Genomic DNA, 72,089 nt, shown 5'->3' with positions numbered 1-72,089 from the left:
TGAAATTTCAGTATAGGGAGAAAAAGGCACATAAAATTATTATTTTTGAGCTTTTAAAAATGAGTAGACTGTCTTTTTCTCTTTACCTGATAAGACCTGCGTTCAGGGATCAGTTCTTCTGCAAATGATTATGGCTTCTGAAATGATCAAAAGGCTGTTTTCTCCACTGTGCTTTAGGTGTTAGACTAAAACTGCTGACCGATGGTGGGCCAGTGGGAAAGGAAAGATGGAGTTTTCAATTATAAATTAGCGAAAATTATTGTGATATAATGGTTATGTTTTCCTATGCAGTGTATTGTTATAGTGGGGAAATGTATAGTCTCTGGCGAAAATGTAATGCCTGCTCACAGTGTTTCTCCCATCAAATGACAACAAAATAAATGCCCTGTAAGTGGAACAATGAACATAAGTTTGGAATAAACATTTAAAAATTAGCTAAAAAGAGATTATCATAGGGTTTAAAAACCATAATCATCCAAATATATTACAAAGGAAGATTTTTAAAGGTTTAAAAGCCAGGATAGGAGTAAATAAAACTAAATAATGGATATAAGCAGTAAAATACACCCTGTTTTATTTTTGTAAGCTTTTGTATGGATGGAAGAGATGAAGAAGGAATTAATAGCATCTTAGTGTTTGAGAAAGCATGAAGGAAATTTCCCACAGTGGTTTTGTATGAGACATGGTTTCTCCATGAAAAGTTTAGGTGCTTTTGAAATAATATTGTAGTGAAATATTTGCTTTAAGCCAATCTGTTCATTAGAAGAAGTCTCAAGTCAAGACTGTTAATTCATACCTACTGAAGATATCCCAGTGTATTGCATGGTTATTTTTCTCCACTCTTGAACATGTATGGGGATGAGGAAAACTCTTGAGAGAATATAACCAGAGTTCTTATCAATTGCCAGCACCCCCATTTAGGAGAAGATAAACTCCTCTGTCCATTAGCAATTATTTAGACTTATGCTAATCATTCATGCACATATGATAAGTATTTTACTATTCCAGCAAAAGAGGAGATCAGTATAGATTAGAACTTTCAGGGACGCCATCATAGAGAGTGGATATGATATAGCAGGCAAAAATTATATTATCACAAAAATAAGGCAAGGGTGAAAACACAAACATGGAAAAAAATTTGAAGAGTCTAGCCTTACAATTTCATTCAATTCATTAAATCTGTGATTTAGGTAGTTATAAAGCATAGGGTTGTAAAGACCAATTATGTACCTTGCAAAGAAGGTGCCTACTTCCGCTTCTGGCATGATTGTAAGTTTCCCGAGGCCTCCCCAGCCATGTGGAGCTGTGAGTCAATTAATCCTCTTTGCTTCATAAACTACTTGGTCTCAGTAGTTCTTTATAGCGGTGTGAAAACGGACTAACACAGGTCACATGGCTTTTCCCCAATTGATTAGTATTGACTATTATGTTGCTTGTCACAGATAAAGGTGTAAAATAAGGTTGTTGTATAAATAATCAGAAGCCATGATGTACTCATGAAATATAGAAGAAATATGAATTATTTTGAAGATTAATATAACTTAGCAGGTTTGTTTTATTTTACTGAACTATTGTGTTCTTTTGTTATTAATATTAAAAAGAAACAAGGGAGAATTCATCCAAAAGAGTTCATAAACCTGAAGTTTTTAGTCCTCTATGTTTCTTAGAACTGTTTCAAAATAAAACAAATTTACTATGCAGGTCAAATCAAATTGTAGAAGGAAAATATAGGAGACAATAGGGTTAAGAACAAAAACACATAGTTTCAAGTACTACTTCATATTGGTGACAGCTTTCAAAGTAGAGGATGAACTGTTTTTCAAATATGCTTCCTGCTGTTATGATACACCCTGGGGGGATCCACAGGTCTTACAGATATCTTGGGAAATGGTTGAAAGCTCTTTACCTACTCTAATCTACAGACTGTGTATTACTTAAATAATATGGTAGCTTTGATTTTGCTATTGTAACTGCATTGTTTGATAGAAAAAATAGTTTGTACTCTAAAATCTTAGATGGTGTGGTTTGAAAAATTTCTGCTGTAAGTTTCTGCTTATCTCTTGCTTGCTATGCACAATGGCTCTGTCTTGATTATAGGTTATATTCTAAGTAGATTGCTGGATTTGATTGTGTATTAGAAGCTTGTTTAATTTCAGGGTAACCAGTGTTTATACTAATTAATGAATTGCTTGCTTTAATCAGTTAGAGAATGCTGATGATTCTAGGAAGGGGAAATTGAAAACAACTGATGGTTCTATTATTTTCTCAACTTGATGAGAGGCACATTGGTTAATTCAAGTGTTATCATCAATTATTGAGAAACGAATTTGTTGTAGAAAACAAATGAAGAAGAAAAACAGAGATAAATGAAAAGTAAATATTTTCTCTCTTTTTCTCATATTTTCCTTTTAAATTGAAGTTATTTAATTTTTAATTTTTTATCTTAAATATGGAAAAGTCTGGGGCATTAGTAAGGTAGAGTAAAATAATTATGCTCTTATCACCTATAAAAACAAAGTCACTAAGAAGTGACCACTCTACATATTGATTTTCCTGGTAAAGGATTTTTTAAAAGCCTATGTGGAGAATCCACAGAAACAAAGGACAAGAGCTTGTGTTAGCACACAACTTTCTTTACTGCTCTCAAAGAGATGCCAGAATTACAGCTATCCTAAATTAGTGCTCCTCTGATGCTTTTGAGGAAGCATAACACAAATACATAAGCCATGACCATAAAAGGGACTCCAAAAGAGGTAATGCATTAAAATAAAATTAAATCATCCTAATGTTCTAGAAAATTATCCAAAAAAATCTAGGGATTCTTTTCCTCCCACTTAAAGTCTGCTTAGGCAAATTATGCATGGACAGAAGACGTTTACAAATAAAGGCATTTTTTTCACGATTTAGTGTCAGTGAAGGAGATAAACAGTTAAAAGTGATGAATTTCCTAGAGATGTACCTGCCCTGTTGGAGATGACAGCCACAGTTATTTTACTTCATGGATGTAACTGGATTACTTGTTTTTGTTTTTGTTTATAATGTATTAGTCACTAACTAGGTGCTGGATATACACTAATGAACAAAACCAAGCATTTTTCTGAAATTACTAAAGACAAACCTGTCCTTCAGTTTTAAAAAATCATTAATATTTATATGGTAATATTGAAAAACAAATACACCTTAATTAGTTTAATTTAGTACAATTTTAATAGAAATCCTAATTGTATTTGTTTGTAAGCTTTACTCTCCATAGTTTTTTAATATTCACTCTTCAAATTTGAAATAATTCATTAATTTTCTTTTTGTTGCTGATGAAGATGATATTAAACAGATGGCAAAATCTAAGGCATTTGATGGTTAAAAGTAAAGCAAAATTGCCCACATGACACCTGAACAACAAGCAAATGGTAGTCTAGCAACTGTTAAAAGGATTGAAAAAATTGATTTTAACAATTACAAAATATTCCACTTGTCCCATAGTAGGAATTCAAAAAATGTCCTTGGAACTGAGCAATTACATTAAGAAGCAATTCTGATTGGTATTTCAAAAGTAAAAAAAAAAAATTAAGATATATAGTATTTGACCCTTTTATTAAAAAAATCAGTAAACATAGATGCCTCTGGAAAAATCAGTAAACATAGATCACAGAAGACTGACAAGTTAGTAAAGCCAAAGTAGACCATTTATTAGAAGGAAAAATTAGCAATGAATGACCAAATTGAAACATAAGAAACTTGTAGAGAATTACACGTAGTATATTGAATACAAATAAAATTTCATACATAATATATTTTACATTTTAGTGTCAAGTCTTCCAAGTTAATATGATTTTAAAATTTAAAGTTAATACATTTTTCATTTAATCAACCATTAATTTAATGATTCTTTAGCAGTTACTAGATTCTTGCAAATTGCCAGTCTTGTGATACACATAATGCAAAGATCATTAGACATATTCCCTGGAATTAAAGAGATAATTATTTTAAAATACAAAGGAAAACATCATCAAGTAAAAAGAAAAGACAAATAAGATAAACTGTGCAATTGTGGTGAACTGCATGAAAAATGGCCACATATTCTTTTTAACTCCGAATGTAGACCACTTTGCAATATAATATTGTAGCTCTTCCCATTAAGAGATGGGCAAAGTTATGCAATTTGTTTTGACCAATATGACATTAACAAAAATGATTTAAGAAACGGATTAATACATTCTTGCACACTGGGACTTTTCCTCTTTCGGTTCTTGGAACCCTGAGAGCACCATGCGTAAAAGGCTGAGCTAACCTGCTGGAGTATGAACGGCCATGTTTCCATCTCGAAAACATAAATAAAATGTGGCATATATACACAACAGAATACTATTCAGCCATAAAAAACAAATGAAATCATGCCTTTTGCAGAAACCTGGATGGAACTGGAGTTCATTATCTTAAGTGAAACAAGCCAGACATGACAAATATCACATGTTTTTACTCATAACTGGGTGCTAAAAGAGGTTTATACCTTGACGTAGAGTGTGGAATAATAGGCAAAGAAAACTTAGAAGGGTGACAAGGAGGGAGTGTGATGGACAATGAGAAATTACTTGGGTACAATTTATGTTATTTGGGTGATGGATCCTCTGATTTTACCACTACATGTGTAATAAAATTGCACTTGTACCCCGTGAATACAAAAATACATAAATACAAAGAGTGACTTTCTTTTCTTTTCTTTCTTTCTTTTTTTTTTTTTTTTTTTTTTTTTTTTTTTTTTTTGAGATGGAGACTCCCTCTGTCACCCAGGCTGGAGTGCAGTGGCACCATCTTGGCTCACTGCAACCTCCACCTTCCAGGTTCAAGCGATTCTCCTGCCTCAGCCTCCCGAGTAGCTGGGACTACATGTGTGCACCATCATGCCTAGCTAATTTTTGTATTTTTAGTAGAGATGGGGTTTCACCATGTTGGCCAGGCTAGTCTCGAACTCCTGACCTCAGCTGATCCACCCACCTCGGCCTCCCAGAGTTCTCGGATTACAGGTGTGAGCCACTGCGCCTGGCCAAAAATGCCTTTCAACCATAAGATATAATCAGCCAACTGCTAGATAAGGACAAAGCCTGACAGAAAGATCAACTAGGCAGGTCTAAACCACCAATAGTTGAGCCCCAAACTCCTGAAAAATAGTTTTTGGGAATAAACTTTGGATGGTTCATTACATAACATAAAACAAACTATTTTAGAAATAATATAAGGTTTTAATGAAAACATCCCTATTTTGCTTGTTAATTTTATAGAATTAAGAGACAGAAGTGTTAGCTACTATAAAACTTATTCATTTATTATATTCATAATGAGTTTAGACTCAGAAAAGTGTCAGAAATCGTCCACTTTGTATGTATAATCTTCACCAGCTTATCCTAAAGTTAATAACTTCCATAAGCATAGTATGATGAACAAAACCAGAAAATTAGAATTGCAACAAATACTATTAACTATAAGAAATTTCTCCACTAATTCATTTTTTACATGTCAGAATTCAGCACTCCACACTGCATTCAGTGATTCTAGCTCCCTAGACTCCTTCAAGTGGTGACAGCTCTTCCGTCTTTCCAGTCTTTCGTTGCAATGATACTTTTCAAAAGTGGTGGCCAGTTTGAAAATGTGTCTTCGCGGGGTGCAGTGGCTTATGCCTGTAATCCCAGCAATTAGGGAAGCCGTGGCGGGAGGGTCGCATGTGCTCAGGAGTTCCTGCCTGAACAACATGGTGAAACCCCTCTTTACTAAAAATATGAAAATTAGCTAGCAGTGGTGGTGCACAACTGTAGTTCCAGCTACTCTGGAGGCTGAAGCAGGAGATCACTTGAGCCCGGGAGGAGGGAGGCTGCAGTAAGGCAAGTTTGCGCCACTGCATTTCAGCCTGGGGGATGGAGTGAGACTCCGTCTCAAAAAAAAAAAAAACAAACAAAAAAGAAAATGTGTCTCAATATAGGTTTATCTAATCATTTTTTCATATTAGAATGAAGTTATGTATTTTCTGTAAAAACCCGGCAGTTATGGTGAGGGCTACTTAGTGCATTTGTAAAGATTGCATGCTGTGTCTTTTTTTTTTTTTTTTTTTTTTTTGAGACAGAGTCTCACTCTGTCACCCAGGCTGGAGTACAGTGGCGCAATCTCTCAGCTCGCTGCAACCTCCGCCTCCCAGGTTCACGCCATTCTCCTGCCTCAGCCTCCAGAGTAGCTGGGACTACAGGCGCCCGCCACCATGCCCGACTAATTTTTGTATTTTTGTAGAGACCGGATTTTACCGTGTTGGCCAGGATGGTCTCGATCTCCTGACCTCGTGATCCGTCTGCCTTGGCCTCCCAAAGTGCTGGGATTACAGGCTTGAGCGTTATGGTATTGATTTGGAAGACTAACTTAAGAGGGTTTCTTCCAGATTTCTCCGTTTGTTAAACTTGCAGTAAAATAAAACTGTTAAATTTAAAATATGCCAGACGTATAGTAGTTAAGTATATTTTATATGAGTGATTCCCCGTTAAATAAACCAGAAGATATCAAGTTGTCTAAAGTATACTGCAAAAGTTATAGTTTTAATGAGAAAATGTAGTCAGTAAAGCAATGTGTACATAAATAAAAATTACCTGTGGTGATATTATACATTTATGTATAAATGTGGTGGCATGAAAACATTTAACATCTTGAGTACACCACTTTTCTTCTTATGGATGAAGAGGTGGGTTTTGCGGGTTTATTTTTTATGAAGAGTCATTACACAGTATTTAAAATTTTTGACAGTCAAGTTTCTATAGGTGAAACTGTGGTGACAGAAAACTTCAGCATGTCATTGGTAGGTAACAGTGGTTCTCTGCTTTTTATTCATTATCTCTCCACAAGAAAAAAATAAATTTAATTTAAATTCTCCTCATTCATAATGCTTGTCTTAAAATCAGAATCATTTGTTTTCCTTTTACTTGCTATATCAGGAGCTGTTGATTGTTAGTGTCTCTATTCATGTGACTTATTCTGGGACCCAGGTGGAAGGAGCAGCTCCGCCAGTCACATACTGTTGTTGGAGGAGAAAGTAAGAAAGCTGGTAAATGCACTCAATGTCTCTTAAGCCCTGTGGTTAGAAAGGGCTGTTGGGCAGGTTCACTGGGCACTGGTTATGAATTTGTCTTGAGTTCAGTGAGACGGAACACATTCATATGCAACAAGTTACATAAAGTGCATTTATTACAATGTATAGGCAACAGGGGACAACAGAATCCTAGGATTTATTGTAAAACAATGCCCCAGGACTCAGGATAGCTGCCCCGGGTGAATAGAGTCTCACTTGGATGCTTTCCACTTGCAGCAGTTAAAGGAAGGCAACCAAACCCAGGTTACGTACCTCAGGGAAAACATGACCAGACAGGCTAAAGCACTGAAGGACCTCCTATTTCTAGCAGAGAGAAGAATAGAACACAGGCTATTCTTAAGAGTTCCCCTCCTAGCTCAGGATGTTGTATTCCCAGCATATTCTTAGTTTTTCTTGAATATTACAGCAAGAAGGGAGAAAAAACTGGGTTGGTCCAAGGCCACCTTGAGAACGGTTTTGCAGTGTATCTGTGACTTCTGCTTCTATTTCATTGGTCAGAACAAATCAAATGAGCAAATATGATCTGATGGGATGGGGGCGAGTATTCCTCCCATAGGAAGTCAATGCAAGTCATAACAATGCCATGGGATATGGAATCTTATTACAAGGAAGGCAGTGAGTGAATAGTGGAAAACAATAATGAAATGTACACAGAGCAGAACACTAAAGCAGGTCACCAATGTTTGATTTCTAGCCCATCCCTTTACTAGCTGGAGGGGCTTTAAAAGGCCATTTAGCTTTCCTATGATTGTTCTCTTCATATGCGGAATGGGAAAACAAAAAATACTTACCTCATAGGGTTGTTTGGAGGATTAACGGAGTTCACATAAATAAAGCAAATAGAATATTTCCTTGAACATTTTGTGTGCTATAATATATGTAAGTATTAATTAGAGTGTATATATGTGTTTATTATATCACGTGGACAGACACACACACACATACACCAAAATACATGCACAACAAACAACTTTGCTGGTGATTAAACTAGCCTTTTTTAGCAATACTTTAAAATTCTCTCTCTCTTTTTTTTTTTTTTTTTTTTGAGACAGAGTCTCACTCTGTCACCCAGGCTAGAGTGCAATGGAATAATCTTGGCTCACTGCATCCTACGCCTTCTAAGTTCAAGGGATTCTCCTGCCTCAGCCTCCCAAGTAGCTGGGACGACAGGTGTGTGCCACCACGCCTGGCTAATTTTTGTATTTTTAGTAGACACCGGGTTTCGCCATGTTAGCCAGGCTGGTTTCGAACTTCTGGCCTCAAGTAATCCGCCTGCCTCAGCCTCCCAAAGTGTTGGGATTACAGGCCTGAGCCACTATGCCTGGCCTGAAATTCTGTCTTATTGAATACTGTGTATTATATGCATTGAGTTTTAAACAAAAGATTGATTTTTTTCTCTATTTCTATCTTATCTAAGCTCCCATAAAGCCAGCTCTGTAGCAACTTTTAAAAGCTCTAAATTAAATTTATTTCCCAAGGTGTCATGCAGATATTGCTGTTTACAACAAAATTGCAAAACACAAACTTTGCAATATTTTTGTATGGCTCTATCAGAGTATTATGGCAAATTTAAAAACACATTTTAGAAACATAAGCTTTTATGGAAAGCAAAGCTTCTATTGCTTAATATTACGCTGTTGAAATGCGAGTTTATTACTCTGGCTCAGAACTCTCTTATGAGCTCAATCAACTACCTATATACACTTCCCCTTGGGTATCCACAGCCACTGCACACTAAATGCAACCAAGTTTGAACTCATGATATTCTCCAGAAAACTTGATTGTGATCCAATGATCCCTTTTCCATTAAAAGATATAATCATTCTTCTAATCATGCAAGCCAGAAACATAAGAATCATGTTTTACATCACCCCTTTTTACTATCAGATTTACCTTTTTTCTAGACTTCATCATTATTTTCTTAACTACATCTCGAGTCTATCCATCTCTCCATATTTGCCTACTAGGCTTAGCCATTTCATCTTTACCCCAGGTGGCTGCAATAACTTAATAGTTCATATCCCCACATCTTTCTTCTCCATCTTATATCCTTGTACACATATGCACAACCGTTTCAAACACTGCAGCCAGTGGAATACTTTAAAATGCATATTTAGCTGTTTGCCCTAACTTGAAGTTACTGTTAGCATGGCTACATCTCCACATTAATTCTTTGTCATTGTTCTTCCAACTCTATCTATGTGAACCACACCAACTCTGTTTACCTTACTACATGCACCAAGCCAGGCACAACAGCTACAGAAAACTTTGCCTGAATCATTTTTCCACCCCATTCATTGCTTCTATTATCCTTAGGTGTCAGTTTCAGGAATTTCTCCTAAGGCCTCTCTAAGACCTGCATGATTGGGTCAGACTTCTTATTGTCAGTTTTCATATAGCCATTAATTTCCTTTCATGGCACTTAGAGCATCAATTTTACTTTGTTTGACTATGTACTTAATACCTGACTCTACTATGAATTTGTAGCTCTGTAATTACAGGAGTTTGGCTTTGCTGCTGTTGTTCAGGTTTATTTCCCCAGTACTAAGCATAGGCGCTGTCATAGTAGGCATTTGATGAATATCTAATTGCTCATTAATCATTATCTAAATCTCAAGAGTGTGGGCTAATTTGAATTAGAAAATATATGCCAAAATAATTAATAAAGAGCTGTATGTAGGTTCTTCATTATTAATGCAATTCATTATTGAGACTTACCTGAAAGTCATGAAATCAGTCATTCAATTTTAAAAGAAAATACAGGAGGAGTATATGAAAGGAATAGGCAGAAACAGTATACCTAGACCTATCTAAGCTACTTTATTTATTATTTCTTACTCTATTGATCTTAATAAGCAACCTAGTACTAAAGGTGGGAAAGAAAATTGCTGGAGCTGATAGAGACCCAATACATCTACTGCTTACGAAAATTAAAACCAGATATAAGAGTTAAGATTTTTATCTTCAGGCATTAAACATTGTGGTAAGCTTATTCTATAAGGAAATTCTGGGTTTTGGCATACATTAAACCAATATGTTTATTATATATCTTTTTTGGAGGATCTAGATACTTATATAGGTATCTGTGAAACATTTTAGCATGAAGAAAAATATATTTCTGTTACACATTTTAGAAAAGTAAATAGCATGCAATTATTTTATTAGCATTGTTTGTTAGCTAGTTAATAATATGAAAATTTTACCTGATTTCCACACTCTCAGCTCTACTCTGAGCTCACTGAAAATATAATTTTAAGTTTCTCCTCCTTAAGAGGTCTTTTTACATGCAGAAATATCTCATATCTTAAAAAAACTAATTTTTAATTTATATTTTAAGTCATTTGTTCTCCAAGATGTAACTGAAAATGTGCTCAGATTTGATTGCTTGCCAAAATATGTGAGTTTTATTCTAACAGAAAAACATATAGATATGTTCCGAGAAAAGTACTGAAAAATATATGAGAATAAATTTTACAAGCTGTACACTTAAATTTTTTAACCCCAACAATGTGTTAAATTTGTGTGTTCTTTGGTAAAAAAAATAGTCAAAGTCAGTAATCATAAACCGCTTTTGGAATGTTATGTATTGCCTAAATGTGTCTATAAGAGCAAATAATACATTTACTTATACATGAAAATACATGATGAGATGTATGTGTTTCTAATTTAAAACTATTCAAACAACAAAAATTACAGGAATATGGGATATGCAATTTTTAGAATGGATTATCCCACGAGAGCCTCCTTATGTTAGACATTATGGATGGGGGTGCCGAGCAAGTTACTCATGTCAGAGAGAATGCTGTCTGAATAAAGCAAACCATGCAATCCACTAAAAATCTTACAGTGACGAGCCCTTTTTGCATGGAGAGAGATAAACTACTTCTTCATACCTGCAGATTTGCACTCTAATATTAGCTAAATGGCTCATGGTGTTGGTCATTTGGAGACTTGCATGTGGGATGTCTCCATGAAATCCTAATATAATTCTCAACATTTTAAAGTATTAAAAGCATAATATTTGGAGACCAGTATCCTCGGTTTAAGCTTTTACTCTGCTACACATTACCCTTGTGGTTTTGGAAAATTTCACTACACAGAAATTTTTCTGTAAAGTGAAAAAATAAATTAGTCTATAATACACAGAATCACAGAAAAACAAAGTAAAGTGACATATATAAATGATATATGAAAACTGTGAGAACTTTTAAAATTATAACATATAGCTATTATTTTATTGTTACTATCATGATTTTTGTTTATTGTAACTACAGGATAAATAAATATGTATATAAACACCCTAATGACTGGAACGACCATACTTATTTTAATACAGATCATGATTTTACATGCCTGAGTATAACTTTCATTTTTAAAAGACTGGCATAATGGATTATAACAAATTATTAATAATTCCAAAAAGCGTTATGAAAATTACGAGAAGTTGCTCAGGAAATACCACAATCCCTGGCCCACAGTGAACAGTGAAGATCAACTTCTCGCCAGCTTGTTTCTTCCCTATGTTGTACAAAGAGTTAAATTACAGCTCTCAGAGGTGAAGAATCTTATTGGCTTGGGGAGTTAGTGTAAATCTGAGCCCAAGATTCCCTGCATTTGACAGCTTTGATTGATCTTATAATTGCACATTTTGCAAAACAATTAAGTTAGAGAAATTACAGTTCTATACATGGAACTCTGCTAGAGAAAATAAATAAGCCAAAATTACTATAATGAGTGCAAATATTAAGTCCACTGTTGTATTAATTCATTACTATACTGAATAGCCTAGAAAATGTATCGCTGTGAATAATCACAATTTCCTTGGACAGCAGTTTCTTCACTATTTTTACCTAATTTTCAAGACAAATGGCTTACTGCTTACTTATTTTTGAGTCTGTATTGTCCATAAAATTATAAGAATTAATGAATTCTGCATTTATATATACCACCAAATACTAAATTTTTATAAAAGATATATTTATTATACTGAAGAGAATATCACTGCCTAATGTTTTTCCAGAACTTTTAGCAAATATTGATTCATTAGTTCACAACTATGTGTGATATTTCAATTTTTAACGTCATAAATCAAATGGAAATATAATTAATATTCACTTTCAGATTGTAAGTATCCTTCATAAGATTTGATGACAGATGGCCCATTTTTCACTTGATTCATCTTGGGCTTATATATTGATATAAGTCACTTAAAATTATCCTGACATTTCAACATGTTAAAAAGTCAGCAAGCATTATTTTATTTGACAAGTGATAAAGAAGTGCAATGTGACCCTCTTTAATTTATTTCATAAGCAAGGCATCAATAATTGACTTACAGAGATTCTTCTTCCTTGCACCCTTTGTATAAATAAGTCACCATTAATGATTGACTTTTGTTGGAACTCTGTCAACTTTTCTTTATTGTAGACTTGCTCCAAGGTATCAGAAATAGCTTAAAGATCTAATATATAAGTTTGTACACATCGAATACTTGGATATCTTGGTTTACACATTCCCACACTTGCCAATTTTTATAGCAGTTTATTAACTATTTTTAGCTAGTCATCAAGAAAAGTGGCTGCTGCTTACTTATTTTGGAATTGACATTGTAGGACATTTATTTCAACCCTTTTAGCCATTTGTTCTCTGTATTTTCTCCTTCATTCTTTCCCTGGCAATTGGATTTCTGAAAACTAGTATTTATTATATGAATGAATAAACTAAAACTTTGACATTTATTTATGAAATAATTATAAAATCAATAAAACAAGTTCTGTCTTCATAATTACAAGTTGATCAATTAGAATTAGATTTCTTTTCAGTAGAGTGACAGGGGACAGATTGTTTAAGAATGTGCCAAGTGAATAGCTATCCAAACTGTGATTAAAAATAGAATACTGGGCTTACACACACAACTGATAACACTAATGGAGAAAAATTGGTTTGGCTATTCTTTGAAGATCCTTAAAAGCAACATTCTAAGACTCTCAGTTCTGTTAAGAGCTTTTATGTCTAAATTTTATTTATTCTCTAACTCATTCCATAAAATTTAATATATTTTACTTTTTTCCCTAAATCAAAACATTTATATATTATGACATCTCCATGATAGATGCTGTTTCAAGATTGGTTTCTCTCTTATATTGCTATACAAACCAAAAAGCATTAAAATCAAATACCCTAAACATGGGTTAAATGAATCATGATGTTTATTTTTCACAGTTATTCAAATACTTGGTAGAGCTCATTAAAAATTTAGGATATTAGTTTTGACAAAGAGTAACATTTTAAACTTTTATTTCCTTACAGAAGCAACAAAGCACAAGAAGTGCCTTATTATTGAATTTTTTCACATTTGATATTTAATGTTGACACAATAGCGCAATTAAGTTGTACTTTGAATCAGTACTAATGTACATATATTTTTAGAAAAATATTTGGAGAAATATAAAAACTTCACAGTCAATGAGCAGATGGAATCTCCTCATTCAGGAGAGTATAGGGCGATGAGGACAGGATGCCCATATGACCACATGTAGAAAAAATATATATGTATCCGGCAATCAATGATTCTTATCAAAAGAGTATGCTGTCGTAAAGAATGAGAATAGAAATAAATTGCTTCTTGTTGCAGAGTTGGAAATTGGTTTCCAAATAGAAAATGTAACTAGCTTGTCTTGGGACAAAAATTACATTATTACATTTTTATTTTTACTGTGCTTTGGGAGGAGATAGCATGAGGATTGACAGTTGTCAGCGTTTACTAGAAGAGAGTACTATGGGAATGTGTGTTGACTTCAACTACTTCGAATGACAAAATCTACAATTTTAATGGATTACAATTATTTTTATGTCCATGGAATATGCATGATTGAATTCTCTCCCCTCTCTGATCATTGCCATTATAATTAGCATTCCATTGCTACTGTTACTTTCTCCTAACTTACTAAAGATAGGATGATCAATTCTGAGCCTGTCATATATGGGCAATTGCATGTTTGATAAGATGTGAAGAGTGGTGGGAAAAATCCCAGCTTTCTAAAGTAGTGTCTTCGAATTCAGATTTCAAAACTTTTACGTTTTATTAAATAAATCCATTTGTTTCTTCTCCCTTGGTATTTTTAAATGCACATATTTCTGAGAGGGTAAGTTCATATGGAACAGGACCCTGGTGGAGGATGTCATTAAGATAGGATGCTCCGGACAAAGGTTTCTGGAGAGATAAGTAGAAGGATTAAAAAAATTGCCTTCTCGACTTAAATTTACTTTTTTTTTTCCCTGCCATTTTCCCTTCACCAAATAATACAATTAAAAATTTACTTTTTAAGGTTACTTGCAGTGGCTTACATCTGTAATCTTAGAAATTTGGGAGGACGAGGTGGGTGGATCACTTGAGGCCAGAAGTTTGAGACCAGCACATAGCGAAATCCCATCTCTCTCTCTCTCAAAAAAAATAAATAAAATAAAATAAACAAATAAATTAGCCAGGCATGGTGGCGGCTCCACCTGTAATCTGTAATCCCAGCTACTTGGAAGGGTGAGGCAGGAAAATCTCTTGAATCCAGGAGGCAGAGGTTGCAGTGAGCCAAGATTGCGCCAGTGCACTCTAGCCTGGGGGACAGAGCGAGACTCTGTCTCAAAAACAAATTACTTTTTAAAAATACTAATGTTGGCCAAGTATAAAATACTTATATAAACAGAAGTATCAAAACCTTGAAAATGCCTCACCAAGAGTTACACAACAGGGGCAATTTTGTGAGAGAAACTTTTCCAATTGGTGTCCAATTTTGTAGGTTGAAGAATTTCATTAATCAAAAAAAAAAAAAATTCAAACTCTGGGTGCATTAAGCTAACTCCCAATGTCACGATTTTGACCTTTCTCAGTAACTGTTGCTACCTATTTCTCCTTTCTGAATCTGAGAAAAATGCTTGTATTTTTCTCTCCATATTTTCATCTTCTACCATAGGAAAATACAGTATTGTGAAAGCAAACCCCTAATCCCGGGGTACTCCAGAAGCTCATTCAGTTCTGTTTTCCTTTGACCCTGAGATTTCCCCACTCACTTTCAGGAATAAACAGCTTCAAAATGCAATCTTTATAGCTTTAATAGCTCCTGGCATTCACAGTCTCTCAAGCTCAAACCACTATTTAAACTCTCCTTGTTGAAACACTTGAGGCTTCTGGATTCAGTCATTCAGTGCTCTAAAGTCTCCCGGGTTTTCCATTTCCTTTTCTCCCCTGGTTTCTTTTCTTCTTAAGTGGATACAATTGAACCTGCTTTGTGTCAATCTTATGAGCATAATGAGGCACTTGAAACATTTTCAGTTTCTTTTTGCAATATATGATCAGCTTAGACATTTTTCATAAAAGACAATGATTTGCGTTAACACCAGCTTTAAGATATCTGTATAGGATATTTTATATTATCCTGTATATCCTAAATTAGTCAAAATATTTATTCGCCAAAAGTAGCTGAGAGTTTAAGTGTGAATTTTCCTTTATATTGTTCTCAGAGGACATGGCTTTTCTGGAAGATAATTCTGTTAAAGCAACAATTTAAAGTGGAAATGGATTAAATGTTTCCTTAAGTCGTTCTAGAGCTGTGTGATCCAATATGATATCAAGTAGCCACATATGACTATTGAAAATTTGAAATATTGTTAACCCTAATTGAGATGAGCTGCAGATATGAAATACATACTGATATGCAAGCTTTAATATGAAAAATAATGTAAAATATTTCATCGATAATTTTGGCAGTGATTACAATTGAAATAATATTTGGATATATTAAAGTAAAAAGATATACTTAATTTCATCTTTTACTTTTTATATTTTATGTGACTACTAGAAAATTAAAAATTTGTTAAAGTGGCTTGCGTTTTGCATTTATTATTTATTGTAATTCTATTGGACAACATTGTTCTTTCTTTCTTCTTCTTCTTATTTTTTTTGAGATGGACTCTGTCACCCAGGCTGGAGTGCAGTGGCACCATGTCGGCTCACTGCAACCTCCACCTCCCGTGTACAAGTGCTTCTCCTACCTCAGCCTCCCAAGTAGCTGGGACTACAGGTACATGCCACCATGCCTGGCTAATTTTTGTATTTTTAGTAGAGATGGGGTTTCTCCATTTTGGCCAGGCTGGTCTCAAACTCCTGACCTCAGGTGATCCACCCGCTTCGGCCTCCCAAAGTGCTGGGATTTCTGGTGTGAGTCACCATGCCCGACCAATTGGACAACAGTGGTAGAGAATTAAAACATGGCATTTTGTGGGTGTGATGGTGGGCGCCTGTAATCCCGACTACTTGGGAGGCTGAGGCAGGAGAATCACTTGAACCTGGGAGGCAGAGGTTGCAATGAGCTGAGATCATGCCATTGCACTCCAGCCTGGGTGACAAGAGCAAAACTCCGTTTAAAACAAAACAAAACAAAACAAAAAACCATGGCATTTTGCCAGGGTAAGCTAACTAAATTATTTGAGCTATTTTTGAATAAATGAATGATGAATACAAATATATACACATGTAAATATGTGTAATTCTATCTATATATTCATATTTATACATAACGCCTATGGATTCCCACCCTCAAAATTCTGACCGTCAATGTGATGGTATTTTGAGATGGAGCTTTTGAGAAGTAATTTGGGTTAGATGAGGTCACTGAGAGTGGAGCTCTGGTTTGACAGAATTAATATCTTTAGAAAAAGAGAGCTCTATCCTTTTCTGCCATGTAAGACAGAACAAAAAGACCATGGTCTGTAAATCAAGAAGAAAGCCCTCATCAGGAACCCAATTGGTATGCACCTTGACTCTGAACTTTCCATCCTTGAGAACTGTGATAAATACCTATCTGTTATTTAAGTCACCCAATCTATAATGTTTTGTTATTGTAGTCTAAAACAATAAACACGTATACATACGTACATTTATACATATACTTATATCTAATTTATAGATGCATGAATAGACACACAAACACACAAATACACACACATATTCTTGAAATAGAACGACTAAAGCAATTGCTTGAGGATTTTTATGCTTATGCGCTTCTCTTCTCTTTGCCAAGGCACAATGTTCTAATTTTGTTGATGCTCTATGAGGCATGTCAGTGGTGTTTTTATTTTTATTTTTTCTCTGAAAACTAAAAACGTAGAAAGGTTAATATGACAAATGCAAGAGTTAATTTTTTAATGTTTTTTAATTGTGTGTTTAGAAAATACTTATCTAAATTCACTTTATTGCTTGAAAGAAATTGGAATTGCCTCAATAAACTTTGAGATTATGACTCGTTGCTATTCTAAGAATAAAGTTATGCACTTTCATATGGATTATTTATTTGATAGCATGAGCATGAAACGTTTTTGTCATTTGCAGATCATAATCAGAAAACGCTTTAGAAGCTAGGATAAGTTTCACCTAGAAAAAGCATTGATAAGGCATATTTTTTTTTTGTGGCTTATATGCTATTGTACCACTGTTCTAGCAAAGAAAATATAATGTTTCTTTCCAACTGTTTTATTGCTGCATTTCAATCTTACACTGTACTCATCAAAATTCTCTATATTATTTTTATCAAAGTCTCTGAAATGTATGGGCACAAAGCAAACAGATGCCAAATGATTTTTTTAATCAAGGTTTTTTTTTTTCTAAAACATCACATTTTATTTTCTTAATGTCTAATAATTCTAATGTTCTTCTATAGTCATTTATCTATCAAGCACTATTCTCAATTTTAAGAGAGAAGTTTTATATAAACTTAGTGACCTACTTTTATGAAAAAAATTGTCATGATCTAGTGGAGACTCTATGAAACAGTAAAACAATAATTAGAAACAATTGAAGGAGAACCAGACAATGATTTAAAAGAAGATACTGATTTTGACTATATTTGACTACATTTAATATATTATTTAATACAAATGCAAACATATCCAGGTATTGGGAAAGCTAGAAAATCCATGTGAATAGAATGATATGTAAGTGGAGAGATAATGAATATAGAACAATTTTACAATTTTTAAAGCAAGGAACTATTGTTACTGATATAACTGAAATCTAAAGATATGTATACAATTATCTACTCAAAAAAAGAGTTACAGTTTACCCAAGTAAATTTTACTCCTTTGGGAAGCATCTGGGTAATGATAATAAAAGCCTTCTACATTACAGAATCTGACTTTAATCCTTATTTCATACGTGATCCTGAGGACATCACTACTCTAAGATCTCAACCTCTTAATCCATCAGAAGAAAATAATTATAATTTTCCTACTGAGGGATCTCATGTTACTCAGGAAAACAAAAGCTGTTTGAAAAGTGTTGGTAAAATACTAATATATGTTCTTGCAATTTAAACCAAGTTGAAATGTTCAAGAATTGGTAACTAGTCTGCAAAGTAGTGGAGATCAGTGTGCTCATGTGAGGCCTGGTGATTTAAGCAGAATTCATATAGGAGCTGTACTTGCATAGTATGGAAGAAGTGTGGTGGCAGATGTACCTAGAGAGTTCGCAGAAGAGAAGTGCTGTATCCTATTTGCCACAGATTATGGATAAAAGAAGATTACATTTGCCCCCAAATTCAATGAAACTGCAGATTCTCAGCATCTATGTTTAAATTACAGAATTCCTCAGTACGTATATATAGTATATATGTCTACATATACACCAAGGTGGGAGGACATCATCCAATCATTTGAGGGCCCAGATAGAATAAAATTCTTTTTGTTTTTTCTTTGATTATTTTATATTTATTTGAGACAGAGTCTCTCACTCTGTCACCTAGGTTGGAGTGCAGTGGCAGGATCACGGCTAACTACAGCCTCAGGCCATCCTCCCAACCTCAGCCTCTGAGTAGCTGGGACTACAGGAGCATGCCATCACAGCCCACTTTTTATTTTATTTTATTTATTTTATTTTATTTTATTTTATTTTATTTTATTTTATTTTATTTTATTTTTTGTATAGATGGGGTTTGTCCATGTTGTCAGGCTGGTCTCCAACTGCTGGGCTCAAGCAATCCACCTGCAGCGGCCTCCCGAAGTTCTGGGATTACTGGCGTAAGCTATTACCCTTGGCCCAAATTCTCTTGCTCTTCTTGACATCCATCTTCTCCTGTCTGACACTGGCTCCTCCGGTTCTCAGGCCTTGGGACTCAGAATGAGTTAACCCGCTGGCTTTCCTGGGTCTTGACCTTGTGGAAGACGTATCTGGAGACTTCTCAGCCTCCAGAATCAGGTGAGCCAATTCTCACAGTAAGTCTCCTCTTACATATCTATCTACATAGTGTTGCTTCTATCTGTATGCAGAACCCTAACTAATAAAACTAGGGAGACTTTTAAGGTGTGGGAACATCTCTGTTAGGTTCAACAGCAGACATAAAATAGGTGGGTACAGAAAATCTTTCTGACTGAAACAGAGACTAAAGATTGGAGAATTAAAAAAAATTGAACCGAACGAGAATGAATAGACAATAACAAGCTTCAGAGCAAGTAATTTATGGTTACAATGATGTTCTGTGCATATTAAACACACAGAAGCATTCAGGGTGAAGTAGATGAGGAAGAGACTGAAGAATGACTATGAAGGAAGTTATCACCGAATTATGCATCTGAAAGAATTTACAAGGAGAAAATGACTGGGCTTTAGGAGAAGGAACATTGAAACAATAACAAAACAAAAACAAAACTCAATCTTCTCCCTGGTGATCTATAGTACACACATAAACACAATCATATATATTTGTAAACATTTGACACATTTTTTTTAAAGCTTGTTTCAAAACTTTGTTTTACAAAGAGTAAGCTTTTGTTTTATTTTCAGAATATTATGAGTATGTTAAAGTTCTATGTTTTCTGGAATAGAAGTGATATTGAGGTGCAATCATGTCAAAACATTAAAACAAGGTATTTTGGCACTTGTCAGTTGATGTAACGATAGTACATATTTTGCATAAAAAATTTTGAGTATTGTCACTGAGTAAATAAATAAATGTATATGCGTATATATTATTTTCAGTTTTTAGAACCATTTTGTATTAAAATGAATAATAAAAGCTAATTTATCAGATTTTCTTTTCTCAAAGGATGAAATTTAGCTGGGATGATTTTATCCTGGATGATTTTTAAATGGTTTTGCTCTAAAAACATTAACATACATTCGTATGAAGGGAATATTGTTTTACAAGAAGGAGTTCATAAAATTTTACAGAAAGAAAAAAGTCCATCATCTCTTACCACAGACAATGCCCGTTTTTTGTACTTGAAACAAATTGCAGTATTTCCTCAGTTATTGAGCTTTTCATAAAGAATAATTACTAATTGGCTTTATTTGTGCAGCCCCTTAGAGTAAAACACTGTCAGACTCTGAGTACCATGGGCACATTTTGACCACATACAACAGGGAGTTTGACTCTGCTGTGTGTAAGACATGCTTCTTTTGTTCAAGCTGCAACAGTGATATGAACTTGTTTTTCTTTTCAGAAGCTCTATCATATGCAAAACGATGCCAATAGAGGAAACACAGTGTGGCAAAGTGTATGGACACGGGCAAAGGATCCTGAGGTCAAATGTAGGGAACCGCTGTAACAAAGAGAAACATAATTAGGGCTAAGAACTCAATAGAAAGCTGGGAATTTGTAAGGCACCTTGGAGGGGTACTAAACCTCTGTAAATAAATGAAATTAAAGTAATTTACACTTTAAGTCAGTGAATGCTGGGTATTGGTAGTACTTAGTGGGCGAGAATTATGTACCTTCTGTGTGTGACTTCCCTTTAATTGTATATTGTTTTGGGATTTTTAAAGAAGTATATAGACATGCTGATATGATTTGTTATAATCACATAAAATAACACAGGTTAACAGTGATTCCTAGTGAAAAACAGATTTCAAGGTATATAACTTTAAGAATATATATACATACAGGCTAGTGGTCACACAAGAGATGTCTGAAAACTTTTCCTAACTGAATTCAGTGATGGTTTCAAATATTTTATTCTTATAATTAAGAAGAATATATTGCACACAGAACAGAAAAAAGGAAAGTTTGTTTTTTAATAGTTCAGTTGTCCGCATTCAAACATTTTGATGCCTTTCATTGTTAATGGGGTTAGAACTGTGTCCGATGCATAATTGTGGAAGCATGAATTATGTAATTTTATAACAAAAGATTAATGAGACCTGTCAACTTCCTTTCCTAAGTAAACCTGCTATTTTTTAGAACCCTTGAAAAAAACATATAGGATATTTGCCAAATATTTTACTCTTCCATCTCCAGATTAAATAATATATATGGTTGAAACAATATTGCTAAAAGTTTTGACTGTTAATTTTCTCCCCTTCCTTCTGAGGATTTTTTAGAACACTAAGAATCTATGGTTGAATTAAAATTGACAAAACTTGGCCTTATAAAGCTAAATCATTACTGTTTAGAGCATAAAAATAACAAAATTCAATGTGTTAACTAGTTGATAAACATTCATTTTGCAAAAATGGATATACATTTGTCTAAAGCTCTCAATTATATAATATGCCTCAAGCACAGACCCTTCAAAATAATTTATGTAAATCTTTTTCCTTTAATTTATGAAGGACTACAAGAAATCAATTTGTAATTTTAAAACTTATAAAGAGCTAGGGAATACACTGAACATACATGTAGCAGCACAAAAGTAGTTCACCATCAAAATTATTAAAAAATAAAAATAGATACAATTACTGTATAACAAATTTATTATTCATTTGGACTTCCCAGGCACTATAATATTCCAAAATGGTTATCAACTTATAAATCACTATTAAGTAGTAATAACAACAGGTCTGATATGATTTGGATTTGTGTCCATACCCAAATCTCATGTCAAATTTCAATCCTCAATGTTGGGAGAGTGGCCTGATGGGAGGTGATTGGATCATGAGGGCAGATTTCCCCCTTGCTGTTCTTCTGATAGTGAGTGAGTTAGGAGATATGGTTGTTTAAACGTGTGTAATACCTCCCTCTTTGCTGTCTTCCTCCTACTCTGGCCACGTAAGACGTGCCTGCTTCGTGCCTGCTTCCTCTGCACCTTCTACCATGATTAAAAGTTTCTTGAAGACTCCTCAGCCATGCTACCTGTACAGCCTGTAGAACCATGACTCAATAAAACCTCTGTTCTTTATAAATTACCTAGTCTAAAGTAGTTCTTTAGGCTGGGTGTGGTGGCTCATGCCTGTAATCCCAGCTCTTTGGGAGGCTGAGGCAGGCAGATCATGAAGTCAGGAGTTCAAGACCAGCCTGGCCAACATGGTGAAACCCTGTCACTACTAAAAATACAAAAAAAAAAAAAAAGAATTAGCCAGGCATGGTGATGCATGCCTGTAATCCCAGCTACTCTGGAGGCTGAGGCAGGAGAACTGCTTGAACCCGGGAGGCGGAGGCTGCAGTGAGCCCAGATGTCACCACTGCACTGCAGCGTGAATGACAGAGCAAGACTCCATCTTTGAAAAAAAAAAAAAAAAAAAAGAAGTAGTTCTTTATAGCAGTGTGAAAGCCAACTACTCCAAGATATTTTTCTCTTCTCAGGAATATTGCTCCCATTTCATCCTTAAATGTTCAGAAGATTTCAGTGGCGAAGCCACAGGCCTAGAATTTCTTTATTAACCAATCTTCTCAGCAGTGTATTATTTACATTAGAAAAGACACAGAAAGGTAGGTAGGTGGATAGATATAGATAGATTATTGAAATATGTAGATATAGCTACATAGATATACATGTAGATTTAGATATAGATATACTGTGGTAGACAGAGTGAGGGGAAATTACCTCGAGCCATCAGGGCCGCCCATGTTCCCAGGCCACATTTCAGGCTTGTTGTAGACGATTTCTTTACTTGGTTTTTTTCCAGTCCCTTGGAAATAGTATTTTAGGGGTTTTATGTGACACATGAAATATTTAACAGGTCCCATTCTTTCCTTGGTAAAATTTAAGTTTCATTATTTTCTCAACACCTTAACCATGCTGATAGCTCTGTTTAGATATTTAGCCTCTTACTCATTACTTAGTTTCTCAAACACTTCCTTTTGAGCAGCTTAGTAATGGGCATCAGCCTCAACAAAAAGGTGGTGTAAATGTTGTGTTCCACTTCTCTGCTGTTCCTTTCCATTGAAATCCTGATCCTTCCATTGACTAACTTAAATAGCTCTGAACAACTGTGTGTGTCCTTCCACTTTGGAGAGACTGACAAAGGAGCTGTGCCCCAGCTCTTTCCTACTACGTCTGCCAGTGCTTACACACTGGCATCTTCACGGCGCGGAAAACTGGCAGGGCTTGTCAGGTATACACCAACCCCATTCACCACCCATCTCACAACTGTCTTGATGATTGCTCTTTGATTTTTTTTCCCTTAGTATATTATCCGGATTTTATAATTTTTCTCAGAGGGAGGCTTTGTCTTCATCAAGCTACCCCTTTATATCTAATAGCGGAACCCAGATTTAAATGAAACATGAGTACTTTCCAGAGAAAATCGGCTTTAGAAAATAAGCATTTGGGGCCGGGCGCGGTGGTTCACACCTGTAATCCCAGCACTTTGGGAGGCCGAGGCGGGCGGATCACGAGGTCAGGAGATCGAGACCATCCTGGCTAATAACGGTGAAACCCCGTTTCTAATAAAAATACAAAAACTTAGCCGGGCGTGGTGGCTGGCGCCTGTGGTCCCAGCTACTCGGGAGGCTGAGGCAGGAGAATGGCGTGAACCCGGGAGGCGGAGGTTGCAGTGAGCCGAGATCGCGCCACTGCACTCCAGCCTGGGCGACAGAGCGAGACTCGTCTCAAAAAAAAAAAAAAAAAAAAAAGCATTTGGGTTAGTTACAAAAATGAACCATCTTTATTTATTTATTTTTATTTTTGTAATCCACTAGGGAAATGTAATACCTTCATCAACTCTTTTCTGGGTAAGTCAGTGAAGGCATGACCTCAGAGGCAGTACTTTCAATCAGATATCTCTGTAAGTTTATCCTTTATTCCTTTACATAAGACTTCTACCTACTTCTTCTTGGGAGAAATATTTGTTATCACTTTCTTTTTCTCTGTCCATTGGAAATAAGGGGTTTTGTTTGTTTGTTTGTTTGTTTGTTTGACAGAGTCTCACTCTGTCACCAGGCTGCAGTGCAGTGGTGTAGTCTCCGCTCATTGCAACTTCCGCCTCCCGGGTTCAAGTGGTTCTCCTGCCTCAACCTCCCGAGTAGCTGGGATTATGGGCACATGCCACCACGTCCAGGTAATTTTTGTATTTTTAGTGGACATGGGATTTCACTATGTTGGCCAGGATGATCTCTATCTCTTGACCTCCTGATCCACCCGCCTCAGCCTCCCAAAGACTGGGATTACAGGCATGAGCCACTGTGCCCAGCAGGAAATAGCTTTTTTTCACCCGATTTTTAAAATCAGTCTACATAGTTACTTTGTTAGGTTGTATGGCATAAAAATCCATTAAACCTTAAAAATCATGAATTGTGGGTTGGCTTTCATTGAAATAGCTCATAATTTCTACATTATCATGAAATGAGAACTGAAATTTGCTCACAGCCGTATGGAAATAAAATCAAAGCCATATATCAATGGAATCACAATGTCCCTAATTTCTGAGAAATATTACCAACAGAGCTAAACCTTTTGTTTTGCAGTTTCTAGCTATCTGGGAAAAATGCATTCCCATATTTTTCTCATGCAAAACTTGTCACAACTTAAGACTACAGTAAAAATTATCTCATGGCACTCTTTTTCCCCAGATTTTAAAATCATTTTATTTTTCCATGAACACACATTATTTTAAGTACATGCATATAGTTATGTCACATGCTATTTTTAGATACGCACTTTTTTCTTTTCTTCTTTTACTTATGTCCTATTTTTATGTTTTTTAAACTTCATTTTGCCAATATCCTTCATCCTACCATCCACAACAAATAACAAGATATGTTTCTGCATGTGTTATATGCAAACTTAAACATATGGACACATAGTCATCCCTGAGGATATTTTTGAAGTTTATTTTTCAAAAACTGGATGACATTATAAATGTGTTTCTTATTTTCTTTAGAAGTTAGATGTAGTCAGAAATTACATCAGTTTTGTGAGGTAGTCTAACTCTGGACCCTACAACAGGGTCTAAACAATTCTTTCCAATAGGGCTTTTTGCCATGATGTGACTTCTGCACTGCTCCATATGATAGCACTAGCCACTGGTGGCTACTGAGCATTTGGAAAGTAGCTGGTGCTACTGAGGGGCTGATTCCTTATTTAAAATTTTTATTTAGTTGTATCAATAAATTTCAAATAAAAAATTATATATATTTATAGGCTACAATAATGTACAGTGTAGCTCTCGGCCACGTGTCCAATAAATATATGTTAAGTACATAAATACATTTTGTTATTTTGATTGTTTTATAGAGATAACTATGCTTATGCTTAAAAAAATCCTTCCTTTCTATCTTTTATGCATTCATTTTCTTAAAGATTATATAATGTTCTAGTTTCTAATTCTTCCATAATTTTATTTTTCCATTCTTTTTTTTTTTTTTTGCTGGGCATTTACCTTGTTTATTGGAGCATTTATTTCTGTGGAATATATTCCCAGGAGTTGGGTTATAGCTAGATACATTTTTATTTTAATAGATATAAGAACTGTTGGACAGGTTTTTTAAAGACATAATACTTCTGAAATATGACATTTATACTATGAAATTATATATATGAAATTTATACTTATGAAATATGACATTATACTAGCAATAAACGCTAGTGATACATGTTCTCATTCTAAATTTTTATCTATTAGGGATACAGTGGTAATTAATTGTAATTTTATTTTCATGTCCGTAACTACTAAAGAGATTGATTATGTTTACATATACTTATAAACATGTAAACTTGCTCATATGTGAATTCTCCATTGTATAGCTTGCTAACTCCTTGTCAATGTGTAAATTCTTTGGGATATATACACACACACACACACACACACGTGTAATTGTACATAATTTTTTTTTTTTTTTTTTGAGATGGAGTCTCGCTCTGTCGCCCAGGCTGGAATGCAGTGGCTCACTCGGCTCACTGCAAGCTCTGCCTCCCGGGTTCACGCCATTCTCCTGCCTCAGCCTCCCGAGTAGCTGGGACTACAGACGCCCGCCACCACGCCCGGCTAATTTTTTGTACTTTTTAGTAGAGACGGGGTTTCACCATGTTAGCCAGGATTGTCTCGATCTCCTGACCTCGTGATCCGCCCGCCTCGGCTTCCCGAAGTGCTGGGATTACAGGCGTGAGCCACCTCGCCCCGCCTGTACATAATATTTTTATATAAAGTGACACCTATTGATAAATCTTCTCTTCCGTTTCACTACTTTAATTATTGTATTTCTAGTCCAATAAAATGCTGACTTGATTACATGTCTTTGGTTTGAATATGCACTTTCTTGGATCATTAATCTTCTCATTTATGCAGGTAGTAGATATCTCTTTTCCCATAAAAAAATCCGTTCATTTTGTCCAATTAAAAAAGTGCTGATACTATTATAATTAAATTTAATTTTAAAAATTATTTTTATATTTGAAATATTATTAATGTTGAGTTATATTTTTATTACATTTTAGCATCTAAAAGCATCATATTTTCCACTTTTTGATCATTTGTTTTATGCCACTTTTATATTTCAAACTACTGCATCTTTTTGCGATGAATTTCATGGTTTGTTCAACCCTTAACCAGCTAAAATTTATAGTTAATTGTTTTAATCACTCTAATGTATTTAATTTCCTGACTATATCTATCCTGCCATTATCTCACTTCATCCTTGCCCTTGGCATAAGCTCAAGCCCGATTACATCTGACTCTCCACAGACTCTGAATCTGTACTACCACTATTGACTATGTTTGGAGGAAAAAAGACATTCATAATTATGGTCTTCTGTATAAATTTTATCATATCCTATGAATAGCAAGAAGACTTTTCCATTCTCAGGTTATCCTACAACATATTTTTGTTTATTGTCCTGATTTCATCCTTGCAACATCTTCCCATTTTACTGAGATTAAAATGAGTCTAGAGTTCTTACAAGAGCCTCATCTCCTTACACTCTCCCTGTTATATATTACTTCAGAAATGCTGGCCTCCTTGTTCCTCAGATTCCACACGCCCTGCATACCTGGTTTTCTGTCATGGCTGAATAATATCCACCAAGATACATGCCGAAAACTGTTTCAGCTACTTTAATGTTCTACAGACAATATCACTTTCTCAATGAGACGTTATCATGATACTGAGTTTTAAAAATGTATTTGTTGAGAATTTTTTATTAGTAAATAGTTAAATAATTTTAATAAGTGATGTTTTAGCATCTTTTGGTGCTATTCTATTACTAATGTTTTTCTAATTTTTATAATAAATTGTGATACATTAGACCACATTTACAAGAAAGAAACAGACAAATTTAGAAATGACGAAAGAGATATGATAACATCCTTTGACTGAATTAGACTTGCATGCAATCAGATGGTGAAATAGTAAAATTCTAGGATGAATTGAATCAGCTCATTAAAATAAACGTTTCCAAAATAAATTCAAAAGTTGTATGAAATACTACCATTTTAATTGTTTTCTTGATTTTAAAAAATTCCCTTTATATTTTCTTTTTGATCTGAGAATTGGCCACTATATTTTTTTAATTTCTAAGTAGTTGAGACTTCCATTGTTAACATACATTTTTCTAATTATGATTATGGTTATATGACACAGCAGAAAACATCTTAAATTTAAATATTTTGTTTGTTTTCTTTTTTGGCCAAATACGTACTTGATTTTTACAAATAGTTCATGGACAGTGAGAAGCATTTTTTTGTTTTTTAATTTAAAACTCTCTGTCATAATGTGTGTGCAGGTGGGTATGTGCCAACTACTACCTTTCTTTATTTTTCTTTTAGCCTTTATGTATTGACTTATGTGACTTATATTTTAAAGGGCTCATGGCAGTTGTATTTTCCTCAAAATTGTTGGTTTTTATTCTCATAAAATATTTTTCATCTTATTTGATACATTTAACTTCAAATATGCATTTTCTGATATTTAATACTTCCCCATTTGCTTTCCATTTTATGGACTTTCACCTGATATTTATTACTTAATGCTCAACACTATATTTTATACATTTTTTTTTTTTTTTTTTGAGACGTAGTTTTGCTCTTGTTGCCCAGGCTGGAGTGCAATGGCGCAATTTCGGCTCACTGCAATCTCTGCCTCCCAGGTTCAAGCGATTCTCCTGCCTCAGCCTCTCTAGTAGCTGGGATTACAGGCATATGCCACCATGCCCAGCTAATTTTGTATTTTTAGCAGAGACGGGGTTTCTGCATGTTGGTCAGGCTGGTCTCGAAATCCCGACCTCAGGTGATCCACCCGCCTCGGCCTCCCAAAGTGCTGAGGTTACAGGCATGAGCCACCACGTCCGGCCACATCTTTTACATAGAACCCACGTAGCTAGCTTTTTAACCTAATGAATGGTCTCTGACTTTTAAGGGGGAATTATTTAATATTGATTTTTAATTATTTAATAAAATTCTTTATTACTTTAAAAATTTTAAGAATTACATTAATTACTCTGATAAGTCAATAAAAATTAATCTGATAGAAATATTAACAACAAAGCAACCTATCCTTTTGATACATGAAGTTATTAAAAAAAACAAATATTTCTGATCAGGTTTTTCCCCACTGTTTTCAATACAATTACCTTAAATTGTACCAGGATTAGAGAATCAGTCAGGGATTTAAGCAAGTTATATTGTCCCAAGAAAATTGAGTGCACGCTGAAGGAATCAGACTTTTAGCTTCCATTTAAAAAATACATAAGACTAGTTAGTTACTATTCTGGTTAATCAAATTTCATAAGTATTACACTTTACTTAAAAGATACTCAAGTTAATGTCTGTTGAATTACAAAACTGTTTTCCTGGAACCTGAGGATGATTCTGGCCTTGGGAACAATTTGGACCTTGATGGAGATGGTCATTTCACATTTGAGAAAAAAGTAGTGGAAGTCTTCCATTGGGAATAGAAGTTATGAATTTAAATAAAGAAGTCAGGTCTGGAGCTGCAGATGTAAGAGTCCATTTTGAACATGTGTGGAAATCATAAAAGTATTGCCTCCTTTTTACTTAGATATTAAAAATAGGGCATGCTGATACTAAAACCATGTTGGAAGTTAAATTGTAATAACTGTTTAAGTTCAAACACAGTAGTGCAGTGTAAGTGAAAAGTAACCATGTTGGTTGAAATTACAACACAAATAAAGGAATTCTACAGTCATTAGTAATACATGACCAGAAGTCTTTTTCCCGTCCCCAACAAATAAAACAATTGGGACAAGAGTAAGAGATTTATTTTCTCTGAGTATTAAAATAATGTTAACCAAGATAAATAACTTCTGTCTTCTCTGATGCTTTGGAAGAGATAGGCCACCCTGAAATGGGTTTCCTACTCATTTGGGAGGAAAGAATAACAATGTATGTCTGGAGATCTAAATTGCAGAAAAGTTGCCTGTATCAATGACTTATTTATTGCCTTATTTTTGTAGTTGTAGTAATATCTAAGAAAATGGAGATAGATTGTCAGGGTTCAAACGTTGCTGTCACCACTGCTAGCAGTAGTTGAATTAAATGAGATATTCTGACATGCATGGATAGCATAAGCATTATTTTAAATTTTATTTAAATTTAAATACACTTGAATAGGTACATGTTTTTATGTGTTAGATATTCTCCTTGAACTGGAGTTGAATTGCGGAATAAAAGTCCTTGTCATTGGTGATCTGCATTTTGTGAAGGAACAAGTTAAATAACTAACATTTCATAACAAACAACTGGCATTTCAAAGTCTCATTTATGAGCAGCTACACCCTATGGCAGAATGACTAGCTCTAAAGAATATCATTTATTAGAATCAAAGTGAAAAATAGGGAGATAAATGGAAGATTTCAAGTTAATGTTTTCCTTCTCTTTTTTTTTAGTAATTCCCAGAATAGGCTCTTTTTTTCTGGTTATTTTCTTTATTGAAGTTCCTGAGTACTCAGTTAGGTTAAATTGTGTGGATCTAGTAGTCAATTTGCATAACCAGTTCAGAAGCCTTCTGTAATAGAGCCCCCATCAGCTAGACTTGGCAAGAGAGAAATGGCTGGCTGGGGACTGACAGGAGGCGTGCTTTGTGGAACAAGTGGAAAGTGGAAACTGGGACATAGATAAATTTCACCTACATTACTGTTTGTCTTAAAGGGAGGGGATATCATTATAAAATGCCATGCAGTAGATAGAAAATACCTAATAATGGGAATAGGTCTTAATTTTGAATTTGATTTACTGGCTATTGTAGGAAGGCTATAAAGACTGGAGAAGTCCTTTTTGTATTTTTTAAAATTACTGATGACTTAAAAAGGAACAATGTGTATCTAGGGAATGGGAAAATTATCTGCTTCCAAAAGAAGTTATTACCCTGCCTTAATGCTATGAAACTTTAACTGCAAAATGAATAAAAGAGTGACTAATATTTTTTGCAGGCTAATATCCATAGGCATTTTGAATAAACAAGATAATGTTTAAAATACCTTGATTTGTGAGACCACCCAACAGATGCAAATCACCATCAGAACCTCAGGTGTCAAAGGGGAAGCAATTTTTATGAGACACTGCCTTTCTTACAAATTAGTTATAATCTTTTTTTTTCTAGCAATTACAATTAGTAGAGTCTTTTCTCAATAATTTGGAGCAATTAGACTAAAGTTTTGAATGACAAATTTCTTACACATTGCCATTTAACTTTAATCAGAACACTACCATAACAAAAATGTTAATGAAAACACATTTTCAATCAGCCTTGAGAGGAAAGGAAAGTACCTTAATTTAAAAAGTGACAGTGACACAGAAATCAATAATCCATGATGGATTTGAAGGATGAGGTGTTTTTTTTTTGTAAGTTAAAATGCCTGATATAAAAAAGAAAAATCCTTTGCAACTAATTGTAGGAGCATAGAAAATTGCCTTTTAGTAAAAGAGGCTCATATAAATGCTATATAAATACCACTGTATAAATAAAAAGAATAATGAATTGCACCGTGGTTGTATAAAAATTTGAAACTACAAAATGAAAGGTATCTGGTTTTATATTTTGCTAATTTTTAGCTATATTTTTTCGCTTGTAAAATATGTTTCATAATGATTAATTTGAATTTTAATTATAATGATATTAATTGGTCATTGAGGGGATTAAACAATAGTATGCATATACAGATAGTCCCTGACTTACAATTTTTCCACTTACAGTTTTTCAAATTTATGATGATCTGAAAATAATACATTGAATAAAAAATTGTACTTTAAGTACCAATTTACCCATTCTGTTTTTCATGCTCAGTATAGTCTTCAGTAAGTAACATGAGATATTCAATATTTTATTATAAAATGGTTTTTGCGTTAGATGATGTTGTCCAACTGTAGGCTAATGTAAGTGTTCTGAGTACATTTAAGGTAGTCTAGGCTAAGCTATGATGTTTAAGAAGTTAGGTGGATGAAATGCATTTTTGACTTAGAACATTTTCAATTTATGATGAATTTTGCCAGATGTAACTCCGTGGTAAGTAGAGGAGCATCTCTATATATTCCTTAGCACAATAGTTCCAAAGCAGCAGTTGTTTAACCAGAATCAGTCTCTGACATTGTTTTTAAAATACCACACATGAAACCTATTACTAGAGAAACACTGTTCTTGATGGAGAGGGTAATTTTTTAATGAGAAATTATGTTTATGAAATGAAAGGCCCTATCATGTCAAACAAAAGGAATTATTTTTATAGTAACAAGACATTCCATAGGAACCTCTAGGTAAGGAAACATTACAACCACAGGTTCATTCCAGATTGTTTGCACCTTCAGTCAGTGACAAGGGTCTGACTCAATTTTCCAAAAAAATTAATTAAATATATATTTTTGAATTTGTTTCAAAAACAAACCATGCAAGAATTATGGAAAATAAGTACCCCCTTTTTTTGGTTGGAATTAAAGCGTTTTATCAACTAGAAATCTGATTTTTATTTAAACAAGCTATTGTTCTTACTTACTTACATCTGGTTAATTTTAAAATTGAAGTGAAAGTATTTATTCAATAAAATCTGTTTTAAAAACAATTCTTAACAATTATGAAATCAATGGAGAAATTTAAAAATAAATATGACTTTCGTGATAAAATAAAATGGGGCCATCCTTGCCTGTGTCACAGACAACAAGTGTCATACTGGAACTTAATGTTCATATCTTCTTTGAAGATACTCAATATTAAAGTAATCATAGATCCTATATTATTTTGGAGTCTTGAATGCCCCTTAAAAGAAATAAAAAGTGCTGAGTGTGATGCCTATAATCCTAGTGTTGGCAGCAGTGGCCTGTCTGGAGTGGCTGCTGTGAAGATGATGGTTGCAGAGGGGATGGCGAAGCTGAGGCTGAGCACTCCACAGAGCCAGTGGGGCTAGGAACAGGCAGATGCCCTGTCCCCTTCCAAGTTAGAGGCTGCAGAACCTCCATTCTCCAAGGCACAGCTTCAGGACCCAGCATTGGCTGTGAACCTGGGCATTCATGCCCAGGAATTTCCATCTTCCCCAGCAGGCTTGGAAATGTCTGCTCCCACTTCCCAGCCTCTCCCCACTCTGCACCTCTCCCCACTCCCAGCACCCAGTCTTATTTGGGAGCAAAGTTGAGGCCAAGCCTGGGTACTATCACAACCCGGCTCAGGGTGCATGCCCTTGGGGCCCCACTGACACAACCGTCCCCTGTCACCTAGGCTTCCTCCAGTCTTTGGGTGTGGAGGAGCACAGGAGGGAGCCAGAGGGGTATCTGAGGAGAGCTTGGCACGGGCCCGCAGGTGCCCCTCAGCAGGAACAGCATAGGCACCAGGGATGGCAGCGGGAGACAGACAGGCTCCTGGGTGGAAAGGGGAGGTCCTTGTGAAGCCTCACTTTCAAGCCAGGGATGGCCTGAAGCCTGGGGGCTGGGCTGCCAGCTCCATGGACCAGAGTGAGAACTTATGGTGCTTTTTCTGGGCCTGCCCATGACAACTCATGGACCAATCAGCATGCACTTCCTCCGCTCTGAAACACAAAAAAACCTTGGACTCAGCAAGACTCAGACAGACATTGGGACAACCTGCTTGCAGAGAGGAGTTACCCACTGTGGGTCTCCTCTCAGCTGAGAGCTACATTCCTTGGAAGACCTGCCTGTGGAAAGGAACTACCCACTTCAGGTCTCCTGAGAGATGTACTTGGCTCAGTAAAGCACCTCTTTACCTTGCTCACCCTCCAGGTGTTCATGTGCCTCATTCTTCCTGGATGTGGTACAAAAACTTGGGACACACCGAATGGCAGGACTGAAAGAGCTATAACATAAACAGGGCTGAAACACCCCTCACTTACCACGTTGCAGGTGACAAGAAGGAGAGAAGAGAGAAGAAGAGAAGAGCTGTGGTCCTTCAGGGAGCCCAGATCTAGAAACTCCCTGAATCAGGGCTGTGACACCTTCCTTGGGGCTCTGTGGCTCCTTGATCTCCAAGCTTCTGGGCACCATTGCATTCCCTGGTGCCAGCAGCGGAAGGCACTTGCCGTATGCCTGGTCCAGCCATAGCGTTGCAGGGAGCTGGCACCCATGTCAGTGTCTGGAGCTGCCCACCCTGCTGCAGCTGGTGTGCCTGGCTGTGTGCAGCAGCTGAACCCCACAGTCGCTCACTGATGCACCCCTCACCACTCTGCATCTGGCTTGTCCTTGGCAAGCAAAGATCCAGGCTAGTAGTGCAAACCAAGTGCAGCCTGCCAGGCTGAGTGGGCAGAATGAGCCCAGTGGGCTGAGCAAAACTTGGGCAAAGATGTCAGAGACCACAAAGGTTTCCAACTGGCAAAGCAACACCCCAGGGATCCTGTGGCACCAGCACTTTGGGAGGCTGTGGCAAGTGGGTTGCTTGAGCTCAGGAGTTTGAGCTCAGCATGGGCAGCATGGTGAAAACCCATCTCTACAAAAAATACAAAAGGTAGCCAGGCATGGTGGCACATGCCTGTAGTCCCAGCTACTTAGGAGGCTGAAATGTGAGGATTGCTTGTACCCAGGATGTCAAAGACAGAGTGAGCTATGATCTTGCCATTGTACTCCAGCCTGGGCAACAGAATGAGACTCTGTCTCAAAAAAAAAGGAAAAGAAAAAAGAAACATAGAAAAAAAGAAATAAATAAAAAGGACTACAAGTCATCCTGAGCCTCATAAGATTCTTATCCATAAGTGAATCAGTGGACACAAAGACTTCCCAGACTTGATACAAAAGAATATCTCAAATGATTGTTTGAGGAGAAAGGAGAAACAGCACAAGCCAAATTAAAACAAAATCATTCAGATTGCTTCAAGCCACAGGATTTGGTGCAGGTACACAACCAGGGTGAAATAGGGCTATATAATTGGCCACATAGCCTTCTAGCTGTGATAGAGGGCAGGTTATTTAAGCTTTTCAAGACGCAATTTCTGCCACTATCTAATAGGCAACTGTACACTTACAAAGTCAAAGGATGTTCAATCAGTGTGGGCAAAGTGCTACTTACTATGCCTAGGCAGGTGTGCTATTTCTCTGCATGTCTCATGGACAGAAAAGATCTTTGCCAAAACAGAAACTGAAAAATGTTTCCGGTAAAAGGAGCTATTCAAATTAAAGCAAAAGTCCTCCCTCTCAAACCTAAGTTTTGTGCTCTGCTGAGGATAAGTCATCCATGGTCAACTGCCAGGTCTCAGTTTGGAAGACAGCCTTTATCTGCTTGGGGAAGAATGAGTTAATACTATTCAGTAGCCTACGCTTTCTAAAGATAAAGGTGTTTGAAGCCTCTGGATATTTCCAGAGCTGGAGAAAATGTATTGAATCTTTTCAGAAGCAGAGGAAGGGATGAGAGAGCCAAGGGTCAGTTGCTGCGTTGTCAGGGACTAGCTGAAGGAACTGACTAGCTTATCTTTGCACCCAACGTGCTGATATTTAGGGAAAGTCAAATTAAAAATAAGGTGTCATCTCCTGAGCTGGGTAGGGTGTGGTGGTAAGTGAGTGAGGGCAGAAAATAGAGAAAGGAAGGTAGTGTCTTAAGCAGACACTGTCAGGGAACTTGTATACCATTTATTTGCAATCATGTGGTTGGGAGGAATGTGGGAAAACTCAGTCGAATCTGAGCCAAATCCCTTTTCATTAAAAATTGGGCCCTTGATTTTTCCTGTAACTTGTTTGGCTTAGTGCAATCAAGAGTGACATATAAAATGATATCCCAAGCCCTATATTGTATTTTAAACATATCTTCATATGTAGTTGTTAGGCCTGAGACATTTTAGAGAAAAACAGAGGTTTGAGGTGATTTCAATTGATCTAAAGAAGGAAATATTAACATTTGGTTTGCATTAAAATAAAGGGAAGAAATAATAATAGAGAAAGAAGTTAAATTGTTGTCTTGGGAACAAATATTAAGAGTGAGAGACATGAACTTGGTATGATGGGAGAATTCAGTCTTTCTGAGATCCAGTTGTAAGTGCAGATCAAACCATAAGTATGAAGAGCTTTGAGATTTATAAATAAGTAACTTTCAGGAAAAAGTAATATGGAATTACATGGTAAAAAATGTGAACTAGGATTACTTTGTGCCATCTTTTTAGTGGAAAGATGCAAATAAAAGTATGCAAAAAACCATTCAAAGACAATTGTTTAAGTCCATGACAGTTGATATGGTTAGTCTGTGTGTCCCCACCCAAATCTCTCATCCAATTGTAATTCCCCATGTGTCAGGGGAGAAGCCCGGTGGGAGCTGATTGAATCATAGGGGTGAACTTCCCTCTTGCTGTTCTCCCGATAGAGTTCTCAGGAGATCTCGTTGTTTGAAAGTGTGTAGCGTGTCCCCCTTTGTGCTCTCTCTCCTGCTACCATGTGAAGAAGATCCTTGCTTCCCCTTCCTCTTCTGCCATGATTCTAAGTTTCCCAGTCATGCTTCCTATTAAGCCTGTGAAACTGTGGTCAATTAAAACTTTTTTCTTTATATGTTACTCAGTCTCAGGCAATTCTTTATAGCAGTGTAAAAACAGACTAATACAACCATTATGATGAAGATGTAATTGTTTGAAGACAAACAAAGAAAAGCATATCATTTCAAAATATTGCTTTTTCCTCTACAGTGTTTTTTTTTTAATTTATGTATTGGGAAGGATATCATATAGTGGTAGATTTTAGAGGTTTTTATTTATTTATTTTATTGTCTCCACTGCAGCCTTTTGTTTTTGTTAAGGTAACATAAGCCAAATACTATTTTCCTTTATTTATTTGCCTTCATTTTGGAAGTAAAACAAAAGCAGTGCAATTCTTCAAATGCTTTGCCAAGGTAGTTCTAGTAATCACTTAAACTTAGTCTTCTCTGAAGAGTATTATTATTGAGAACTGAGTCAGGTTGTCTACACAGATAAAAACCCTTAGACTTATAGAACTGGGATAGGTATCGAATATTATTTACCTCAGTAGTAGTTCCTAATTCTGGTTGTACATTGGAACAATGACTTTAAAACACATCTGTATGTGTAGATCTCAGGCTCTGTTCCACGTGGTTCTGATACAGACTAAAGATTGAGAACCATTGATATAATTCATTTCCTGCATATAACAGTTTGGGAAATTGAGATTCCTAGAGATTAAGGTTTCAGTCAATGTTACTCAATTAGTAAATAGTATATTTGTGACTAAAGTCATGTTTTTTGAAATCAAAATAAGAGATTTAAAAATATGTTATGAATATAAAGCCTTATGGAATAATTAGTGCCTCAAAATACTTAATATTTAATATTTCCGGTCATTGCCTTTATTTTCAAAATTAATTGACTAATTCAAAGATTCTGATTCTTATTCACCAAAGAGTTAATTTTTTTTCTAGGTCTGGCACTGTGCAAGTTAGCGGGTGTGCGTGATTAGGCAGCATATGGAATAGTTGAAAGCATTCTTGGGTGTGCTACTTTGTATTCCTTGTAATGCCACTCATTATTCTATTTGACTTTAATTGTGTTCTTAGGTGGATATGTTAAAGATTAATGATGCATTTAGCCTAAACCAAGACTTACAGAGATGTGAAGATAAAAGAGTAGAGGCTATAATAGTTAAAGATTTTGCTTTTTCTCTTTGGAGATACTATATCCTGAGGATTTTATGTGAAAAAATTTGAGTAGTTATAGTCAGTCTCCTGGTGGCTGTGTTACTATCCCATATTCTTGCCATAAAGCTGATATTCTAAGTCTGCCATTCGACTTGGAAATATACAGTGAGCTGGTGTGCAACGAGAGCTATTATCTAGCCCAATACTGTTGGCTTTAATTGAGCAGAGTGTGCACATAATATTCACATTGCATTAGTTGGAGAAAATACAACTTCCCATTTTATATGGAATAAGATGTTAGTCTTTTCACAAAAAAGTATGGGTCGAAGTCCTAGGACAAGGATTTCTTTTGTAACTGATTTTAAAAAGTATTGACTGGCTATAGGTAGAAATGTAGCTACAACTTAATCAACATATGTAGTAGTTACAGGAACAGGAGGTGAGATACCTTTTCCATGGATTAAATGAGTAGGGTTGGACTTGTAATAATAATTACAACGATGATGAGAATAATATTCTTATTGTGCTACTGATAGTAGTAGTAGAAGTAGCAGCAGCAGCAAGACAATGCATATATTTAGCTCTGGTGTTGTTCCAGGCATCCCTGTAAAGTCTATATATGTATCACTTTATTTAAATGTTCACAGTAATCCCACAAAACAGGTACTAATTTTATACCCATTGTTCAGATGATAGGCATGAGGCAGAGGGAGGTTAAGTAACTTAATCAAGATCATACTATCAGTAAGTTGAATATTTCAGACAAAAAAGAAAAACAGTGTGGCTATGGTGTCTGTAAATTTGTGTGTGCGTATGTGCGTGGCTGTGCATATACAGTAACTGTATGGAGAAGTAATCCACAGGCTAAAGAATTTGCGCAATTAAATTGTAGAATTCAATGTTTTTAGTAGATTCACAAGTTGTGCAAATATTACCACAATAAATTTTAGGATATTTTCATCATCCCAAAAAGAAATCCCTTCTTCTTTTGCAGTCACCTCTCATTCTCCACCAAACCCCCATGCCCTAGGCAACAATGAATTTACTCTATGCATTTGTCTGTTCTGGACATTTCGTGTATATGATATCATATAACTTACAGTTTTTTAAAATGTTTTCTTTCAGTCATCTGAATGTTATTAACATTCATCCATATTTTACCTGTGTTAGTACAGTACTGCATTCAGTTTTATTGGTGAAAAATAGTCCATTGTATCAACAAACCACATTTTACTTATCCATTTATGGGTAGATGAGCATTCAGATTATTTCTAATTTTTGACTCTGACAAATAATGACGCTATGAATATTAATATCGTAACACTTGCTGGAGATAGATACCACCATTTAACAGTGGAATTACTGTTGCCAAATGATGTTATAATAAAAAAATACGGTTCAAACTTGTGGATAAGTCCACAATATCTACACAAATCACCAAAATTTTGTTCTTAGCTTCCTAGTTTTAAAAATATAAATTTTACATATTAATCTCATGGATTAATGGTGTTACTTGTTCAGATATATTGATTGAGTTATAGTCATCTTTTTTCTTCAAAAACTAGTACTAGGGTTATGTATCTATGGCTAAAGCTAGCGTTTAACACCTATTGGATGGTCAATATATCTTTGCTAAATAAATACACCATTATAAGAAAAATGCATTTATTAGCAGTGTCCTATACTCATCAGATATAAGTAATTTTTGTTTCAATGTCATCCTTTTCTTAGTGACTGGTAGTTTTGGTCAGGCATTACAAATGACATCAAAAGAACTCGAGTCCAACTATGGGAACCATTTTTGTCATATACCTCTAGCATTGTCTTCCAAAGGCAGCCTCACCCTTAATTAAGTACTTTCCCTCCTTTTGAAGGAATATATCCTAGTTTCTTGAGTTTTTTGGGGGTAACGTTTAATCCTATGTGGGTTTGTGATGTTTCAGATTTTCCTCTACATGGAAAAAAAGGACTTTAAACAGATCCATTTATTTCCTTAGCAGATCATTGCTGTGTCTGACAGATAAAGTATTCTAAGTCCAGTGTTTAATACCTAGAGTGTCCATGGGAATCCGCACGCTCACTCACTGTCTTTTGGAAAGAGATAATTCATGCATTTTTCTTCTAAGTGAAATATCACCGTGATTCCTGATTTGCAGTTCAGTTTCTTGTTGCAACTTGATTTTTTTTTCTTTTCTGTGACCAAGATCCCTTGCTGGGATCTATGATACCTTGCTAGACTTTGTCAGCTCCATTGTTTTAAACGAGGATGCTGGGTCTCTTTGTCTCGTAGCCATACTCTAAATGAACCAATATTCTCCTTTCTCATGACAATACGCTCTCTGTCATATATGATCACCTTTATTTTTGGGAGTTCTGATGCCATCCCTCCAAACTAGATAGGATTGGACAAACTTGTCATATACCCTCCTTAACCCACTCTCTGTAGAGGAAAATGATACACTTGTATTATCTTCTCTTTAATTCTGGTCCTACTCATCCTTGGATGAATCACTTCTCTTTAGTGTTACACAACTGAGGTTCCACCATGCTTTTCATATGAGTCAGTAGAAATTAATCCTCATTCTCTTACATTTTCTTCATTTGCAAATCAGATGAGTAGATGAATGATTTACTAATGTTCATAAAGTTGGTCCAAAATGTATTTTACATTTCATGAAAATAGATGTATCTCAAAATCAAACGGTTGGAAATGTAGACAATTTCATTATAATCACCAACAAACATGCTTAGGTGTTTGTAGCTTCGACATTTAAAAACATGAATTATAATAATTTAATGAGGAGCCTCGTCTTATATTTAATATCCAGTATTTTACAACCAAATATCTCAAATATAACTATTAAGAATTTTATACTGGATCCTCTTTAAAAGAGTAGTTTTTTCTCTCTCATGATACTAAGCAAATATTTGTTTTATTCTCAATTTATAACTATTAATTAAATGTATATGAATGTGTGTTTGCTTCTTTATCTCTTCAGTGTTTTATTTTTCTTTAGTTTCTCATATATATATTTCCATATAACTCAGAAGTACCAGCAGTAACTATTCCTACCCATGTTAAAAATTTATTGAAATCAAACAGGTTTAGGGAGTTTTGTTTGTTTGTTTGTTTGTTTGTTTTTTGTTATGTTGCGTCCAAAAAATTTAAAGTGATGTGACTTTCGATTCTCTTTCAGTCACAGTTTCTTTATCAGAAGAACAAAGGCAAAAAAAAATCGGGTGGGATTAGTGTGAGGATTATAAGAATGTATGTAAATAACTAGCACAATTTCTTGAACTCAATAGTATCCTATTGACACATTCTTATTATAAAAATATATTTTATTAAGATATTATCATAGCATTGTTTTCTAACAGTGTCATTCAGTAGAGCCATGCAATACTTTTATCTTAAATGCTTATTTTATAAAACTCTTAAGTAACACACTATCTGCTTATGTGAAAACTCCTTGGTTCAAATGAGCAAAATATCAATGATATTTATTTTGTAATCTGGAAGTGATATTGCTGTTTTCTAGTTCTTTTTTGAGGGGGTTGTTTGTTTCCAAAAATTGTGTAAGCTATATATCCTACCCTAATTAGTCAATAGATTTTTAATTAAGCACTGAATTATTCACCCTGTTCAAAATTCTTTGAGTCACACACACTTAATAAACTTTAAGTCTACCTGGTGTTCCCATGTTAATATAATCTGGATGAATAATAGATAAAGAAGAACTAAGACAATCAAGCAGTAGTTCTATGGAAAAGAAACTAAAAACAGTACTTTTAAGGGCTGACAGCTTTCTGCATATATTTCGCAGATTTTATTGTTGTTGTTTTGAAACAGCATGGTGCCAAAATATGCTTCCAATTTTTGAAAAGCTGCTATGCAGAAATATATTGAACTAATGGTATAGAAGATTTGTATCTCACTACACACACTTTGTTCCCCTCAGCTGTTAAGTGGTGCTGAAACTCCAGGGTTGTACATTTTTCAAACAAATTGGCAGAGCTATTGTGGCAATGGGATTTGACAGAACAAAACATTCATTTCTTTGCTGATTCTAGTTGCATTGTTGTGCTAAGTCTATTTCATTTTTTGAACTCTTTCACTGAGTCAGTAAGATTGTAAATTCAATATAAATAACTAAAGATGATTTAGTAGATTCAAAAGCACTAGAAAAATAAAGTCTCCTACAAAAGAGATTTTTCTTTTTCTTTTGAGACAAAGATGCCTGTGTTCAAAACTGCCCCTGACCAGCCAAACTTGCAGATTAATTTTTATGAGCTGCTTCTTCCTGCATTGTTCTTAGACTTTCAGATCATAGATCTCTCTGACCTTCTCTCTTGGTTTAATATTTACTTCCAAATATTAGAAAGATGAGTTTTTCAGGGTAAAGTAGCAAAACCAAGCTAATAAATTCTTGAAAATTTAAGAGAAAGTGATTTTAAAAATATTTTATTCAGTGCTTTGAGGTTTCTCAAATTTTGATTTGTAGCTTTTAAAAATTATGAATACATAACAGTTGCATTAATACATATTTGTGGGATATATGTGATATTTGATACATGCATACAATGATTAATGAGCAAATAAAGGTAATTGGGATATCTGTCAACCTCATACACTTAGCACTATTTGTGTTGGGGACATTCCAAATCTTCTCTTCTAGATATTTTGAAATATACTATAAATTCTTAGTAATTGTAGTTGTGCTACTGTGCTGCTACTGAATACTAGAAGTTATTCCTTCTATCTAATGGTATTTTTCTACCCAATAACCATTTTCTTCATTCCCCCATCTCTACTACCCTTCCCAACCTGTGGTAACCACCATTCTCCAGGTTGTTGTAAATGAAAACATTTCATTATTTTTATATGGATGAATAATATACATGGATGAATAATTATATATAGTATATATTATATATAATATAATATATATTATTATGTAGTATATTATATATATTATATATTGTATATATTATATATAATATATATTATACATATTATATATAATATATATTTTATATATATATAATATATATCTATCTCACAGGTTTATTCTGCATCTCGCCCATTATTAATAGTGCTTCAATAGACATACTAATCTCATTTCTTTTGGATATATCCCAGCAGTAGGATTGCTGGATCATATGTTAGTTCCACTTTTAGTTTTTGAGAACACTTCATACTGTTTTCCATAGTTGTTGTACAGCCAACTCAGTTTTCACAACGGTGCTAAGAATATACACTGGTGATAGGACAATCTCTTCAATAATTGGTGCTTGGAATACTGGGTATCTATATGTAAAAGAATAAATCTAGACCCTTATCTATTTTCATATACAAAAATCAAGTAAATGTGGATTAAAGGCTTAAATGTAAGACCTAAAACTATGAGACTAGTGGAAGACAACACTGGGGAAATGTTTCAGGACACTGGTCTGGGAAAAGATTTATTTTGAGTAAGGATTCAAAAAACACAGACATAAAAGCATACATTGACAAATGGGAGTATGTTAAGGTAAAAAGTTTATGCAAAGTAAAGAAAGTATTCAATAAAGTGAGGAAACAACCTCAGAATAGGAGAAAATATTTGCAAACTATCCATTCGCATCCAGCAAGGGAAGAATAATAAGAATATATAAGAACTCAACTCAACAGCAAAATAATAATGGCAGTAATAACTTAATTTAAAATTTGGCGAAATATCTGAATATACATTTTTCAAAAGAAGACATGCAAATTGCTAACAGATATAGTGTTCAGAATCACTAACCTTCAGGGCAATGCATATCAAAACCACAATGATATATCTCACCCCAGATAGAATGGCTATTACCCCAATAAACAGAAAATAACAGACTCTAACAAGGATGCGGAGAAAAGGGAATGCTTGCACACTGTAGAAATGTAAATTAGTGTCTGGGCACGGTGGCTCACGCCTGTAATCCCAGCACTTTGGGAGGCCGAGGCGGGCGGATCACGAGGTCAGGAAATCGAGATCATCCTGGCTAACACGGTGAAACCCCGTTTCTACTAAATAAATAAATAAATAAATAAATAAATAAATAAACTAAAAATTAGCCGGGCGCCGTGGCGGGCGCCTGAAGTCCCAGCTACTCTGGAGGCTGAGGCAGGAGAATGGCGTGAACCCGGGAGGCGGAGCTTGCAATGAGCCCAGGTCGCGCCACTGCACTCCAGCCTGGGCCACAGGGCAAGACTCCGCACCCCGCCCCCCCAAAAAAATGTAAATTAGTATGGCAACTGTGGAAAACAGTATGGAGGTTTCTCAAAAAAACAAAAAATAACTAAAATATTTTCTTATTTTACAGAAAAGCAGACTCAACCTCCCATCCGGTTTCTGGGGCTTCTTAACAATGTCTCTTTTAGATGATTATAAAATCATTTTAGGAAGGATATTTTCATGATCGGAGGGGTTAATATTTCACAAGGAGGCAAATTTCACTGCTCTATTATGTGATGAATTAAACCTTCTACCCTCATCATGTTTCACTGCTTTACATGCAGTAAATATTTCAATTTTTGTTACAACCCAATGGGCTAGCATTACTGTACAGAAAATGAGGGACAGTGAAGTTAGTGAATTTATCCAAGATCACACATCTATTAAGTAGCAAAACCAGGATCTTGACCCAAGCAATCTGGCATCAGAATCTGTGTTCTTAGCAGGCCATGCTGTCCCTCAATATAAACGGAATTAAAGCAACTATACGCACTTACACACAGACACACACACACAACATTTGTATATATACATATATATGTAATGTATATACTAAAATCAGAAATATGGACATTAACTTGTTTGAAATAAAATAACTTCATAAAAATTATATTGGTAATTTAAGGATGAATAAGGAAAAATCCAACCATAATAATATCACCAAGTTCCAAAATAAACATAACTAAAATGAACCATGCTAATATTCAATGAGATTATTAAAAACTGGAATGTCTTCATAAGAATTTGAAAGTAAAATAGTAGTGTAACAAAAATCAATGAAGAACGCAAAATCAGTAATCATTCAAATATACTGAAAACTGAAAAAGGAAATCAGTGATATCCCTGAAAAGAATATGAGAAATGAATCTAATCAATATGTATTGCAAAAATGTAGCAAAATTTGCATTCTATAGTATGTTCACAGGAGTCAATTTAATCTAAAATTACATACAACATTAATGACATTTAAAAATATAGAAACTTTATCAAATAATTATTCTGCTATTTCATATTTGTTTAGTGTTTTCATAAGAAAACAATAAATATAGAATTTGTGCTTGTAATACATCTGAAGTCCAAGGTCATTAAATTTAGGCCTACCTGCCTGTCAGAGCTGCCAATTTGCACTCGTGGAAAAATACTGAAAGAGATGATTAGCAAACTTGTAACATAAGACACTAGTTAGCAAACTGTAGTTTGCTTTCTATCTGTCAAAAAGAAGGCAAACTTCATGAGGGTTTATACTTTTTCTTCAATGGTGTTATATCTAACTTCTAGCATGATGCCTGTCCCATAGTATAATTCCAAATATATTCAAACTAATTGAACAACTTTCTATAGTGAGTCTATAGAATAAAACACTAAAAAATTAAAGTAGTTTATGATGTAAGAATTAAAGATGCGAGCTGGGCATAGTGGCTCACGCTTGTAATCTCAGCACTTTGGGAGGCCTAATTGGGTGGATCACCTGAGGTCAGAAGTTCGAGACCAGCCTGACCAACATGGCGAAACCCCGTCTCTACTACAGACACAAAAATTAACTGGGCGTGGTGGTGAGTGTCTGTAATCAATACTAGCTACTCTGGAGGCTGAGGCTAGGGAATCGCTTGAACCCAGGAGGCGAAGGTTGCAGTGAGCCGAGATGGCGCCCTTGCACTCCAGCCTGCGCGACAAGGGAGAAACTCCGTTTCAAAAAAAAAAAAGGAATGAAAGAAATTAAAGATGCTACTAGGTAACTGGTGTTCATTAATTATTTTTCCTCTTTTGAAAAAGTTAATCTTATTTAGAATAATAAAAACATCATGAGAACTAGAAGCTTATTAATCTTAGGTTCCCTCTTATGTTTTTCAAAACACTGCAGCTGGGGAGAGAAAGTGATGCTGTCCAATGGCCGAAGGAATTCTAGCTGAACAGGTCTGTAGAGAAGTATGGGTACTGAACATTTGGAACAGCCCAGGAAGCCCCCAATTTTATTTTAAATTAAATTCATCAGTTGATGTAATTCATTTGATTTTGTAGAAACTTAGTAGAAAACAATGTAGAAACTTAGTAGAAAACAATGAATAAACTTCTTGATTTAAACAAGCAGTAAATCCTAGGCATGTCCATCAGCTACATCAACATGATATTAGAAAACGGATAAGAGCCCATATCACTACATACTTGATATTTATACCTTATTGAGAGACATTTTGTGATTTGGTTAAAGTTTCTGCTTTAAATATGAGCATATTTTGTTAAATGTCTTAGAACAAAGAAACTCGAAATTGAGTGGTAGAAATATGTTGTTAAAACTCTGCATGAGACTTTTATGTGTAGTGATGAAGAAAGATGGAGATATTGCAAAGACAAAGCTTGTGGTATAATTTAGCTTTTATTTCTCCAGGTAATAATTATCAAGGCTATGGCATTTGTAATTAAATTCAAAAGCCACTGGGAGTCATAATCCATTTAATTACAAGCTGGAGAAATGAAGTGTAAGAAATGAGCTCACCTGGATCACCTGGGAAGGCTCAGAAGACACGTGGGTGTGATGAAGGCTTCCCACGCCTTATGTATATGCATTCTCTGTCCTCATTTCCCTCTTCACCTGCTTAAAACGCCAGCAAGAACTTTTGCAATAAGTGATGATCAAGCTTAAACGTTTGCTACATATCATATTAGAAGGCCAATGTTTCATTGATACTATTTTCTAAATGTTTTCAGCAGTTGAAAATATTAAAAATAGGTCATCAAACAGGATGACAAGGAATTGAAAATAAACGTAGTCATGGAGAAATGTGGATAAGGAAATTGAAGTTGTCATCAGAAATAAATGTTTATTACGCTATAAATCCCCACTAAAATGTTTTGACATGCGCCTTTATTCAATTATTTATCATTAAATTTCATTAGTTCTGAATTATTTTAAAGTACATAAAACATGATGTATTCTACAATGTGTATGATATAGCTTCTTAAAAACTGCTTTTTTGATGTCCTATTTATTTTCACATAGTCACCTTCTGGAGAATTCCCACATGAAAACTGCCAGGTAAAATTTATTTCAAAGTTTCTATATTTGCAAAAAATAGCTGAAGTTCTCCGAAACTGTTTGAAAATGTTCCCAATAGGAAAGTTTGCATCTTTCTATCCAATAGAAAATTGAATAATTGTGTTAGAAGATTTTTATTGTTGTTGCCACTGCAGTGACTGAAACCCAATGTAAACTAGGTTAAAGAAAAAATAAGGCATTTTCTTGCCTTATGTATCTAAAAAGTCCAAGAAATTAGACTGCTTTTAGGCACAGTGGATCCTAAATGGATCCAGTGGTTTAAATAATGTTATCAGGGTTCTTTCTCCATCATTCACACCTTCTCCTTCTCCTGGTTCTTATTGATAATTGGGTTCTTTCTTAATCTTCTTCAAGACAGTGCCCAGTTCACCAGGCCTACATAATTCTAGGGAATGAGGAAAACCAGCCCTACTATCTATGCATCTTCCAGTTGATCCAACTACCATTTTGTGCTCACTGACAGATCACACACTGTGTCCAGGAAAATGGAGTGTCTAGCAGTTCTGACAGAGCTGCCTATTGGATAGCCTGACTAGAATCTCACAAAATTGAGTTGGATTTTACTTAAAAATATAATATTTTAGGTAAATATTAAATAGGTATTAAAACATTCAAATATATACATAACACATATGTGTGAATATCTGTTTACATTAGTATGTATAAAACCAAATGTATTTAACTATTCATTTTTCCTTCAATAGAAATGCTATAATAGTCTCAACTCAGGTATCAGAAATAAGTATCAGGTATCTTATATTGATTTAATTTGTCTTCGAAATTGTAGCATTAAAAAAATACCCATCATTTCTCCAACATCTGTGCCCCATCAAGATGAAATCACAAAAGATGGAAATTACCCTCACACCTGAGACAACCAAAAAAAACTGACCAAGGCTTTCAAAGACACTGAACATAAAGCAGTGAGTGAAGTCATCCTGAAAATATATTTCAAAAACAATAATAAAAAAAAAAAGAAACGAAAAAAAAAGTCCCAGCTTACTGCCTTGATGGTTTCTCATACGTGATAAGGAAGGGAAACCCAAGGAGATCCTGTAAAATTTCTAAACTTTTTGAGTTGAGATGGTACTTAGTATTTAGGGAGAAAAAAATGGCTAGAGTATGTCATACAGGATACTGGAGAGGAAAGATCTGCTGTGAGTAAGAAATCCAGATATCTTTGGAGGAATACCCTCTATTATTCATCTGAGTATTGAACACCACATGCATGCAAATAAATTACCTGAAGCTGGTGAAAGAGTTATCCAAAAGCGTTATGGTGAACGGTCCTTGTGGTCACACAGGGCTGAGAAGAGTGACCATTGCCATCACTTTGACTGAAAAATCGTAAGATTAATGAAACAGGATAGATTACACAGGAAAGTCTTGTCCTTGTAGTATAAAATAATTAGCCCTAGTTTGAGGTTCTATCTTGACCAACAAATCTTAAAAGGAAAATTAGAAAGCATCAAACTATGTCCAAATAACTCATATGTTTTCCAGAAAAAAAAGTTTAAAAGAATTTAAAAATAAAGCTAAAATAACACCCAACAAATAAAGGCTCAATACATGAAGGAACAAATAAAATATTATAAAACATTGAGGTTTTAGCTCTAACATTCAATGAACAAAGAAATTGTCATTTGTCATTCCTGTCCATACAAAAATAAAATATATATAAAATCAACAACTTTTTTCAGATCTGTTAGAAAGCTGCAATTGCATCTGGAGACAGGTGCATCTACAGTATCTAAGACATGCTTACCTAAAGCAGAAGTCACTGGACTCATAAAATGGTATAAACATTCAAGTGGTAATTTTGATAAGTTGCTAGTGTAGACTAGTATGAAAGTTAGAGAATCCTAGGGCCACAATCTTTGGAGTTCACTAATTCGCTATGCCTCCAGAAACTCCAGTAAGGCCACAAGGTGAGTCTCCAAGAAAGAGCCCCTATAAGATCTGAGAGTGGAGGGGAAGAATAATAATTGTGAAATACACCCGCAGCTTTATAATAATGGGCTGCTATACAGGAAAAATAACTTTACCTAAATACTATTCAGAAACCTAATTTTAGGTGGATTATAGATTCAGTGGATTACAAATGAGAGAATTTCAAGACAGACCCCTCTGAGTTGTACACAGAAAAATGCCAAATTCAAGAGAGGAGAAAACAAACAAACAAAACAACAACAACAACAAAAAACAAAAAATTAAATCCAAGGATATTAGGCAAATGTTAGGACTTTGATGACTATAGTTAAAACATATATTAATCATTGCCCAACACCTAGCCAGGTTATTAAAAATGCTTACAATGAAAGCCTATATATGCATTTCTATTACCAGATACATCACACCCAATTTTCAAAAGATAATTGCAAAGCATTCCTAAGGACAAGAAAAAAGCACAACTGAAATGGACAATGCAAACATCACAGCCATACTCAGATATGAAACAGATGCTTGCATTATCAATCACGGAATTTAAAATAGTTATGATTACTATTTTAATGGCTTGAATGGAAAAACATGGACAAGATGCAAGAGCAGATGGGTAAGCAGGTTGATGATAGTCCCCATATAATCTAAAATAATCCCCATATAATCTAAACATAAAGAACAGTAATATAAGTGAAGACTGTCTTAGATGGGCTTATCAATATACTCAACACAGCCAGTGAAAGAATCAGATACATGAAGAGATGTCAATAGAAATTTCAAGGACTAAAATTTTTAAAAATAGAAAAAGAATATACAGAAATTGTGGAGCAATAGCTACATGTGTAACATACTTCTAAATGGAAAAGAAGGAAAAAGAAGCTATCATAAAAATTATTTGAGGCATTAATGATTATGAATTTTGCACCGTAATAACAGATACCAATCATAAGTTCAAAAATGTTTAGTGAGCACAAAGCAGAATAAGGATCCAAAAAAAATAATCTTGTCAAGTGAAATATGTAATGTGCTAAATAAAAACATACAGTAATATATCTACTGAATGTATTCCTCAAAAGTGTAAGTAAAAAGAAGACATTCCCTGACAAAAATTAAGATAATTTATCACCACCAGATCTTCCCTACAAATAAAGTAAAAAAAATTTACTTAGAGAGGTGGAAGAAGCTAAATACCAGTAACTTAGATCTACATAAATAAAAAACATTGATGAGGAAGCAAATGAAACTAAACTATTGTATCTCTCCTATTATTAAGAGATCTAAAATTTATTTTTCTTTGTAGCCAGATGAGCTGAGATACATCAAAATGTAAGTGTTTGCTAAAGTCATAATAGTAAAAATGTATTGGATGGTTGAAGCATATATAGCTAAATAAAATGAATGACTAACATACCATAAAAGATGGGAGATTATAATTGGGGATGCTTTGTTTTAAGATATATGAACTGCACATGAAGCATTATGTAGCATTATATGAAACTCTTGGACAACCATTTAAATAATATAATTTTAATACAAATTATAATATTTATATGTAAATTAAAATTTTAAAACATTAAATAGTAAATTGAAATAATAAAATAACTTAAAAATAAATATAATTGATATGCTAAGAGAAGAGATAAAACAGAATCATATAAAATGTTCAACTAAAACCACAGAAGACTTTCAAAAAGAATTGAAAAATAAGAAGAAAAGAACACCTGCAAGGAATAGGAAACAGTATATAGTGGATATGAGTGCAACTGTATCCACCAATTAGAAGAAATAGACATTTAATGGCCAGGCACAGTGGCTCGTGCCTGTAATCCCAGCACTTTGGGAGGCCTAGGCGGGCAGATCACTTGAGGCCAGGAGTTCAAGACCATCCTGGCCAACATGGCGAAACCCCGACTCTACTAAAAATACAAAAAATTAGCTGTGTGTGGTGGCACGTGCCTGTAGTCCCAGCTACTCAGGAGGCTGAGGCAGGAGGATCGCTTGAACTGGGGAGGCAGAGGTGGTAGTGAGCCGAGATCACACCACTGCACTCCAGCCTGGGTGACACAGTGAGATTCTGTGTCAAAAAAAGAAAAAAATAATAAAGAAGACATAGACATTTTATCAGTATCTATGTTTATTAACAAAGACATATGTGCCCTTCTATTTGGTGAATTAGAAGACATAGACATTTAATCACAGACAGAAATTTAATCAGAGTGGATTTTTTAAATGACTATGCTGTATTACATCTACAAGGAACCAACTTTAAATATGAGTCAGATTGGTTAAAAGTAAATAATTAAAATTAAAGAGATGGAGAAAGATATAGCATATGAACACTAATAAAACTAGGGCTGGACTTTCTCTATTAATTTCAAATAAAGCCAAGCTCAGACTAACTAAAATTGTCAGAGATAAAGAAGGGCATTGCACAATGATAAAGGGGTCAGTTCCCTAAGAAAGCATAATGATTCTTAATTAGTATGCATCAAACAGCAGAGTGTCAAACTGTATCAGGAAATATCTGATAAAAACAGCAAGAAATGACAGATCCTCTATTTGGATTGAAGATTTCAATATCCCCTTTTCAGTGATTGCTAAAACATGCAGGCAGAAAATCGGTAAGAATATAGTTGACTGGAGCATCGTTATTGATTGATTTGATATAATTGACATTTACAGAATACTTTATCCAGCAACAGTAGAATTTATACTCTTTGCAAGTTCACATAAAATATTTACCAAGATAGACTATAAACAGAGCTTAACAAATTTAAAATATAGAAACCCCCCAATATCCTCAAATGACAATAAAATTAAATTAGTATCAATAACAGAAATATAGCTGGAAAATTGCTAAATATTTGAAAATTAAAGTACAGAGTTTTAAATAACAAATGAGTTAAATAAGTTTAAAGAGAAATTAAAATAATACATTTTAAACAAAATGAAAATGTAAACACAATATATAAACATTTATGGGATGTAGCAAAAGCAATGCTTAGAAGAAAATGTGTAACATTAAGTTCATATATAAAAAAAGAAGGTAAAAAAATCAGTAACTAAAGCTTCTTCCTTGAGAAAGTAGAGAACGAAAGAACAATTGAAGCTTAAACAAAAGAAATGAAATAATAAAAATTTGAGCAAAAGTCCGTGACATTGGAAATGGAAAATTAATATGTTATATATATAAAGAGAGAGAGAGAGAAAGAGAGAGAGACAGAGTCTCGCTCAGTCACCCAGGCTGGAGTAGAGTGGCAGGATCTCGGCTCAGTGCAACCTCCGCCTCCTGGGTTCAAACGACAGTCTGCATCAGCCTCCTGAGTAGCTGGGAGTACAGGTGAATACCACCACAACCAGCTAATTTTTTTTTTTTTTTTTTTGTATTTTTCAGTAGAGACGGGGTTTTGCCATGTTGGCCAGGCTGGTCTTGAACTGCTGACCTCAGGTGATCTGCCTGCCTCGGCCTCCCAAAATGCTGGAATTACAGGCATGAGCCACCACACCCAGTCAACAGATAATTTTTTTTAAAAATCCCCTTGTTTTTTGAAAAGATTAGTATGATTGATAAAACTTTAACCAGACTAAGAAAAAATAGAAGACAAAAGTTTCAAATAGAACACATAAAAGAGAAGTGATCACTTCAGACCTCATAAACATTGATTAAAGTAATAAAATAATAATATGAGTAACTCTATACACATTGATTTGGTAACTTTGATAAAATGTACCAGTTTCTTGAACTACACAAATACCAAAACTTTCATGAAGAGACAAAGATCATGGGAATAAGCCTGTTTCGCTGAAATAAATGAAGTCAATAACAAATGACTTTACATAATGAAAGCACCAGGTAAGTATGGTTTCACAGGTTAATTTTAGCAAAACCAATTTAGAAATACATGAAAAAATAACATAAATTATGTAATTATATTAACTGATGAACTAAAATTATCTGACAAAATCTGACATCCATTTGTGATTGAAAACTTCCAGCAAACTATTAGTGGTAATTTCTCAACTTGAATAAGAACATTTTTAAAAGTCCTACAGCTAGTTCCATACCTAATATTAAGAAACTGTGGGTTTTCCCCAATATCCATGCCAAGATCAGGTACCTGGCAAAAGTAGAGTACCCTTTCTCCTCATTTCTATTTTTCATATTGAAAATCATAGCTAGTGCTATAAGACAGGAAAAAATAACAGTTATATATTGCAAAAGAAGAAAGAAACAAAACATTATTGGTGAAAATGTTTAGTGCTGCTATTAATTTAGAAAAGAGTTCAACCTTTTGCAAAAGTTAAGCATACTAATGCCATATAACCCAACCATCCCAGTTTTAGGTATTTTCTGAAGAATAGGAAAATGAAAGCATATGTATAGACATGACATGTACATGAATATTTATTGCAGGTTTACTCAAAAACAACCCCAAATTAGAGGCAACTCCAAATCCTATCAATAGGTGAATGGATACAAAAGCTATGGTATGTACCTAAGATAGATTACTTCTCTGGAATAAAATAAATGATGTATTGAGACATGCAAAAGTATAGATGCATCTCAAAATAATTATATTGAGTGCAAGAAAACTAACAATCACACATCCAGAAAGGGAGAACGTATTGTGTGATTCAATTTAGATTCAATTCTAGGAAATTCAATTTATATTCAATTCTAGTGAAGTGACATAAAATAGATCAATAGCTGCCTGGGGATGGGGTGGGGAATAGGAAGGATCATGAAGAAAAGATTTCAAAGGGGCAGGAGGAAAGGCTTAGGGATGGCTGCTTAGATTACTATTTTGATTGTGGTGATGGTTATAGGCATATACTTATGTTGAAATATCCAATTGTACATTTTAAGTATAATAGCTTATTTTACATATATTATATACCAATAAAGCTCTTTTTAAAACTGCAAGGAGCCTATTGTTACTAAGAGAGAACAAATTGATCCGAAACATCTGGGAGCTGTCTCAACAATATCATTGAGGCCTTCATGTTCTCTTGTTAAACACAAATAATTTTACAAAACATTAATATCAAACAAGATCATCCTGTTGCTAATTGATTAAGACAGAAACAAGGCTACCTCATAGTCCTGTCTGAATATAGAAAAATTATGAAGCATCAAACAACAAAAAATTCCCCATATCTCTTTTCTTCTAGCCAATATAAATGGCTGCTATTTGCAATGACAGGTTTAGCTTTGCTTTTGTCATCTCTTCTTTTTAGATAAGGTAAAGATAATCAATCATAAAATTATTCCTGCTTCCTGTCACCATGCAATAGACAGTACAGCCATTCTTTCTGAAATTCTTCCGCAAATCACCTAACTAGAGATAAAAAGAGATAAAATCCAGTTTTTTTTTTTTGGATGGAGTTTCGCTCTTGATGACCAGGTTGGAATGCAATGGTGCAATCTCGGCTCACTGCAACCTCCGCCTCCCAGGTTCAAGAGATTCTTCTGCCTCAGCCTCCAGAGTAGCTGGGATTACAGGCATGTGCCACCACACTGGCTAATTTTGTATTTTTAGTAGAGACGGAGTTTCCCCATGTTGGTCAGGCTGGTCTCGAACTCCCAACCTCAGGTGATCCACCCACCTGGGCCTCCCAAAGTCCTGGGATTACAGGCGTGAGACTCCGTGCCCAGCCTTAAGTTTCTTATAACATGCTATTAGTGGAATACCCCATCATTCCACATTATATGCAGTCTCCATTGTTGCAATGAGAAACCCAGTTTGTTCAATGACAGGAGTATTTCTGGTGGTCTTTGGCAAGAGTATGTGGTCATTAGCAACAAAGTAACTGGGACGTACCTCATAATTACATAATATCCTAGTAGTTCACATTTTGATTTTTATAACAAAAATGTTATAAAAGTGTATAAATGGAATAATGAGATTGAACAAAAGTCACATATACATGTCAAAGTAAGGATAAGGTAATTTGGAAATGGAAGGTCCTGGGTGATTACCCATAAGCAGAATGTTTAGAAAAATAGACTTCAAATCATATTAACTATTATTTTCTTTAAGCAGAGAAATGAAATAGCTCAAACATTGGTCAAATATATTTTGTGCAAATGTGCCTATTTATGAAAAAATAGGTATAGTAGATAGTACTTGATAGCTTCTCAGAAAGTAGTGTTAACATAATTACATTTTTGGAGGCAGTCTCTAGGAAATTCTAAATGTGCGTATATTATATATATATATATTCTCCATATATATGTATTCACCATATATATGTTCTCCATATATATATTCTCCATATAGATACATATTCTCCAGATATATATATATTCTCCATATATATGTATATATATATTCTCCATATATATATATTCTCCATATATATGTGTATATATATATATTCTCCATATATATATGGAGAACACAACGGTATAAATTAAAGTCAAATGATCCACTTGGGCCAAAAATTTGAGGGGAAGAGATTCCTAATTCAATAAAAATGAAACATCCCTTTGGATTGGAACTGTATCCACTTGGAACTATATGTGAGAACTCCATTGCTTGCACCGTATCAAGGGAAAGTCACTCGGGGAAAGGCATTTAAAAAACTTGGCACCATTGTGACAGGGCATATCTGTGCCCTTGGGCTATTGCCAGGAGGGTTTTCAAGGAGCCAAGGCATAAAAATAGGAAGAGGAGCATCCTTGGCAACATTATCTTGGAAAGCAGCATACAGGGTGCAAACTCTGGCAGCAGAGGTAAAGGCTGCAAAGGGAAATTAAGCAGAAGCAAGGCATTGAAATCCTTTCCAAACAAAAGGGTCTTAGAGGGAAATCCATTTTTTTGGAGTCCTGCATGAAGGAATGTTGTTTCTGTTCACCCATTTATTCATCAGCTCTCAGAACCATGATGGTCACAATGATCTTGTACACACTTTACTGGAGACAAACCATTGCCTTTCCCTTTGCTGGAAAAACATTCCCATAGAGAGTGCTTGCAGCAATTATAGACCCTTTGACCTATAGTGCAGGTGCAGACTGAATCTAATGGCCTTGGATGATCTATCCTAAAATTACCTTGTTGCTACAGGGTTTTCCATATTTTTCTTCCTTTCTACATGGATCTAATTTGCTCAGCTCATGTAGCACTGATTCTAGTAACAATTAGGATATGTGCACTCTTCCGCTGAATTCTCATATTCCAAATCAAGATCTACATTTCTACTGCTTATGCTAGCTACACTTAGCCAATGAAGAGATAAATTATGTTTCCTGAGCCTTTCTATCTTTTTCATAGTTACATGAAATATGTATTGCCTGCTCCGAGCAGTGAAATAAGAGCATGAGCATCACTTTTGCCACACATATGATTTCTACACACAAGAATACGTGATAGAGCGAAGGCAACCGAGTGCCATGAGAATGACCATATGTATATCGTATGTCCTACAGGCCTATGCACACCTGCCTCCAAGATGCTTCTTCTTTCTTGGTGCATGATAAGATAGGAAACTGGCAGACACTTTGGAAATAGAGAACTAGAAAATATCTGGTCCACAGTGTTGAGTTTCAATACTCTTCCACTGATAACTTGACATGTGACCACCGAGTCACTTGACACATATGATCTTTTACTCATTTGATCTGTAGTAAAAAAATATGAAATCTGATTGTATATAAACTACATATTTTTCTTTGACCATAAAATAGCATCGTAGTTTTGCAGACTCAGATACTCCTCTATTCTTTCTGCTATGATTATAAGAAATTTTAGTTTTTTGTAGAGGCTCATTCACTAGCTAGAATACCTTGTATCTGTGCATTTTACTTTTCCTATGAATTCTACCTTCTTACATGCACCCTAAGGTAAGGGCAGATTATTTAGTGATATAAATGGTAATTAGGATCAATTGAATTTATTTATCATTTATTGAATACATATTTATAGAAATGATTATAAGGGCCACAGACAGAAATATGAATGACATATAGTTCTATCCAGCAGTATATTTTCATTTTATGAAGAGGAAAAGTCAGTTGTTGAATATGCTTTCAAAGAGTAAATGTAGACCACACTGCAAACTATGAAGCTTTGGAATAGCATCATGCACAATTTGGACAAGATAATTAATAGTTTTATAACCTATTTCACAGGCCACCATAATAGTGAGTGGGGAAAAGTGCTTCATATTGTGTGAAACTGTAATACACATGTATGCTAGTACCACTATGGCTTGTGTAGTGAGCCTGGTGAGGCACATAGGTAAAGTAAACTACAATTAGCTCTCTGTAACTCTGAGTCCATGACTTTCTTAGTTCTTAAGGGAAACGAGACATGCAGCTTTCCCCTAATCTACCTCAAATAGAACAAATAGGAAAATCAAGTCCAGATAGGAATAGCCTTTTTTGAAATCATTCTGTTTAAAATGGATTTAACTGTCATCCATGTGGTCTCAGTAAATGTATTCTAGGTTATTGTAAGAGAATCTATCCAGATGTAAGAAAACTAGCATAGAGTAGGTAGATATGTCCAAAGGATTTAAATGTCTTAACTCATCCAATTTGATTACTTAGACAATTATTCAATTCAATAATTACTCAAATACATAATTGAACTCTATTAAACATAAGCTCTATATACTTAGATGTTTATTATATTAAATTACCAATTAAAATGGTAATAATTATACTATGTAGCTTTTGATTTTATTATATCTTCCACTAGGATCTGAGAAAGACCAAAATATTATTGTTAGTATATTAACTCTTACGTTAATTCTTATATCACTAAACTAATAAAAACAGTATCAATTTTATTTGTATTTAATTCTTACAGACACACAAGCATTTACATTTCACAAGTAAAAGGGCTGATATTATATATTGTTATGGCAATTACTAGAGGTCAGATAATTAAGAAGCCTCAGAAGATTCCACAGGGGTCAGTCATACGAGGCTTTAATGAAGATAGATAGTACAGCAGGAGAAGAAAGCACAAGAAAATATCAGAGAAGTCCATGCATAGCTCTCAGAGCCCTTTCCCAGCCACACAGCAGGTGCTCCATCTCCTGACTATGAATTACCAAAATAGAAGTGAGATGCTTTAGTCCCAGGTGAGCTAAGGTGGAAGTTTGCCTGACTCATTTATATCTCACTGGTCACTCAGCTGAAACCAGATGCACACCACCATCTATTCACATTTAATAAACAATGTAAGCAAGCTGGTACAAAAGGTGAATTTTGGACTCTGAACATGACATCATAAATCACAAGCTAATACACTTCATCTCTATCTCGCAGGGTCAGTACTATGTTTCTAAGCATCCCAGTAGAAAAATATAGATCAACCACAGATCAATGGTATTTTGACCTTATTCTTATAAAATAGTGCATTATAACCTTCCATGGACTTCTTCCCATGCCATACAGATTTGCCTTTTAAAAATCATATCCACATTTTCTAGTTTCTATGTTGAATACTTTTACATCTAGGGGCCTTGGTGACTCTGAAGGAACTGCCCCTTCCAGTGTGAGCTAATTCCAGGAGCTAAGCATACAAACTGTCTGCAAGAATGGCTTTTATATACAAAGCAACCAGTTCAGAGCTCATATCTGTAAACACTCCCTTTATCAAGCTTTCACACTCAGGACCACTCTTCCCTACACTAATCATCCTAGGACCAGTTATCAGGATAACCAGAGACAGCCACGATGCCACAGACTATGTGGAAATTATTTGAACTAGCCAATCTTAAACCTGCCTACACTAACTCATCCACTCCTTCCCATGGGCACTACAATAAAGACTCTTGTTTTTGTCTTGCTGCTGTTGTTGTTGTCATTGGTAGCCTTCTATTCACCAAGCACTGCACTGGGAGATGGAAATACAATGGTGAACAAAAACACACCCAGTTGCATGGTACTTAAAGATTAGTGGTGCAGACAGGTAAGTGTTAAAAAAGTATAGATGTTCTTATATATATACACGTTTATACTTTTTCACACACTAAAGTAGTATACTTTTAACACACACAGTCATATTCACATATATATGCATATATATAGACACACATATATATAATATTCTTTGAAGCTTATGTAATTCATACCATTTAATCTCTATCAGAATTCTGTGATATATGTTACTTTTTTTGTTTACAGCTAAATAAACTAATACAGAAGTGAATTTTCTCAAACCACTGGCAGAGCTGGACAGTGGCAAAGCTCGCCTGCAGGGAACTGACAGCGGGCATCCAAGGCCACTGCACTCTACTGTGATAGCCATTCAAAAACAGCTTTGATGTTTTGGTTAATGAAAACTCTCAACCATGTTTTTCCCTCACTTCCCCTGCCTCTGACTGACTCTGATGCTTTTCCCTGTGACCCGCAGTGTCATGACATGCCCCTCCTCTTGAAAATCTGTGAGTATAGCATGCTATCTTTTCTTTTCTTTTCTTTTTCTTATTTATTTATTTATTTATTTGTTTGTTTTGAGACAGAGTCTCGCTCTGTCACCAGGGCTGGAGTGCAGTGGTACGATCTTGGCTCACTGCAACAACATCCGCCTCCTGGGTTCAAGGGATTCTCCTGCCTCAGCCTCCCGAGTAGCTGGGATTACAGGCGCCTGCCACTATGCCCAGTTAATTTTTTGTGTTTTTATTAGAGATGGGGTTTCACCATATTGGCCAGGCTGATCTTGAACTCCTGACCTCGTCATTTTCCCGCCCCGGCCTCCCAAAGTCCTGGGGTTACAAATGTGAGCCACTGCACCTGGCCACAAGCTATCTTTTCAATAACAATCATCTTCTGATTTGTTGGCCTTGCTGTCCCTAACTTATGATAAAACCTGTATTTTAAAGCACTTTTCCACTTAATAACTGTTTTGTATTTTTTTGGTAAATGTACCATGATTTATTTGGCCAATCATTTATCAATGGAAAATTATATTGAGTCAATTTTGTTGTTATGTTTGCAAACACTTCAATGATGGCTTTCATTTATCTTAATATGAGAAACCATAAATCTTAAAGATTTATTCTTAGAATTATATTTCACTTTGTCTTAGATACTGCTTGAGAAATAAAATTAATTTTAAAATAGCTACTGACGGCTCACGCCTGTAATTCCAGCACTTTGGGAGGCCGAGGCGGGCGGATCACGAGGTCAGCAGATTGAGACCATCCTGGCCAACACGGTGAAACCCCGTCTCTACTAAGAATACAAAAAATTAGCCGGGCGTGGTGGCAGGCGGCTGTAGTCCCAGCTACTCAGGAGGCTGAGGCAGGAGAATGGCGTGAACCCAGGAGGCAGAGCTTGTGGTGAGCTGAGATCTCACCACTGCACTACAGCCTGGGTGACAGAGCGAGACTCCGTCTCAAAAAAAAATTATAATAAAATAAATATCTACCGAGATCTTTCTATGGGCATAGTTCTGGGGTCTACATGACACAACAGTTTGTATGATAGCTTCTAAATTCAAGGTATTTATGGTGAAAAAAAGAAATGTTTTCTAGGTAAGCAAACAAACATGTTAAAAAGACAAATAATAAAGACATAATTGAATTCATAATAATAGTTACAATTTATCAAGGACATATTAAGTGTCAGGCAATATACTATTGTTAATAGCAAAATTATAGACAGTGTTGCCTATGTGTCAAACATTACTCTAAGTCTTTTACCTGTGTTAAACCATTTAATCGGGGACAAATGGTATTGGGTGGGTACTATTATCCACATTTTATATAGGTAGAAATTTTAGTAGGATTTTCTTAAAATTGCACAGCTTGTAAAGGCAGAATTGAGATTTAATCCTTATAAGAAACCAGCAGAAAAGTTGATGTTATGCCCATTTTTTAAATCAGCAATCTGAGAGTAGAAAGACTAAATAAATCTCTTAAAATCATACACTCCTAAGAAGGATAGTAACATTGCAAACTCATGTCTGTGAAAACTTCAAACTGCATTCTGCCCACACTGACAGATGTCTCAGGAATTCAAAATTCTGAATGTGTGGGATTTTAATCAAAGGAGGGCATGGTCCTTCAGAACAGGAATGAATGGTGAAACTCGTGCTTCTGGGGATGAAATTTCTAAGCTACAACGTACTCCAGGAGGAGAAAAAATTAGTACCTTAAAGAAGAAAACACTCAAACAGCAGCAGTCCTGAATGGTGTCTCATATACTGAAGAAGTTTCTAGGTTACAGTTCTTTTTCCTTTTACATTTACAATAGTGCTTCTACAAGCTTGCCAAAAATAAAATATGGATCATCATTCTTTGCATTGCACTTTCTGTTCTTCCATTTGGAATTCAGAAAGGGAAGGGATCCTGAGGAAATCATATGTTAAACACACTTTGGCAATTACTGTATTATGAAATATATAATCAAATGTGCCTTGAGAATAGCATATGTAAAATAGAAAAAAAAGACACATCAGGATAGGGCAATAAAGAGAAGCTTGCTAATAATGTACTTTGTTTAAAGTGAATCTTGGAGCACGGAAATGATTTTGGCTAAGTCATATGTGGATTGGCCTGGCATCGCAGGAATAGGCAAAGTGAAAATGTGTGTGTTAAGTCTGAGCATCGCTGACCAGCCTGACTGTGAAAGGTAAAGTAAATACAGAAGACTCATGGATTCATTGATTATAGCACTTTCTGATACAAGAAACAGAACACCTAGCCACTGGTGGCTTCACAAATAAGAAAATTAATTACGTATACTTTTAGAAGATTAGGAAGGCAAAAATTTCCAGAGTTGATTCAGTCGTTCATCATTATCAAACATGGAGAAGTTTTTCCTATTTTTGTTCTGTCATCCTCTTTTTGTCAGCAATTTTTTCCGAGAGACAGAGCTTATTTAAACTATCCCCAAGTGCTATATACAAACACAATTAACCACTTCCAATGAAGAAGAAAATAACGATTTGTTTTGTATGTTTGTATCTGTGTGTGCACACATTTAAAGGGTAATTTTCCTGGGAACTCATGATGCCCCATCTTTATCTTTCATTAAAAAGGATTGGGGTACAAGTACCTGCTTTATTTATCAGCATAAGCATAAAGTTCCTTAGATTCCAGCTTAAAGTTTATAAGATGTGTTTGCTACCGAGGGAAAAAAATGGGAGCAGGGAAGGCTGTAAAACAGAAAATTAGCAATTATTGAACAAATAAACTAAAGATCAACTAAAAGGTTATTGTAATAAGTCAAGTAAACATAATGAAATATCTGAGCCAGGGTGGAAAAAGTAACGCTGAATATAAGACAGATAACAAAATCCTAACAGAAGTAGAATTGCATGTAAACTGCATGATTGGTTCTGGAAAACAAGAGAGATTTAAGGATCTGAATCAATTCTAAGAATATAATCCTGAGTAACAAAAAGAATTTGTTAGTGCCTTTAACTGAAATAAAGGAATCAGCACCTGGGCCAGCTCAGTAGACTCTTCTCTTAAAACTCAGGCCAAATATCCTTCTGTAGCTTCTGCAGCTGCTAAACTCCAGGGCAGAACACAGACTTTCAAGGCTCTGCTTTCTATCACTTATTGTATAACCTGCTTGCTGTGGCTGGTATCTCCAGCACATATGCTTGACCCTTGATGCGATTGCATGTCAGAATTTATTTTCACATTTCATCCTGGATGAGTTTTGTTGTAATTCTGATTGTAATAATCCACCTTCCTTTTTCCAGGGGCCACCAAAATGTCTAGGGCTCTGGGCTTGTGTGATTAAAGGCAGAGTAAAGGAGACGTTCTTTGAAAAAAAGTGAAAGCAGTATACTTGGGTTGGAAACATGCTGAGGTTGAGATCATCAAGTGACTTAGAATTATGGCAGGCTGATGAGCCAGTTTAGGATTGTGGTTATAAAGTTTGGAGAAAAATATGAGCTCATTGTGTAGATTGAGACTCTATTAATGCAAGAGATGAAGACATAGAAATGGGCATTATTTGTTGTTGTTTTTTTTGAGGCAGAGTCTCACTCTTGTCACCCAGGCTGGAGCGCAATGGTGCAATCTTGGCTCACTGCAACCTCCGCCTCCCGGGTTCAAACGATTCTCCTGCCTCAGCCTCCCAAGGAGCTGGGATTGCAGGCGCCTGCCACCACACCCGACTATTTTTTTTGTATTTTTATTAGAGGCGTGGTTTCACAATGTAGGCCAGACTGGTCTCGAACTCCTGACTTCAGGCGATCCGCCTGCCTCGGCCTCCCAAAGGGCTGGGATTACAGATGTGAGCCATCGTCCCAGCTGAAATGGGCATATTTAAAGCAGCATCATGTAATGCACAGAGCATTTATGTATGAATCAGACAAAGCTGGCTTTTAATTCTGCCCTTACCATACACAATTTTTGTGAGTTTGAACAAATTGTCTCCCTTCTTTATTAATATAATAGAGTTTCTATTTTATATAATTAGGTAAAGATCTGTGGTAGGAGAGTTATAATATCCATGATTATGTTCATTTATAATGGATGTAAAGTAAATGACATATGTCTATACTATGTGTATAGTAAATGTTACCTTCACTTGAAAGGAAAGTATATGAAGAGACAAGATACAGTACAAAATTGTCAATATAATATTTTTGAAAAATATTCAGCTTAGAGATTATCTAAGGGAAATTAGATAAAAAATAAAATTGTAGAGTCAGTAAAGATAATGTTGTTTTCTGCACTGGATTTTCTTTCTTCTCATGTAGAATGAATAAACTCCCAAGTTTCCTCAGTTAGATCGTAGTTCTCAAAAATGGGAATATGTAACTCACTTACAGCTTGAAGCAAATAATTGTTGAGCATTCTCCAAATTATCTTCTTTGAATATCAGTAGGGGAAATGTTATGCGAGTATAACAGAACCTAAAATATCTGGTGTTGGCTATGTAGACAGACAGAGGATGGGGAGAAAACTGATACCAAAAGCTGTACAGGTGAACAACCATTTTATGCAGTAGATAATTATTTATAATCTATCACCTAAGACAATTAAACAGGTGATCTAATGAGTTGCAGCTCTGGGGGAGGAGGGTGTAAAATAAGATATTGGTATATATTGCTGTATAATTTTAACTTTGTTTGGCAAAATGTTATCAGAAAGACATGTATTCATGCATCACGGTGCTTATTTGCAAAGAGCAGTGAAAGGAAATTGACACAGCTCAGGAATTAGAATCTTTTGTATGTTGGAAAAACCAATTGATTCTATTCTCCAAGCATTAAGATTTGGAGTTTCAAAAGTCTTTGAGAAACACATGCACTATAATAGTCAGCTAATCAAAATGACTTGGCCAAAACATTAAGATTGGAATGTAAATTTTTATTTCTTTTAAATAGTAATGATAAATTGTGGCGTTTTTTGGATACACTAATTCTTATAATATTTTATTATACTGCAATACTTAAAGGTAAAGAGGGGCTTATTTCCCAATGATCACTTCGGAAGCAGCCAAAAATAATGAAATGAGGAAAGCTTCCTGGAGAACAAACTAACGGCCCCAGAGATTCAGGTAAGAGAGTTGTCCCATTGGAGGAGACTCCGATGCTCAAGGAAATTTCCTCGCCTCTATGATAAAAGGCTTCACAATGTTTATTCAATAGGATTTTTGAAATACTACAGACAAGAGAAGATTGTATTTCTCATTCTTCACTTTATTTTCTTTAATTAGTGGTGCTTATTATGATAACCTGATCCCTCTTTCATCATTAAAAATTGGCTATGAGAGAGTTGTTTAGGGCATAGCTTTCCAGAAAAAGAGGAGCTATAGTTAGACTTGATGAAGGAGCTGAAGCAACTGAATTCTCAAAAATTCTGAATTTGCAAGTGATGCTAATGACTAAATGGAACTCCTATTTATACATATTTTGGGACATAACTGAGCAGGTTTTATTTTGAAGGATGAAGCAAAGGGACTATTTAGTTACCAGAATATTCTTATAGGGTGGCTTATCCTTCTCAAACTCCCTTGCAAAACCCTTGAAGTGACCATTTCTAACCAACAGATTACAAGCAGAAGTGTCACATGACTCTCCGATACAAATCAGTGCACCTCCTCCATTTTTTACTTTCTCTTTGGTGATGACTATTGAGGTCATTTGTTAAAATGACAGAGCCTAACATGAAAGTAACATGGATCTCTGAGTTTTTCCACAATGGAGAACTGCTATAGAGAGCTGCCCAACTAGCATTAACATGTTTCTGAAAGAAAAGTCATTGTGTATATTTCTAGGTTTGCTTATTACTATATAATAGCTAGCTTATGCTGAATAACACAGGGAAAGGAGAGGAAAATAATATAGTGCCAAGGAACAGAACAGATTAAAAAACAAACAAAATTTTATGTTTGTGTGAAAATATCTCATGCACCCCATAAATATATAAGCACACTAGGTGGCTATAAAAGTTAAAAATAAAATGAAATGTGAAAAACAGGAAAACACTAACAATGGCAGTTCTGTAGAGAGAATAAATGCAAATAAATACCAAAAATGGTCTTTCTTTTGTCGCATAGATCACATTCTACACCTTGGGAAAACAATGTCGGCATTGATTTGGGAAAAAAGCTAAACTGCAACTGAAAGAGAAATGACCATGTCATGAGAAATTAGAGACTGTGAAAGTAGATTATATATTTTATAAGTTTGGAAATTAATTTATTTATGAACATTAACCTAAATAAGATGTTAGTGAGGCAAAGAAAGAAAATTCCCAAGAGATTGTGAAAGCCGAATTAATGTTTTGGCAGAAAGAAATAAGTTCATGGATAAGACGATCCTGATGATATGAGAAAGGATCAACAAAGCACTACAAGCAGATGTTATGCTTAATTTTATGCATCAACATGCCTAGGTCATGGTATACACAGGTGTTTTGTCAAACATTATTCTAGACGTTTTCACGCAGATATTTTAAAATGTGATCAATGTTTAAATCATTAGATTTTGAGTACAGATTATCCTCCACAATGTGAGTGGGCCTCATCCAATCAGTTGAAGGTCTTAATAGAAAAATCTGACCTTTTTAAGCAAGGAGAAATTCTGCCAAGCAACTTCTTTAGGACTCAAAACATAACTCTTTTCTGAGTCTCCAGTCTGACAGTCTACCCTGCAAATTTTACACTTGTCAAGCCTCCACACATATGAAAGCCAATACTTTAACATCTGTCTGTCTCTCTCTCTCTGCACACACACATGCGCATTCACACGCACACACACATGCACACACACCCAGCTTTTGGTTCTATTTTTCTGGAAAATCCTTACTGACTAATATAGATATGTAAATTTCAGTACTGAGAGTGGTTCTAGAGAAACAGAATCTTAAGGATGAGTTTTCTAGATTACTTCTGGGGTTTCCAAATTGCTTCTCTACCTGATTAGAGTGAATGGCACCAATGACTGTATTTCCAGTAGTAAAGAGAGTACCAATGGTCCGTAGTGTGACGTAGCAACAGCCATTAGAAATGCAAAAAATTTAACCATTGGATACCCAAAATCAAATATAAAAAAGAGGTCAGATTCTATGTTTGTATATGATACGTTTGCCAAATTAATAAGTATAATGAGGTTGGATAGCTGGTCTTAATGTCACTCAATAAAGTGGCAAAAGAAAAAGATGAGTTCAGGAATTCAAATTTTCAGTTCAAGCACAGCATATATGACTTGAAAATGTCTCTGTCTGCCGTGAAAATTTTTCTTATCTCCTGTAGCCGGAGCTGAAGTTGCTGAAAAACAAACCTAGAATCTCAGTCTGCAAGTGGCTTAATTACAACACAAATTCCCAACCACAAAGGATGTCTACTGCCAAAGTGAAGGCTCTGATTGGGAAGGAATGGGATAATTCAAATTGCAATGGAGACGCATGGGGATATTTTGATAAAATTGTGGGCATCGAGCCCCTAAATTCTGATGAGTCAGCTTTGCCAGGAGAAGTAGCCTTGTAATGGTCTCTTCTGAGGCAATTACCTAGCAAGATGGTGCTGATTTTCTTCGTGCCCCACTCCTACCACTTTTAGACCTGTAACTTAACTCGAGTCTCGAGTTAAGGCTCCTAAAGATGACCTATAGATCGTTAGGTATACTCAAATCTCAGCAGACCCCTAAAGGGAAGTTACAAAGTGTGAGTTAAGAAGGAAGAGTGCTGCACTCCAAAAGAAATATTTGATAATTTTAATTAATGAAGACACATATCTGGAGAATATGTATGGGAATGGATATGAAGGGTTTGAGGCAATGATGGAAGGGGCATAAATTTGGATCAGGATGAAACTGACGTGGGACCATAAGCAGACTCTAGATTGAACATTGTATCTCAGGGAGTTAGAAAATGCTCTAATAGTTTCATTGGTTGGGTGAAACATGGACCAAAAGGTGGCCCACAGTAAATCAACTAGAAATTCTGTATCTGCCTTGGTGTGCTGTCCATCATAAGGAAGGAGGTTTACACATAGTATTTTGAAAATTCATTAGACCTTTTACTATTTTGTTCATATATTTACATTACGACAGTGATATAGAAACTCTGCTTTCATTTCTTTTGTCAAACTAAAGACAAATTGGCTCTACACCAACCAATAATTACTCCCCTTCCCCACTTTAAAACAATGGAGATAGGAAAAAGGAATTATGTCTGATGATATCTCAGCAGCCAGATCTCCTTACAGTTTAAAGATTAACTACTGCATTTAACATTTACTCTAAATCTAGATGTACTGACAGCCCAGGAAAGTCTAGCAAATTGAAGACAGAGATAATAAGTATGATCCCTCTCAGGGCTTTATGTAATTCAATGATTGAGAAATTGATTTTCAGTTAAAGCAATAACAATGCAGGTTGTGCTCTAATTAGACAGCAGTGACGTTAGAGTGATAATGTTGGTGTTTTGAGATGAACTTTCATTACACAATGGTAAATCATGTATTATCTGTGCTACTGGGAAAATTATTGAGTTAGAGTAATTAGTCTCTAAATTTTGAGTTAATTTGCCCAATACATGTCACCACAGGCATTAATATATTTTTAATAAAGAAGTAAATATATAAACTATGTTTTTAAATAATAGAAGTATGTCAAGGAGTATTTGAAGGCTTTACTAGATTAGACTAATTAATAATTCCTAGGGACCATAGATAACTCCCAGCTATCGTCCAACCAACATTTCTGCCACACCTTTTTTTTGAGACAGAGTCTTGCTCTGTTGCTCAGGCTGGAATACAGTGGCGTGATCTCCGCTCACTGCAACCTCCACCTCCTGGGTTCAAGCAATTCTCCTGCCTCAGCCTCCCGAGTAGCTGGGACTACAGGCACCCGCCACCACACATGGCTAATTTTTTTTTTTTTTTTTTTTTTTTTTTGTATTTTTAGTAGAGACAGGATTTCACCATGTCTTGATCTCTTCACCTCCTGATCCGCCCGCCTCGGCCTCCCAAAGTGCTGGGATTACAGGCATGAGCCACCGCGCCTGGCTGCCACACTTCTAACTAATAAAAAATGTGTTTACAGGCTTTGTCTTGCTTCATATACATACATTTTGCATTAATGTATGTTTTTAAATTGGTCACTTATTAGATGAACATTAGAATTTCTATTGTTATTGTTGTTATTATTTTTATTATTATTATTATTATTATTATTATTTGAGACAGTCTCACTCTGTAGCCAGGCTGGAGTGTAGTGGTGTGATCTTGGCTCACCGCAACCTCCGCCTCCTTGTTCAAGGGATTCCCCTGCCTCAGCCTCCCAAGTAACTGGGACTACAGGGATGCGCCACCACACCCAGCTAATTTTTGTATTTTTTTTAGTAGAGACAGAGTTTCACCATGTTGGCCAGGATGGTCTCGATCTCTTGACCTCGTGATCCACTGGCCTCGGCCTCGCAAAGTGCTGGGATTACAGGCGTGAGCCACCGGGCCCAGCCAGAATTTCTATTATTTTTAATTATGAAAGTGTTTATTCTATATGTGTATTGCCTATGATATTATAGAGACACACCACACAATACATAAACAGCAAAACAGCATGTAAACCATCTAGCAAGAAATTTATTCTTCACTCTTCAAAATGATTTATGACACTTGATTATTGTAGAGTCCTATGTACAGCTACTGATTTGGATAATTCTGGTTGCCTATGATTGATTTATAATGACAAAGAGTCTTACCTTATAATATGTCTTATTTTCTTGAGTGAACATTTATTTCAAGGTATAGAAATAGGCTCTAAAAGTAACAGAAGTGATATATTCAGCAAACAAAAACTGCTTCATGGTCGAGCCAGGTGCGGCGTCTCACGCCTGTAATCTCAGCACTTTGGGAGGCCAAGGCTGGTGGATCACGAGGTCAGGAGATTGAGACCATCCTGGCTAACACAGTGAAACCCCGTCTCTACTAAGAATACAAAAAATTAGCCTGGCGTGGTGGCGGGCGCCTGTAGTCCCAGCTACTCTGGAGGCTGAGGCAGGAGAATGGCGTGAACCCGGGAGGTGGAGCTTGCAGTGAGCCGAGACGGCGCCACTGTACTACAGCCTGGGCGACAGAGCAAGACTCCATCCCCCGCCCCCCCCCCCGAAAAAAGAGGGTACTGACTACTGCATGATGGATGGCTTAAAGCAACATAAATTTATTGTCTCACAGTTCTGGAGGCTAGAAGTTCAATATCAAGGTATCAGCGAGTTGGTTCCTTCTGAGAATTTGGAAGGAGAATCTGTTGCATGCCTCCTTGGCATTCCTTGGCTTGTAGATGCCTTACTCCAATCTCTGCCTCCGTTCTTGCATGTCATTCTTCCAGTGTCTCTGTGTCTTCACATACTCATATCTTTATAAGGGCACCAGTCGTATAAGATTAGGTGCTCACCCCATTCTTTTTAGTACAAATTTACTTCAACTGATCACATCTGTAATGACTCTATTTTCAAATAAGGTCACATTCTGAGGTACTGGGAGTAGGGACATCAACATATCTTTTGAGGAGTACACAATTCAACTTATATAAGTCAGTATGGTATTATTGAAAATAAATTATCAAAATAATTCAAGATGGGCAGGCTTATTGTCTATGTGCTTTTAAACTCTTATTGGCCACGTAGTTCTTAGTATGCTTAGCTGTCATTTATATTTCAAACTATATTAGTGATAATCTAACCAATTTGATTTCAGGAAATCATATGTAGTCATAGAATAATAAACCGAGTATTATACTTAAAATAGTATTTAATAATGTGCTACATCTTAAATTAAAATCTGTGTGCTTTATTATAGAAGTTTTCAATGGTGTATAACACAATAAATTATCAAGTCAGAACTTGATTTAAAAAATTCTCACATAATTTTTCTTTGAGTAAATTTTATTTTGTCAGGGGGTAATACATTGATTCATGCCATCATCTTAAGTGACTGCATTTTAAAAGGAGTTAAATTGTATCTTTTGTTGTTTTTTTTTTCTGAATGGCTACAAAATATCCGTTGTTTGTCATCAGTCCTGTATTGTGTTACTACGCTATGACATGACAAGACTTATTAAATAATTTTATATTTCATATAGTGAAGTTTTAAGAATAAAAAAGAAAGAAACTGTCTTTGGAAAGAAATGTTCTGACAGAATATCTCTCTCAGCATCAAATAGAAATGAATTTACTTCTGTATAAAATATACACATTCAGGATGCTAATGTGATATTTGATTCATTAAAACTTCCAGAGGCTGAATGATTTAACAGATGGAAGGTGCTTTAAAATGAAAATATCATATGATATTCAATCATAAATGCATATAGGGCATATTCTCATACAGAATCTAAATATAAGAGGAGAATCACTGAATTGAGTGGAAGGCTTAATGTGCCAGTTAAATTCTCTTAGTGTCACAAGAAAATGATCCTTTTCTCTCAGCCTTGGAGGAAAAAGCTCACTGAATTTAGTTTTCAAATAAGACTCGAAGATTGCAATCAGTATGCTTCCCTACGGAGGAAAAGAGGAAAGTATAGGTTTTTGTTTGCTTGTTTGCTTTAATTAAAGCAGACAGACTCTTATTGAGCAAACCATACAGTAGTATTATAATTATTCAGTTTATGTCTTTAATTTTTAAGATCAGAAAACATCTCAAATGAGTCTGTTGTGACGATTTTCATTGGTTATTAAATCTGAAAAAAATAGACCAGTTATAGTAAAGCTTGGTTCATAAACAGAAACGCAAAATTGGCATGTCTAAAAAGGAATAAAATATACTGCTGAATAACTACTGAATCGTTCTCTAGACATAACAAAAGTAAGAAAAGACTTCCTTTCTACCTTGTTGCTGATAACATTCACTGAGTGAGGGAACACTGGGAGAAGACCAGGATTGGGGTGAAATTGTGAAAATAGTTTCAGACATATTTGAGTCATCATTTATTCTCAAAATGGTGCCACAAAATTGTAATAATGGAGTCATTCTAATCATAATCTGTTCATTGACCAAATATCTATTAATCACCTCCATATGACAAGTAAGACAATAGAAGTAAATTAAAATTAAAATTGTTATTTTTGATCTTATGTCTAAGGGGGCAATTGTAGAGAAAGAAATTTAAAAAAGAGTAACATAATTATGTGTGAATTAAGCCAGGGATAAGAGCAATGAAGGAAAGCTACATAGAGTATGAGAACATTAAATAAGGGACTTAAACAGGAAGGTTGGTAAAATTAAGCTAGGATGGCAGAGAAGACATGAATGCAGAGATGGAAGCCTCAAGCATTAATACGGCCACACGCTGAGAAAAAGAAGACAAGGATGTCTATGACAGAGCCTCATGAAACTCAAATATTTAATAGTTCAATTAAGATTGATGAGCCAGAAAATGGGATAGAAAAATAATGAATGGAAGGTAGTTATGCCGTGTAATCCAATAAGGGAGAGTATTTCTAAAGAAGAGGATTATTAAAGAAGGAATTACTGAATCTGCTGGAAGGTCAAATAAGAGAAAGAAGGTCATTTTCATCCACTAAGAAACACGACAGTAATTGATGAGAGGTTTTTTTGAATGTGGCAAGCAAAAACCTGATTAGAATTTATGGAGAAATGAGTGGAAGCAGGATGGAGACAGAAGTGAAGCAGACAGCTTTAAATGGTATTTAGAAGTTAAAAAATGACTACATTTTTATCATCCATATTCTTTGGGAGGTAAAGGACAAGAAGATAGTCACAGATGGCTTCTAGATTTCTGCTGTAATAGTGTTAACATTCTCTGAGAGAGGATAAGGCTTTGAATGAAAATTATTGGTCTGGTTTTGGACATGTCTGAGTCATGCAAGTGCAGATTACTTCAATAAGCCACTCGATATGTTGTCTTATGCTCATCAAATAAGTCTGGTTGGGATATTTTTTGGAAATATTTAATATCCAGATGTAAACCAAAACCAAAGACTCTAGGGAAGACTATATTGCTTTCAAAACCCTGCAGTCTAGAAGTAGGGATTTTATTTTCTATTAGTGAAAGTTCTTCACTTGTGGAAAGGATGAATATTAAAAGATAAATGTGATGATTCATAGCTGAAAAGATTAGTGA

The sequence above is a fragment of the Pan troglodytes genome, chromosome 22, assembly GCF_028858775.2.
Source record: "Pan troglodytes isolate AG18354 chromosome 22, NHGRI_mPanTro3-v2.0_pri, whole genome shotgun sequence".
Lineage (NCBI taxonomy): Eukaryota > Metazoa > Chordata > Mammalia > Primates > Hominidae > Pan > Pan troglodytes.
This window is presented reverse-complemented; position numbering follows the sequence as displayed.